The sequence below is a fragment of the Meriones unguiculatus genome, chromosome 5 (genome assembly GCF_030254825.1).
Source record: "Meriones unguiculatus strain TT.TT164.6M chromosome 5, Bangor_MerUng_6.1, whole genome shotgun sequence".
In the NCBI taxonomy this organism is placed as follows: Eukaryota; Metazoa; Chordata; class Mammalia; order Rodentia; family Muridae; genus Meriones; species Meriones unguiculatus.
This window is the reverse complement of record NC_083353.1, coordinates 51,310,021-51,382,109: the sequence shown is the minus strand read 5'-3', so window position 1 is coordinate 51,382,109 and position 72,089 is coordinate 51,310,021. Positions and strand designations below refer to the sequence as shown.

Below are 72,089 nucleotides of genomic sequence, written 5' to 3'. Positions count from 1 at the left end.
AAAGAAAGAAATTAAAGTCTTTCTAGAAATCAATGAAAATGAAGACACAACATACCCGAACTTGTGGGACACAATGAAAGCAGTGCTAAGAGGAAAGTTCATAGCACTAAGTGCCTTCAAGAAGAAATTCGAGACAGCTCATTCAAGCACCCTAATGGCTCACTTAAAAACCCTAGAAAAAGAAGAAGCAGACACACCAAGAAGGAGAAGATGGCTGGAAATAATCAAACTCAGGGCTGAAATCAATCAATTGGAAACAAATAAAACAATTCAAAGAATCAATGAAACCAAGAGCTGGTTCTTTGAGAAAATCAACAAGATCGACAAACCCTTAGCCAGGCTAACTAAAAGGCAGAGACACCACCCAAATCAACAAAATCAGAAATGAAAAGGGGGATATAACTACAGACACTGAGGAAATCCAAACAATCACTAGGACTTACTTCAAAAGTCTATATGCCACAAAATTTGAAAATCTAAATGAAATGCACAATTTTCTTGATCGATTTGACTTACCAAAGCTGAATCAGGACCAGGTAAATCAACTAAATAGTCCTATATCCCCCAAAGAAATAGAAGCGGTCATCAAAAGTCTCCCATCCAAAAAAAGCCCAGGACCAGATGGCTTCAGCGCAGAATTCTACCAGACCTTCAAAGAAGAGCTGACACCAATTCTCTTCAAACTATTCCACAAAATAGAAACAGAAGGAATATTACCAAATTCATTCTATGAAGCCACAGTCACCTTGGTACCTAAACCTCACAAAGACTCAACAGAGAAAGAGAATTTCCGGCCAATCTCCCTTATGAACATTGATGCAAAAATACTTAATAAAATACTTGCAAACCGAATCCAAGAACACATCAAAGATATTATCGACTATGACCAAGGAGGCTTCATCCCAGGTATGCAGGGGTGGTTCAATATACGGAAATCCATCAATGTGATCCACCATATTAACAAACTGAAAGAAAAAAACCACATGATAATCTCCCTAGATGCTGAAAAAGCCATTGACAAAATCCAACATCCATTTATGTTCAAAGTATTGGAGAGATCAGGGATACAAGGCACATATCTAAACATAGTAAAGGCGATATACAGCAAGCCTATAGCCAACATCAAACTGAACGGAGAGAAACTTAAAGCAATCCCACTGAAATCAGGGACAAGGCAAGGCTGCCCACTCTCTCCATATCTCTTCAACATAGTACTGGAATTCCTTACTAGAGCAATAAGACAGTTGAAGGAGAACAAGGGGATAAAAATTGGAAAGGACAAAGTCAAATTATCACTATTTGCAGATGATATGATAGTATACATGAGTGACCCCAAAAACTCTACCAGGGAAATCCAACAGCTGATAAACACCTTCAGCAAAGTGGCTGGATACAAAATTAACTCAAAAAATTCAGTAGCCCTCCTGTATACAAAAGACAAAAGGGCTGAGAAAGAAATTAGGGAAACAACACCCTTCACAATAGCCACAAATGACATAAGGTACCTCAGAGTAACCCTAACCAAGGAAGTCAAAGACTTGTATGAAAAAAATTTCAGATCTCTGAAGAAAGAATTAGAAGAAGATATGAGAAGATGGAAAGATCTCCCATGCTCATGGCTTGGCAAGATTAACATAGTAAAAATGGCCATCTTACCAAAAGCAATCTACAGATTCAATGCAATGCCCATCAAATTACCAACACAATTCTTTACACACCTGGAAAGAAAAATTCTCAACTTCATCTGGAATAACAAGAAACCCAGAATTGCTAAAACAATCCTCTACAATAAAAGATCTTCCGGAGGTATCTCCATCCCTGATCTTAAGTTGTACTATAGAGCAACAGTTTTAAAAACTACATGGTACTGGCATAGAAACAGAATGGTGGATCAATGGAACCTAACAGAGGACCCAGAAATAAACCCACACACTTATGGACACCTGATCTTTGACAAAGACGCCAAAACCATACAATGGAAAAAAGAGCATCTTCAACTAATGGTGCTGCTCTAACTGGATGTCTACATGTAGAAAAATGAAAATAGATCCATACTTGTCACCCTGCACAAAACTGAAGTCCAAGTGGATCAAAGACCTCAACATAAAACCAGACACATTAAATCGGCTTGAAAAATAAGTGGGAAATACCCTAGAACTCATTGGTACAGGGGAAAACTTCCTGAACAGAACACCAACATCACAGGCTCTAAGAGCAACAATCAATAAATGGGACCTCATGAAACTGAAAACCTTCTGCAAAGCAAAGGACACCGTCATCAAAACAAAACGACCACCTACAGATTGGGAAAGAATCTTCACCAACCGTTTATCTGACAGAGGACTCATATCCAGTATACATAAAGAACTAAAGAAGCTGAAAAGCAGCAAACTAAGTAATCCACTTAAAAAATGGGGAACAGAGCTAAACAGAGAATTCTCTGTAGAGGAATACCGAATGGCAGAGAAGCACTTAAAGAAATGCTCAACCTCACTAGCCATTAGGGAAATGCAAATCAAAACAACCCTGAGATTTCACCTTACACCCATGAGAATGGCCAAGATCAAAAACTCAAGTGACAACACATGCGGGAGAGGTTGTGGAGAAAGGGGAACCCTTCTACACTGCTGGTGGAAATGTAAACTTGTACAACCACTCTGGAAATCAATCTGGCACTTTCTCAGACAACTAGGAATAGCGCTTCCTGAAGATCCAGCCATACCACTACTGGGCATATATCAAAAAGAGGCTCAAGTACACAAAAAGGACATTTGCTCAACCATGTTTGTAGCAGCTTTATTTGTAATAGCCAGAAGCTGGAAACAACCCAGATGCCCCTCAACTGAAGAATGGATGCAGAAATTGTGGTACATCTACACAATGGAATATTACTCAGCAATGAAAAATAAGGAAATCATGAAATTTGCAGGTAAATGGTGGGATCTGGAAAGGATCATCCTGAGTGAGTTGTCCCAGAAGCAAAAAGACACACATGGTATATACTTACTCATATAGACATACAACATAGGACAAACCCACTAAAACCTGTGCATCTAAAGAAACTAAGCAAGAGAGAGGACCCTAACTAAAATGTCCAATCCCCATCCGGAAAGGCAAAGAGGATGGACATCAGAAGAAGAAGAAAAGAGGAAACAACTTGGGAACCTACCACAGAGGGCCTCTGAAAGCCCCTGCCCTACAGACTATCAAAGCACATCCTGAGTCTGATGGGCAACTGTTGGGCAGAGTGAATGGAATTTTAGGTAAGAACTGGGAAATAGTAAGAGCTGGAGAAGACAGGGTCTCCACAAGGAGAGAAACAGAACAAGAAAATTTGAACATAGGGAACTTCCCAGAGATTCATACTCCAACCAAGGACTATTCATGGAAATAACCCAGAACCCCTGCACAGATGTAGCCCAGGGCAGTTCAGAGTCCAATTGGTTTACATAGTAATGTGAAGAGGGACTGCCTCTGACATAATCTGATTGGCCTGCTCTTGGATCACCTCCCTCTGGGGGGATGAGCAGCCTTACCAGGCCATAGTAGAGGACAATGCAGCCACTTTTGATGTGAACTGACAGACTAAGATCAGAAAGGAGAGGAGAACCTCCCCTATTAGTGGACTTGGGGAGTGGCATGCAAGCAGAGAGAGGAGGGAGGGTGGGATTGCGAGGGGAGGAGGGAGGGGCTTATGGGGGGATGCAGAATGAATAAAGTGTAATTGATGAAAATTTAAAAGAAAACTTATCACTGACAGTCATGTGTGTAGGGTGAAATTGTTTTATACTTCTGTAAACCATGTGACATTGTCACCACACCTGGAAAATCCTACTGGCATGTGACAACCATGGGACATTGTCATAGAAGATACTAAGGACAGGCAAAGGGGATAAAATTTCACAAGTACAGGGTACCATGTCAGGATTTAGACCTGAAGCAGATGGTTGGTGAAAACACCGAATAAAGGAGATTTTCTGAAATAAATGTTCTGTAGCAACATTAGAAAAGGTTAATCTTTTATAAGATTATGGACCATGTACTCCAGATAGCAGTAGAGTGTTGATTAAATGAGTGGTGCTCAATTATTTTTTATAAAGCTCAGGGGTTAGTTTTCCAAATCCCAGTCACAAGAAGCAGAACACAGTAGGTTGGGGGCAGTTCTGTTTTCCATTGAGCAGATAAAATGGCAGTTGTCTCTACTTTGAACAACTCAGACATTAGAGTTGTGCTGTGACAGCTCAGGAAAACAATGGAGAGACTGATGGGGCTCCATTGTTTCCAAGGTTTATTTACAGCTTTTTAGAATTACAAACTACATTTACAAATGTCATCGGAAGCACATACTCTGAATGTCATTTTATGGTCTCTGCACTGAGAGGCAGGTGCATATTCTATACTTATTTCATGGAAGGAAAACACACCTGTAGATTTTAACTAATAGTTTGCATTGCCTGTGTATCAGCACTGGCTAACTAAAAGGCAAAAGAGTTCTAAAATGCTTTTTCTCATGTCATTTCTGGAAATGCACATTTTTTTTTCTTTAATTCCACTGAGCTAACAAGAAAAGAAAGAAGAAAAAGAAACTTGGTCTTTATGAGCACATCACACTATCAGACTGCTCAGGCAGTGAGCTGTCAGCTCTGCAGAGTGGGGCACAAGCTGTGCTGTTTTCACCATCTCTTCAGAAACCACAGCCCTACAAACCTAAAACTCTTAGGAGAGTCATGCAGCTACAGAGGATGTGCATCCTCATTGATATTCCTAACATCACGGCTTCAGGGATTCCGGGTTTGAAACCACTTATATCCTGGACATGGAATACCATAGTAGCTGAAGAGAAAACATACAAGCTTGCCAGGAGGGACCTACATGTCTCTAGTCATCCAAATAGCTAAAGATGACATGCACTGACAGATATATCTAAATCTTATACAATAAGTACCAGTAAAGCATGCAGATTCCAGGCAGATTATAATTTCTATAGAAAAGCTTCTGGTGATTTTTTCTCTCTTCAGGAACAAGCCACAGAGAATCGTCTAGCCTGTCTCCACCCAGCTGACCCTTATCATCTCATCTGTCTGGCTGAGTATGGTTTTGAAAACCAGGAGATTGGACCCACACTCTCAAACCTGCAGAATGCGTTAAGGGACACTTCACAGGACACACACTCTCTGATATGCAAAATGGGTTAAGGGCCACCTCATCCAGCCAAGAGGAGAGGACAGGAGGGAGTAAGCTGTCACAGGACTGGTATAGCCTGTTGTAACATGTAGTATGATTGCACTTTATACAAAGCAACAAAATAAGCTGCTTCCCAGAGGCATGAAACTCAGTACATGGAACCAGAAAAAAAATCACTCATTTGGGAAATAGGTCCTAGTAGAAGAGGCTATTGGAGAATAGGAAGGGAAGGCTTTTGTGCAGATTAGGAAATAAAACATGCACAGAGCAAGAAATGACCAAGGGGAACCTGAGAGCTCCTCAGTTAAAGCCAATTGTGAAGGCTACAGCTGCTCGGGGGTAGGGGGAGGAATTGAACTCCCTGTACTGCAGGAATTCAAGAAGCCATGACTTTAGCCTGTGTCAGCCCACAGTTACCCAAATCATGGACAACCCACAATCCATAGCATCAGCACATAGAGGGGGTTGGTGGAGACACTGTCCCTGCTCAATGAAAATGGCTGGAGGTTACTCAATCAGGTTGTCTAGCTTTGGCACAATCCTAACTTTAAAACTAGAAAGAAACTAGGGAGAAATGGCTGGTACTTCGGGTAAGGCAAAACCATCAGTGAGCATATGCCAGTGCTGATTCCAGAGATGCCAGAAATAAATGAACTGTGGTAACGTTATAGGCAAATCATGAAGAACCTTTGGGCTAAGGAATACTGACTGTTTCTGAAAGCCTGGATGAGAATTGTGTTTTTGAACTTTGAAGCCTTTATACAGCATCTCTGAGCTCAGAGTATCAGTGAGGATGTCTTACAGGGTTTCCAAATCAGCCTCCAGAAAGAGCAAGATTGGATGTACCTGAGGGGTAGCATGGCACAGACTCCAGGCAGAAACACTGGACCCTGCACAGTGCTGAAGCACAACCTGCTCCTCCAGCACCCAAGGAGCCTCAGGAGAGGCTTGGCTTTTCTACTAAGAGCTGTGACCTCCCTCCCAGTGTGCTCATTGCCTCAGTGACAGGAGAGGGAGGTCAGTTCCTGTCCATCTCTTCACACAGGTTCATGTAAAGATGAGCTTTGGGATAAGCCTGGAAACGAAATAAAGACAGCAGGATAGGGTGAGGGGGTTCAGTTCTCTAAAGTTTCCTCAAAGAAAAAAGATTCACGTTTTTCTCTCATAAAAAATTGCACAGAGTACATGGGGGAGAACATAGAGAAAAGACAAAACATGCAACCAGCTCTTCCCAGAATTCCTGATCTCAGTGAGGCAGGGAAGGGAATCTGCCACTGTCACTGTGCATTGATAGTTAGTGTCCTGGAAACCTCATCATCATAGCCATTTAATGACACTTCCTATCAGGCCAGCAGAGGCTAAGAGCCGACAGCACTACTTTGTGATCTCTGAAATTGAGCTGAGAAGAATAGAAGCCATGAGCAAACACTAGAAGATACATTGCAGTCCTCTGGGGAGCTCCCTCTGTGGAATGAGAGTTTGAATCTATAGCCTCTATTACTTACACAGAATTTGGAAGTTTTTATACCTCACAGCAGAGAAGATGGTACATGAAAACAGTTGTGTGCACACCAAAGTTACAGATGCACAACTCAGGAAAGTGAGCTCTCCAGACCTTTCACTTCCCTGATAATTTATCCTAGGAATAGGTAAATCAGTAAAAGAAATGTAACTAAACAGCTTATCCAGGTATACAGTGTGAGTTATTTAGTTCACAGAAATGAACATAAATTCTATAGTAATTTTAAAGTCTATAAATTAAGGAAATGAGTATGTTAAGAAGAAAACGTTTTTGTTACCCCTTGCAGAACACAGTCCCTTGTGGTGTTGGTCTGTCAGAGCTCAGCATCTCCTCTGTAGCTGCTGAAAACCCCTCTTTAGCCTTCTCCTCCCACAACCTGCCTGGGTTCCTACCACCTTCTGAATTTGCTCTTGTGTGCAGAGCACTTACCCAGATTGACATGGCAGGGGAGGACTGTGCACTTGAGGAGATCCTGTAAATCTTAGGTGAAGGGAGAATTTAAGGCCTCTCTGTGACATGTTATTTCTGTGTCTGTAGAAGGTGACATGTTCCTGATGGGGTCATGGAGACCTGGCAACCCAGTGGAGCATCTTCTCTGCCTGGTGATCTTACTCCCTGTGTCCTGATAACAGCCTCCTGGGGAGGGCTGAGAACAAACTTTATCTGAGCTCCCTTGCCACACCTGCTGGAGTGATCAGAAAGTTTGCAACAAATGGACAACCATGTCTTTTCTCACGTTGAACTTTTGATATAATTCTAAATAATTTAGCTCCCTGTGATGCCTCTCTTCTGAGATTCAGGAACTTCTATGAATTTCCTACCCACCCAAGGGTCTTCCATCTACAGGGTGTGACCTTTACCCAGGTCAGTCTTCCCTTGGAGCAGCTTTTTTATTAACTGTTTTCTCCAGCATTTCCAAACTTGTAGTTGCAGGATTTTAGCTGTGAGTGAAATCTGAAGGTGAATAGTGAAAGAAATCAGATGCAATGCAGGGCACTCAAGGCAGAGCTGGAGAGCCAGGGTGACCACAGGCAGATGGGACAAAGCTGAGGCTGAGGACAAGCTGGGCTCTGCTCCATGAGCAGCCTGAATGTTCAGGTTCATCCTTGCTGACAGAGGCAGGAACTGGGTCTGCAACTATATGCAATTGTGTTTCAGAACCAAAACAGTTCTATGAAACACATTATGAGCCCTGGTACAAAACATGACACTGTGAGCTGTAGATGAAGCCCTTAGTCATCCAGCCCAGGTCATTATTTTTGCCCAGCAAGTGCTCTTACCCACTGGTCATCTCCTCACCCAAAAATGTGGAGTTTTTACAAAACAGACAACCCTTCACTCTGAAAGCAGGTGCTGGAGCCCTGAGGTAGGACTGGCAGTCTTCTGAGGCTTTGATACAGAGTGTCCTGTGAGCTGAAGCCCCTGCAGAAAGTCTCTACAACACAGCATGTTAATAGTGAATCACGGTTCTGATGCCAAGATAGCCTCATCTTAGGGATTCTCACCATCACTAAATAATCAAATAGTCACTGTTCTCTCTCACATGGACCTTTAGACGATGATTATATCCTTTAAACTGCTGATGAACACGAAGAGACAAACAGTGGTGTACCTAAGGCTCACAAGAATCTGATACAGTAGAATATTGGATCATTTTTGAACGTATGTCTTGAGCAGAAGATAAAGCCATCTAAGATGGACATCAGCATGAAGAAGCTCATGAGCACCAGGATGGTCCAAGTGGCCCTTTGCTTTGGGGATGCTTTTGGAGAAAGGCTGGTGCTGGGAAGATGCCAGGCCTGCTCTCTGTGCCTGCACAAGAGAGCCACCACAGACCTGCCTGAGAGGGCCATGACACCAAAAAGAATGCTTCCCAGAAGATGAACAGTGTTGATATTATGTACATCCTGGGGAAACTGAGGCATACAAAAGAGCAGTATTCAGTAATATAGAGTAGGTGGTGTGAGGTCACATTAATGGTAACAACCATGGAGACAGATGATAAGGTTACTATAAATGGACGAATAGAAAGAAGACAGGGCAAACAACCACTATAAGTTGTAACATGTGGCCAAGCAGTTTGTCACCTTCAATGTCTAGGATTGAGGGGGATGGCCTGCAGATCAGTCAGGAGGCAAGAGGTACAAATGGAGAGACCCCCTTAGAAATCTATTTAAGAAGAAAAGCAATTTACATATGATGTCATCCCGTCCTCTGAAACAGTAAAATATCTGCCTATGAAGTTTACAACCAGCAGCAGCAGAAGGTGGATTAGGTCACGTAAGCCAATGGACAGGTCAGTGAGGCTGGGCTTGTGTCCACTATTGAATGTGAGGACGTGGAGGAGGGGAAGGATACTGTTACATGAGCTCCTGATGCTTATGTCAGAGAAGAAGGGGTTTCTGAGGTTATTGTTAGTGGATAGTTTGCTGTTCTGATACATCTTATGAGGTCGAGAAGTATACAGCAAACCTTGCAGGAAAACCAAAAGATTCTGTTCATGCCAGACACAGCCTTGGCCATAGATCCAACCATGCCTCACCTCAGGAAATCCTATCAACTCAGCCCAATTCATCATTTTCCACTTAAAACCTCAACTTCAGTTCACCCCAGCCCCAGAAGCCCTCATATAAATTAACAACTGCTGTGCAACACAGAACACACTCCCTTTCTCGCTGCCTCCTGTGCAAGCGTCTCTGGGAACTGTCCCTGCCTTCATCTGCAGTTCTCTTGCTGTCAGGTACACAAACAGCCAGCTTTGGTGCATTTGAATGAGGACAATTACATTAAATTAGAAATCGAAAGACAGTATGTTTGTGGGTTTCACAAGGACAGGGCTTGAGTGTGACTTGAGCGCTCTGAGGCTGAAGTCGACTCCTGTGGACTACGTGGATGGCCTTGTGCCTGTGTTTGGGACCCACCAGGAGTGCCATGAGATGAAGTGTACACACCAAACATGGAAGTGTGCCCAGCCCACGGTGGTCTCTGTGACGTGCAGCTGCCACTCTCCTCCTGAGGTATGTGTGCCTGTGGCCTGGGAGAGTTAAGGCAGCTCCGTTAATGACTGCTCAGCTCTGTCCCTATCTGAAACAAAGAAACAGACATGGGGAAAGAAAACAAACGATGTAACCCCTGTGCAATCCTCTGCTGTGCTCCCATGGGCTTTTGTCTCTTTGAATCCTGACATGTGTCTGTTCACCTCGACCATGTTTCAATACCAGAAGTCGAGGTGAGCAGACACATATGGTCAAATATTAGCAAAGCAGATTCTAACATTTCCTCTCCTTTCGCATGAGAATTCACAGTGGGTTGTGTGAATGCAAATAGAAGTGCAGTTACATGAGCTTCCAAGCCATTCCATTATATGGTTCCAATGGAGGGAAAGCATCCAAGCCAACATGAATGGTAGATGCTCTAGGATTCTGATGTCATCTCTCCATCAAGTTATTTCTCCAGACTCCAAGGTCCTGACTCTAAACTTTACACCAGGAAGTTTGTCAAATGGTCTGCTGGCAGAATGTCTCTGAGGGAACACATGCATTAACTTTCACTGTAGCATCACACATACGGAGGAGGTGAAGTAACCAACAGCAGTGCTTGTGGTAGTGGGCACTGATGGGTATGTTTAAGAGACAGAGACAGGAGGACCCCAGCTTTGAATATAGACAAGATATACCCGTAAGGGCTTTCAAATGGGTACATGGGTAGAAAACTTGATCTTGAGTCAATTCTCACAACCTATGTAAAGGGAGAGAGAGAGCCAACTCTACAAATCTGCCCTCTGGCACACATAAGGAAATTGAAATTTTCATATTTTACAGTGAAATGTATTAAAATATTAAAAGAGTTATTTAAAAATCAAGGCTGTAAGGTAAGACTATTTTATAGTTATTTAGACCATGTGACTAACATCAGGTATTAAGGGGAAAAATATTAAAAGTCATAAACTCAAGGTTCCATCTAAGAACTCAGGAAGAAAAGCCATCGATGTAATTCAGCATATAAACAAACAGAAAGAAAAAAATCATATGGTCATCTCATTAGATGCTGAAAAAAGCTTTGACAAAATCCAACACCCCTTAATGTTTAAAGTCTTGGAGAGGTCAGGGATACAGGGCACATAGCTAAACACAAAAGCAATATACAGCCAGCCTATAGCCAACATCAAAATAAGGGGAGAGAAACTTAAAATGATTCCACTAAAATCACCACCAAACAAACCAGGAGTCAGAGATCATAGCAGGAAGAGCTTTGTTGAAGCTTGGGAAAACAGGATAAAGAACATTACTTCACTTTCCCTAAGGAGAAGGTTTCAGTGGGTTTGTGGAGTAATAGATATTTCAGCACTTGCCATAATGCCTGGTCCCATCCTTTCCTTCCAAACCAGCTTTGAATCTCCCATCATGTGTCCTTGTTAGCACACTAACTCTAAGGAAGGGGAGAGTAAGTACCACAATTCTTTCTGCTTAGAATATGAAAGAACCTCATGAAAGGATAAATGCAGACTAGACAAAATGGAGGAAAACAGAGGTAGCAGGGATTCAGGCCAATAAAGAGAGGTATTTACAGGTGCTAAAGATGTCTGTTCTTATCTGAGTATTATTATATTCTTTCGAGGATTCTTTTAAAGTTGCTATGACATGATTTTGAGTCAAAATAGTGGGATATGAGAGGTGCATCTGATTCTATCAAAGGACTTGCGTTTCTGAACTGCTAGTAACCTGTCATCTCCATAGTTTACAAACTACCTAGACAAAAGTTATCCAAGGAACAGGAACATACTATGATCCCCTTCCTTAAGTATTAGTGTAGATGGGCATGCCAGCATCATGAACCAAAAGGAACCTTCTGTTCCACAGGCTTTGGGAAAGTATGAAGCCTACCTCCACATACAGTCAAACAATGGGCTCTTTGCTGTACATCCCTGAACAGCGATATACTCCATGATGGACTGCACACATTTCTCACTTTTGCCACCGTGAATGCCTCATGTTGTTCTGTGATAAATTATTGCTGTCAGCTCCACTATGCTCTGTGGGAAGTCTTTCAAATAAAATCATCAAGTTTGTGGAGCCCTAGGAAAACCTCCGTGAGACCCTCGCTCCACAATATCCTAACACTGGACGCAGAGAAAAGGAAGCAAAACTAAACAATGATGTTCTCCCACCACTGCATGCAGAGTTCCATCTGGCTTTCAGTTTTGACACTGTGCACTGAAAGGAGCTGCATTTTTATATTTACAGTGTGGTTCTCACTACGAAGGATGTTTTATGGAAATACTTCTTTAAATGGCCAATGTTTCAAGTCTTTTCTGACTGCATTATTGTCTGTTGCAAGCAAGCTAAGACCCACCATCATTTTTCAAGTTGCTCCATGTACTGGTTTGCTTTCCTGTAGTGATGAAACACTGTGAGCAAAACCAACTCGTAGAGATAAGAGTTTGCTTCAATTTACAGGCTATAGGACATTAGCGAGGGAAGCTAGGGAAGGAGCTCAGGCAGGAACTGAAACAGAAACCACAGAGGAAGACTGCCCATCTGCTTTCTACCCCTGGCTTTCTTAGCTACCTTTTGATGCAGGGAATTTTATTCCATTGTGAGTCCTAAGGCTGTGAACTGTAAATACCTGTATCTAATTGTGGTGTAGCTCAGTATTTGTGCCTAGAGCTTTCTGTGTATTATAAACAAGTTCTTGTGGTATGGCTCAAAACTAGAACACAGCTTTAATCCAAGACATTTCTGTAAACTGGATTAAAGTTAACCCTAGGTCAAGAGTCAAAGCAACCAACCAGCTGACAGGGATTCAACTGACAGGAGGGACATTGAGAAGGAAGGTACATAAGACAACATGGAGAAGGAGAACACTTTTTCCTTCTGAGACATGAGCTGAATAGGAAGAGCTTTTTCCTCTGGGACTTGAACTGAGAACAAAGGGCTTTATCCTTCTGGGATATTGTTGAAATAAAGTGAGCTGCTTCTCTGAGCTAGCAGGTTTTCACCCCAGCATCTTGCTCTGACTCTTTATTGGTAAACTCAAATGATTGGAATTTTGTTTTGTTTTTAAAACGACAACGTCTCTTATTGAGACTCACTAGGTCAATGTATCAAGTTGACTACTGAAGATAACTAGGAGATTTTATTTGGTCCCTTCAAAGCATGTTGCAAGGTCCTTTCACATGGTATATGGAAGTGGGCTGCACTGTTCTGCTACTGAATTTTTATCAAGGTGACACAAGCTAGGGTCATGTGGGAAGAAAGAACCTCAATCCTCCATCAGACTGTCTTATGGGCAAATCTGCAGGATATTTTCTTAACTCATGATGGATGTGGTAGGTTCCACTCAGTGTGGAGGGTGCCATCCTTGGGCAGGTGGTATGAGAGAGCAAGCAAGCAGGAGCAAGGGCAGTAAGCAGGCCTTCTTACTGCCTTACTGTGTTCTTCTGTAGCCTCTGCCTCAGTTCCTGCCTCAAGGTTCCTGCCCTGGGTTTCTGCCCTGATTTTCTGCAGGTACAAGGTTACTGTGTTATTCAAATGCTGCCTTCTGTACCCCTCACATCTGGATGAAATCCTTGTTCTGAAAATCACCTGTCTCGAGGTTATATAAACTGTGCTCCTCAATAGTCCCAGGTATGCCCATGAGGCTGCTGACAGCAAACTGATGAGCAGGGGAGAGAATAGGGCTCAACTGCCTGCCAGCCAGGGGAGGAGGAATTAGAGGAGGAAGTAGGGGATTTAGCCAAAGGAGAAGTCTAAGAGACACCAGGAGAAGCAGCTAGGCAGGAAAGCTACAAAGTGCAAGTATCTCTGGGATACTTGCTGGGAGGAAACCAGATTAGCTTAGAGAGTTAAGAATAGAGTAATAACTGATCAGTATTTTGTTGTGAAGCTTGATATTAAACAAATATGAGTCTCAATTGTTTTGTGATAGTTGAGTTAAGAGAGAAACTAAAAACAAAGTTATATAAAATAACTATAAAAAGCTTCCTTGGTGATGGCCTGTAATGTGGGAAGTATATGCTGAAATAAACTGTTTTCTCCCGAAGATGTTTCTGTTCATGGTTTTATCACACTAGAAAGCAAAGAAGGACACCTGTGACTGCCACAGTTGTCAAGATACAGGTGTAGTAGGATTCTGTCATTCTTATTGTCCCTGTCCTCTGTCCATTTCTGTTCTGGAGATATGAGTAAGATGTGATGAGGTATTAGAAATATAATATAAGATAAACATACTAAAAGCTGTACTCCTAAAGAAGCTAAACAAGAAAGAGGACCATGGGTGAGATGCTCAATCCTCACTCAGAAAGTCAAACAAAACAGAAATCAGAAGAGGGAGAAAACCGGGAACAAGATAGGAGCATACCACAGGAGGCCTCTGAAAGACTCTACCCTGCAGTATATCAAAGCAGATGCTGAGACTCATAGCCAAACTTTGGGCAGAGTGCAGGGAACCTATGAAAGAAGGGGAAGATAGAAAGCCTGGGAGTGTAAAGAGCTCCACAAGGAGAGCAACAGAACCAAACAATCTGGGCCCAGGATACTTTTCTGAGACTGATACTCAAAACAAGGACCATGCATGGAGATAACCTAGACCCTCTGCACAGATGAAGTCCAGGGCAGCTCAGTCTCCACGTGGGTTTCCTGGTAATGGGAACAGGGACTGTCTCTGGCATGAATTCAGTGGCTGTTTCATTGACCATCCCTCCCCTCTGAGAGGTGATCACCCTTACCAGGCAGAAGAAGAAGACCATGCAGACAGTCCTGATGAGACCTGAAATGCTAGGTTCAGAGGGAAGGGGAGGAGGAACTCCCCTATCAGTGAGCGTGGGGAGGGGCATGGATGGAGATGAAGAAGGGAGGGTGGGATTGGAATGGAATGAGGGAAGGGGTTTCAGCTGGGATACAATGTGAACAAACTGTGATCAATAAAAAATAAATGAGGAAAAAGATTTGATGAGGTCACACAGACCCACCCAGCACCAATGCCACAGCAAAGTGGGCTTAAAGGAGATTTGGATGCCTCACTTGAGGGATTAAAACCAGTTTCCATCTCTGGAACTACAACCACTGCCCTATTCTGCAGGGAGAAACCATGGTTTTCCTAAGCTGTGCTATGTGGCTAAACACCACTTAGGCTGTGAGCTGACTTCATGTACTTGACTGTGCTGGGGCTCATGTTGGGGGGGGGAGGGCTACTCCATCACTCACACTTGTCAGGCACCAGTATACCAGGTTAATTCAGAGAGTGTTTCGGTTGTCTAAATGCTCTTCCAGAATGTCTGGCTCCTTTGACCAGGGACCTTCATAAATTTAATTTGTGCCTGCTACTGCAGGAGTTAAGATGGGGACCTTTCCTAGCTTGGTCCAGGGAATGTACAGTTGGTGTCAGAGAGAGCCTTGTTGGCAAAGAGGAAGACAAGACAAATTGCAGGACAGGGACTGTACGGGCTTTTTTCCCCAGTGGATCCGCTATCAGGTTTGCACAGCACTGGCATCAACATGCTATAGGAGGGGACTCCTACATTCTAGACCCTAGAGCATTCCAGGAAGGAGCAGAGAAGCATTTCACACAGGTGAGAAAATCTGAAATGCTGGGACTTGGAGGCAGGAGGAATATCCTTAACTAAGTCTATCCTGGAGAGAACTTCATACCACAAGGTTCAGCTGTGCACTCACTTGGGCCTCTGTTACCTGCAGCGTCCTGATTACCCCACTAGTCTCTCCTCATCTCAAATCTATCTACTTAATTTCTCTTCCTCTTCTGCTTTGTAAGGTGGCAACATCTCAGGAGTAAGGAGGAACCAAGAGTTAGATGCACAAGGATGGGAAATGAAGGAGTGAGCAAACCAAGGGTCCAGGGCCAGAACTCAGGAGGGGACTGAGTACAAACTACAGAAAGCAGGTAAGAAAACTCTGCCACCTTCCGCTGGGAGAGGTAATGCAACAGCTCAGGCTAGGGTTTGGGTTCTCTGGGGCAACCCAAAGATGTCATGGCTTTATCGCTCCACTCAGGTTTTCTGACCAATGGCAGCAGCAGGGATCCTGAATGTGACCAACCCAGGTGAGCCGCAAGGCATTGTGGGAGTCAGGCACCCCAATCAGGGAAAATTCCTCTGCAGCCTGTAGTAGGTGGGGGAAGCTGTCACAGCCTCACTTGTGTCCTTGGCCTTAGTCAATGGCCTTATGACAGGAAGGTGATTCTGGTTCTAGAGAGAAGGCCAGATGAGGAGAGACCACATACAACCTACAGGGAGATCCCAGGAGCAGAGGAAAAAGCTCACACTGAACGGGGTACCTCTTTGGAGAGGTATTAGTTGGGTTAGTTAGTTAGTTAGTTAGTTAGTTAGTTAGTTAGTTGTTTTAGAATGAAAGTGTTTATTTTGGTAGTTTGAGGGTGCAGCCCATCATGAGGGGAATGACATTATAGCAGGAACATGAAACTGCTGGTAAAATTTCCAGATTCAAGGAACAAAGATGAACTGTGGTGCTCAGCTGCTTCTTTTTCACCCAGCCTAGGAACCAAGCCCAGGGTTATTCACAGTCAGTGAGTCTTCCCACCAAAAGTACACTAGTCAAGAGACTTTGTCACAGACATGCCCAGAACATGCTGAGTGAGGGTCCTGTGGATTCTGGGTCCCATGAAGCTGACAGTATTCACCATCATTCCCATGACCAATACAGGGCTGCTGGGCTGTGTCAACAATGCCAAGCTCTGTCATGTTCCTTCTCTTACTGTTGTCATTCTGAACAGCATTTGTGGATCTAGAGACAAGGCACAGGAGAGGCAGGGATGTCCAGGGATCTTGAACTGCAGCATTGATATCTATAGGAAGGACTTTCTCCCTGGGTGCCTTCTGAGGAGGCAAGAGCCTGAACAGGGCTCAGAAGAGTACTCAGTGGGCTCTGGTGCCTCTATCCAACAAGCCTCAGAGCTCTAAGGAGGAAATTAGTGAGACAGGTTGCTGGTCTTCAGGGTTTAGATCCTTTTCCAAGCCTAAGCACAAGAAAAGACAGCAGTGAGGAAAGTCAGTGCCTTGTGATGTTCAGTTGGGGGCTGGGAGGAACTTAGGGGGAGGAACTGAAACTGAGAGATTTTCTTGGCCCTGGAGGAATAATCCTTCATGTGGGCAGTGTGGTCTGCTATGGTACTCACGTGGTCACCATGGACCAGAATCCTTTGTTTTCATTTCAAAATCTTACTGATTCAGCTCTGCCAAGGAATGGGAAGGGGACTTGTGTAAACCAAATGTTGGCTTTCAGGGAGCTCTCAAGAATAAGAGCTATCTTTTTCTTGTAGAGAATGATGGAAAATGTAAGTTTTATGCTGAGTCAGAAGCCAGAGAGCAGCAGTAACTGGTGTTGACTCCTTCCACCTTTGTCTACAGTGACAACATCCACACTCACCAACAGACATCTGTCTGAGGTGTCCACCATGGGCCAGGCAAAAGAGCTTTTCTGCAGGCTGTCTTCTGGTGAGAATACAAGTCTACTCCTGGATTTCTTAGGAAGCACTTATGAAGTATTAAACACCTACTGTCTACTACTTGCTCAATTCCCCAACACCCTGAGAAGTAAACACTTCCCTCCCAGTTTGACAAACCAGTAACAAAGGCTCGCTGAGGCCAACAATCTTCTCAGTTCCATCAGTGGGTAACAGGTCCAGGCTTAACATCCATCCTGACCTACTCTGGACATCTGGCCATTAACAAGTTCTCTGGACTAGTGGCTATATCCTAGTTTCTATGAGATGACAATGCCTGAGACCTGCTTCCCAGGATGTTTTAGTTAATAGACAGAGATAGAGGCCCTCAAAAAGAAAGAGATCTCGAAAAGAGAAGCCATGGGATCATGTCAATAGATACATAAAAGGCCTTTGTGAAAGTCTAACAACTTTTTGTTAGACAGTGATAGATGAACATATTTCCATCTAATAATGTCTCTATTTGACATCTTTATAGTCAGTGTTATCTTAAATTGGGGAAACTCCAGATCTTACTATTTCCCACTTCTTTCATAAGATTCCATGCATTTTGCACAAAGTTTGGCCATAAGTCTCAACATCTGCTTTGAATGTCTTCAGGGCAGAGGCTTTCAGAGGCCCTCTGTGGGAGGCTCCTAATTTGTTTCCTGTTTTCTTCTTCTTCTAATGTCCATCCTCTTTACCTTTCTGGGTGGGGACTGAGCATTTTATTCAGAATCCTCCTCTAGATTACTTTCTTTAGGTGTACAGGTTTTAGTAGGTTTATCCTATATTATATGTCTCTATGAGTGAGTATATACCGTATGTGTTTTTTTGCTTCTGGGATAGATCACTCAGGATGATCCTTTCCAGATCCCACCATTTACCTGCAAATTTCATGATTTCCTTGTTTTTCATTGCTGAGTAATACTCCATTGTATAGATGTACCACAATTTCTGTATCCATTCTTCAGTTGAGGGGCATCTGGAGGTCCACAAGGAGAGCAACAGAACCAAAAATTTTGAGCACAGGGGTCTTTCCTGAGACTCATACTCCAACCAAGTACCATGCATGGAGATAACCTAGAACCCCTACACAGATGTAGCCCATGGCAGTTTAGTGTCCAAGTGGGTTCCATAGTATGGGAAGAGGGACTGCCTTTGACACAATCTAATTGGACTGCTCTTTAATTACTTTGCTTATTTTATTTTATATTTAATTATTATTTACACTTTACTCACTTTGTATTCCCCCCGTGGTTCTCTTTCTCCTCCCATCCCAATCCCTCCCTTCCTCCAGGGAGACAAAGGCCACCTCCTCTGTCACACCAGCCCCAGAAGTCTTTCAGGAATCCAGATGGCAACTGGATGGCAAGTGGCCTGTTCCAGAGAGTAGGACAGAAGCCAGCACCCTTGGGGAAGAGGTGTGGGGAAATTAGCAAGAGTGGATTGACGACATTGTGACCTGATCCATCATGCAGACATGGCAAGGAAACTTGGAGAAAAGTCTGTGCTCTATTCTCCCCAGACAGCTGCTGTTCAAGACAGTAGAGTCAGCTCCATGGGGAAGATGCTCCCCTGGGAGGTCAGATGTCCATGCTCTCCAGCAGGAACTTGTCAGTGACAGCAGCTACAACTACAGGCTGCAGAGGTGCATTAAAAACCCCTTCACCAAAGCTGCACAGGATCTCTTCTGCACAGAGTCTATCTGCGTAATTGCTCTGCACCCAAGTGCACAGTCAGGAGGTGGCCTGGACCCAGGCAGGCTGTGGGAGGAGGAGCACTGGGAGGCAGGGAGGTTTTCAGCACCTGTGGAGGAGACCTGAGCTCTGACATGTTTTCTTCCCAGGATGTTCAATTGCTTAAGGTCCTAAAATTATAACCTTTATAGGATGTCAGTTAATTTTAACTCCTATTTACTTTGCTGAAGTAAATTACCAATTTTACTTTATGGACATTAAGTTGTTTGGTATAACATCTAGAGGTTTTCAGAATTGCTCATTTGTGCGCATCTTGTGAGGAGGTGAGGTTTTAATTTCAAATGCAGACAAATGCACTTAATTTTACTTCTGTTGCATATGTGCTATAAAAGAATCATTTTTGTTACCCTGGCTTCTGTAGTGTGACTACTTAGAGGCACTGAAAGCCTTAGGAAAAGAAATGGGCTGTATGTTCAAACCTTGTCTAACAGTCACCTCCTCACTGACTTTTACCTACTAGAATTTCTTAAGAATCTTTGCATTCCCTGTTTAATTTTATGTCATCCCTTCACCTTGCTCTGCTTGTTGGAATAGTCACCTGAGGTGCTGTGATGATGATTTAGCCAGGACAATGATTGTCAACTATACAGTGAAGATGGTCCTAATGGAGATGATACCTGTGTCCATTAATCTTTTCTGTGTTCCAGTCTCTGTATAAACATTCCTTTTTCAGAATAGAAATGCCCAACTATCTCTTAGTTCCAGGAAACCTTTGAAGAATTGAGCCCCACCCTGTCCTGTTGCCTCTACTTCGTTTTCCCCAAACCTCATCTTTTGAAGAACCTATGTGAAGAGATGGACAGGAACTGACCTACTTCCCTTGTCCTTGATACAATGAGAACACTGGGAGGGAGGTCACAGTTGCTCAGGAGGAGTCACTGGGTGGTGGGGGAAGCAGGTTGGGCTGTGGCAGGAACCAGTGTCAACAGCTGGAGTCTGTAGAGCACTCCTCTAAGTCTTCTTATTTCTTTATGTTTAAAGACTATTTTCTTTCCACTGACTTCTACAGAGAGATTTTTAACAGTGGTTATTACGAATATTTTAACTGCGGGTGTGACCCTAAGCTGAACCTCACAATCCTATCCATGAACAAATGCAGTGGACATTTCTTAGCTGTCTTCGGAGCTAGCTGCCGGTCCTTAATTGAACCCTCCCAGATGTTGGCTCATAGCATCCCAGACTGCAGCCCCTCCATGGTATCTCTGCATGCAGCGTCTACACCTGGCTGGTGGCTGTCTTGCCTTCACTGTGGTGCCAGCCATGTCTCCCCAGTGTCCCTAATTTTCCAAGCAGAACAGCACAATAGGAAGGACAGGTTCTCCATTTAACTGCAGTCCAATCCCAACCACAAACATTACAGCCACATTCCTCAGGCCTTTTGCCGACTTTTGCTTCACCTTAGGTGGTGACGGTGTGACAGGCTGCTGTCAGGCAACATGATCACTGCAAACCAAAGTCCTTTGTGGGCATGAGTCTGGACATGAGGTGTAAGTGTGGGGCAACCACACTATGCACCATCTTCTCATTCAGAAACAGATATGTTTGAACCCGTGCTGCAGAGGAGAAGACAGACATCCTGCCCTCAAACTTCACCCTGGATTCTGTCCACCAGAAAGGTCATAAGTGACCAAACTTCGAGCAGGGTCTGTTAGGGCTTTCTGCTCTCTGCTTCTGTCCTGACTACTGCATCAAGTCCACTGTCTATGAAATATGTCCCTAGTTTGGGGCCATGTGAGGTTCTATGTCTCACAGGATGGTGAAGCACTTAGCTTCTCATGGGATGCCACTCTGTGGAACTGAAGAGACTGCTCTTAGATCCCTGTGTGATGTGACTTTTAGCAACACTTTGCTCTGAGGTCCAGCCTTCGCTGCTGGCTCTCACCAATGAAAGTGCAGATTTCTCCTTGCTGCTTCTTTCTCTATATTGGGCATGCTTTCTAATCTGCATGCAGAGGCCCACACCTCCATCCCAATGCACAAAATTCCCAGATGTGGGTTATTCAGATGTGACATTTCAGAAATTCATTTTCTGTGACTGTGATCTCCTTCCCTTTCTTCAGAGCAGCAGAGGCAGAAAGAGTGTGATTTCTCCATGTGCAAAATGCACTGTTGGTGCAGGACACAGTGGCTAGGCAAGGGACACTTCAGCAATTCAGGAGGCAAACTACACTTACACATAAAGTAAAAATGAAACATTTTAAAGTCTTTTTTCTTTTAAAGAAAACAGTGGTATATTGGCTCAGAAGTCATTGTATGTCTTTCCTTTAATGAGCCATGATGTTTACATATGTGAGCCATGTTTGCCTGAGGAACGTGATTGCTGGTTTAGTTGTCTGTAATAGATGACTAATGGAATATTTTTTACAGCATTTCCTGGGGCTGCATTGAGGAAGGTGACCTGGTGCCTGGGATGCCAACAGAGTATAACTGGACTGTACTCTGGAGAAAAGGGCTACTTTTCCCTTTGCTGTATCTGTGAATTTAACCTGTAGAAAAAATTTTGCAGTGGCTTTAAAGTAATTATAAAGTAAACTCACAAATCATAATCATTATTATAGGCCCACAGCACCCAGACAACACTGTCCCTTAATATCTGTAAGGGCAGTTAGCCAAACCACACTGAAAATGACAGCATCCACCACCTTTGATTCACAAGTAATCAAAGTTTGGGATGGTATGAGGATTATATGGCTTTGTCTGTAAATCTTGTGTTTAAAATGAGGTAAAGGAGCAGGGAGCTAGATCTGAAGTTACTCTTATGATATTACCAGTGTATAATATATACAAACAATATATTTCAATATTCCTTTTTCCCTTTTAATAAACACATGTACTAAAATACATATATGTCACAAAGGTTGTGCTGGGTCCTAGCGATCAACTGTGACCGATTAAAGACTGAAACAGATAAATGTCTATGATTGACATCTTTGCTGAGCTTTTGATGGGAGCAAACTGTCTGTTCTCAGTCAAGATGAAAGCTGATTACACAAAATAGCAAGAAGAATGGTCAGTCAATTCCAGAAAGAGACAGTGGAACAGGGCTGAAAGGTAGGTTCAGAGCAGAGGCTGTGTGAGGTCATGGTGCTCATGCCTTAGAGCACTGCAGCATAGCTGTTGTCCACACCAAGTGCTTGCATGTTCCAAAGGAACACAAAGACCTGAAGGTGTCAAACACAGAGAAATGACAGTATTTGAAAAGGTAGAAATTATCCTGACTTTGTCAGAGCAGGACACAGAGATGTGCTGAATTAAGATACTGTAACCCTCATCTAATAAAAATCTATGCCAATTAAAATGGAAGAGAAGTCCACTTGTTGAGATTTTTACAATTGTCTACCTCAGTTCTGAAACTTTAAATAGCATAACTTGTTCATGGGTGCTAAACACATCCCTCTTCTCTGGGGAACTTATGGATCCTTAAGTACACGGACACAGAAGAAGCTACAGAAAGCAAGCACCTTACACACCTTAACTTTCTGATGAAATTCCTTTTCCATAGTGAGGGGACAAATTTACAGCAACATTGTCTTCCTGTTTAAAAAATGTGAATGAAAACATAAACAGGCGCCTTAAATTGTGTTGTATTTACTTATTTGAAGTGTGTGTGTGTGTGTGTTATGTCTGTGTATATATCAGTGTGCTGTTTGCATGTGCAGTGCTCACAGAGGGCAGAATTCGGCATGTAAACATATAATCTAAATGTAGGCTTAGCCACTGAGCCATCTCTCCAGGCCAAACACGTATATTACAGTAAATACTCTATCTAATGTCTTTCATCAACATTTCCTTATAATTTAACTCAAGATTTATTTAATTTTATATTTAATTATTTGTTTGCATTATATGCAGATGAGCGCAGGTGCCATAGGGGCCAGATGAGGTCATCCATGCCCTATTGCTGGAGTGACAGGTGGCTGTAAGCCAGTTGACTTAGATGCTGGAACTGAACTCAAAGGCCCTGCAAGACCAGCCAGAGCTCTTAACCTCCAAGCCCTGGCTTCAGCCTCCTCTCTCTGCACTTGACTGTGGCTATGACTTGACTATCTGCTTTGTGCTCCTGATTTCACCTCTCATTAACGATGGTCTATGACCTGAGAGTTAATCCAAATAAACCCTGTCCTCCTCTATGCCAGTTTTGATTATGGTGTTTTAGTGCAACAACGGAAACAGAGAGGGGAAATAATCAAAACTTTTGAAGCTTTTCTTATACCTGACAAGATGACAAAACAAAAACCAGGCAATGCCCCCAAAAAACTCAAAATGAGGCAGTGGTAAGGAATCATTTCTGTAATACATGATCATTTTAATACACAGGAAACTTGAAGCAGCAAGGGAGCCCACCTATAGGTACACAATCCAGGCATGACTGACAATGAGAAGGTTTGGCGCTCAGGAAAACTTGAGTACTGAGGGGTGTATTGGGCTGGGCCCACCAATATTCCTAAAGGCAATAGTGTTTGGTACCAATGTTGCTGTTACTGTTTGTGATGAATAATTTCTCTTGCCTTTTTTCTCAAATGTTTACTCTATTTCCTTGTCTCATACAATGAGAAGACTCAAGACCATTTATGGAGTTGTTGACACATTATACATTTTTCTCTGAGGTAGGCATTGGGATCTCCTTCAACATTATCCTCTTCCTCTTCCACCTTTTTGAGTTCCTTCTTGAAAGCAGGCTCCGGATCATTGACCCACTCATCATTCTCTTGGCCCTCATCCACCTTGGGATGCTAACAGTCATTGGATTCGCAGCTGCTGACATTCTTGCATCTCAGAATATGTGGAATGACATCAAGTGTAACTCCCTGTTCCACTTGCAGAGGCTTTTGAGGGGTCTCTCTCTTTGTGTCACCTGCCTGCTGAGCATCCTTCAGGCCATCATCCTCAGTCCCAGAAGCACCTGTCTGGCAAAATTCAAACCTAAATCCCCACAGCAGAGCCTGTCCCCCCTTCCTGTGCTATGGGCCTTTACATGTCCTGTGGTGCTCACTTCTCCTTCTCCTATGTTGCTGAGTACAATGTCACCTCACATGGTCTCATATTTGTCACAGAATCTTGCATTATTTTACCTATGGAGTATAGCAGCAGACCCTTATTTTCCATACTGAGGATATTTCGAGATGTGTCTTTTCTAGGTCTCATGGCCCTCTGCAGTGGGTACATGGTGGCTCTCTTGTGCAGACACAAGAAACAGGCTTGGCGCCTTCACAGAACCAGCCTTTCTGCAAAGGTGTCCCCACTGCAAAGGGCCACCAGGACCATCCTGCTGCTCATGAACTTCTTCGTCCTGATGTACTGTTTGGACTGCATCATATCTGCCTCAAGACTGATGCAGGACAGTGACCCAGTCCACCACATTATCCACAAGATGTTCTCCAATGGCTACACCACCGTCAGCCCCTTGCTGTTCATTGGCACTGAGAAACGAACTGCTTGCTTCTTACGATCCTTGGTGGGGAGGACAGCACATGCTTAACGAGTAATTGAAGGATGAGTTCACTTAAGGAGCCAACTGACAGATGCTCGCTGACAGATGGTGAATCCTAGGCTAGTGTTTATGCTCCTCCAGAAAACTGAACAAATGACTCCTGCTTTGTTAAACTGCTTCCATTGAAATGTGGGTTACAGCACCTGTGGATATTTGAGCCAAATGTCTTCATGCACATTTCTGCTTAGTGGCAGCAGGGGACACCTATTACACATCACAGATTAGGGTGCTCTGTGCACTCATCAATAAGCTACACTGTGTAGCACTTTTTAATAAGCCAATCACCTTAACACTTTGTATTTTACCTAATTAAATATGGATGCATTATCACAAAATTGCATATCATTCATCAATAGTTCTTTCATAGTTATGCAAAAATAATTGATTCAAAGTCTCAGATGCTTGCTTGTTTATATTAACAACACTTAACCACAGCCACGATGGAAATAACTCTCTGTCCATAAGCAGATGAATGTACCAACCACATGTGGCCTTTATATATCATGTACTATTACTCAGCTTGAACAGGAAGGAAAGCCACCTGTAGGTGTAGGTCCACCACAGAGGAACACATACTTCCAGTGACCTGTCAGTCACAGAATGACAAGCTTCTGTACATCTAGGGGTGGAACTGAGAGTACTGTACTGTAATTTTTCAAGAAAGGAAAATGCAATGGTGTTTGCCAGGGGTTGAGGAATGGCACAGTGGAGAATTCTTAATTGGTGTAGAATGACCATTCAGAAAAAGAGGAAAAAACAGTAATCTTCTGAAACCCAATTAGAGGCTGGAGGGGTGGAGCGGGTCTGGGCTGGGTAGAGGTGAGGTAACAGTGCTTTCTGCACAAGCATAAAGACTGAATTTGAATCTTCACCACCTATGTAAAAGCTATGCAGGGTGTGAGTTCTTGTAGCCTCCAGCACTGAGGGGAGGGGAACGGCTGAGGTGCAGAGGTGCCCTAAAGCTTTATGTGGCACACTGATCCCTTGCTCTCTCCCCCAGCCTGCATAAACATCACAGACTGCCCTCTGGGTAGTGATTGTCCTTTACTCCCCGTTTCTTGGCAGGAAATATGATCTTTTCCACAAAGTAAAACTTCTCCCCATAGTGATATAGTTTCCAATCTCCCTGTCCCACCTGCCCCAATAAACCATCCTACCACACACCATCACACTAAAATTGACCAAGGAGGACACCATCATACCAGACACCATCGTACCAAACACCATCATACCAGACACCATCATATGAGACACCATCACGACAAAAGAGATCAATGAGGACACCATGACTGAAGAGACCAAGGAGGAAGAGAACGAGGGAAACACTATCATACCAGACACTATCATACGAGATACCATCACAACAAAAGAGATCAAGGAGGATACCATCATAACTGAAGAGACCAAGGAGGAAGAGAACGAGGGCAACAACATCAGGCCTGGCCAGCCTCAGGACTCTGGCACAGCTCTCCCTCAAAAAGAGACCGAGGACAACATCACACTTGGCCAGCCTCAGGACACTGGTACAGCTTCCCCACACAACCAGTGTCAACGCTGGAAGCGGGTGAAGAAGACAATCATGAACGGCCTCAGACATCTGTGCTGCTGCTGCCTGCCACCTGCTAAGACAAAGGCCGCCACATGTAAGAACATGACTCCAATGAAAAGGGACCTTGGAGCCACCCTTAGCATCAGGTGAGTGCATTACTTCACTTCATTTTATTGACTTTTCCTTCTGTCCTTTGTAATTAATCTCTCCCTAGTGCTATAGTTTCCAGTCTGCCTGTTCTACCTGCCCCAAGATGGGTTCCCATGTTGAGAACTGAGGCCTACAAGCAGCCTGATGGGAATTCTTTAGAAAGTGCCTCCTGCCATCCTTTTGCAAGAGCCCCGCACCCACACACATGCCAAACCCATGACAGGTTACATTGCTTGAATCCTCAGACCCAACTCAGAACAAAGCCTGGAAAACTCAGTCTTGGAGTGACTGCAGTGGTAGCTGTGCCCTCTCTTGACACCAATTCTGCCCTAGTTACTCACCTCTTGCATATCTATTCTTGTTCCTTCAAGGCAACCATTCACATTGGATCCCACACATTCGCCACCACATGCCACGCTGTGAGGGTGTGATAGGTGTCCTGACAAGTCTAACTAGAGACTCTTGGAGGAGCAACCCACAGTGTCCCTGTGTCATGGCAGGCTCAAGCCCCTACCTCGTGTATGTACCAGCTGGACAGATCTTAAGGCTGCTTCCATTTCTTCAAGTCTCTGCCCTTTGCATATTCTTGCACAGTTAATCAGCCTTGCACAGCCTTTGGGGAGAGTTCTGGGAAGCCTTATCTTTCCATCCTAGTATCACTGTGGTAAGACTTCATCTCTTGTGTTCTTTCTCCCTAGACTGTGGCAACAAGTATCACATCGTGAGCCACACAGATGTCTGTGGGATTGACCATGTATGGTCCATCCATCCTGGCGCTTCCCTGAACTGGAATGTAGGACAAAGGTCCTTGAAGATAGCCTCTATCTTCAACAGCATGTCCCCATAATGTACTTCCACAACCGAAACACTCTTGAGCAACTCTAAGCCCATAGGATGCACATTTAATATGGCAGATGGATGTGTTTCATTCTGCACAATTTGGAAAACAAACGTATGTACACCGTACCATAGGTGTATACCCAGGGTTTCAACGGGCAACTGCTTTAAGTGCTGAAAAGGCTGATTGTGTAATTACACAGTTATTGGAAATAATGGAAATTTTGGAGATACCTTCACAAATTAACACTGATAATGAACCTACATATATGTCTAGTAAGATGAAGCAATTCTTTGCCTATTATACTATAAATCTTTATACTACAAATGATTTTATAAAACTTTATACTATAAATGATTTATAAAATCTTTATAATATAGTATAAAATGATCTTTATATAACTTATATTATTATAAAGATTTATAAATCATTTACACTATAGTATAAAGATCATTTAAATGATCTCTATATAATTTATACTATAAAAATTTATAAATCATTTATACTATAGTATACAATAAATGATAGTATAGGATAAATTATAGTATAGTATAAGTGATTTATAAATCATTTATACTTTAGTATACTATAAAGGATAGTAAAGGATAAATGGTAGTATAGTCTAAATGATAGTATATATAGTATAAATGATAGTATAGTACAAATGATACTATATATAGTATAAATGATAGTATAGTACAAATGATACTATATATAGTATAAATGATATAATTTATACTTATAGTATAAAGTATAATATAAGTAAAGTATAAATGGTAGTATAGTATAAATGATACTATATATAGTATAAATGATATAATTTATACTTATACTATAAAGTATAATATAAGTAAAGTATAAATGGTAGTATAGTATAAATGATACTATATATACTATAAATGATAGTATAGTATAAATGATGCTATATATAGTATAAATGGTATAATTTATACTATACTATCCTTTATACTGTACTATCATTTAGAGTATACTATAGTATAAATGATTTATAAACCTTTATAGTATAAATGATCTTTATACTATAGTATAAATGATTTTTAACTCTTTATAATAGTATAAGTTATATAAAGATCATTTTATACTATAGTATGAAGATTTTATAAAACATTTAAAGTATAAAGTTTTATAAATCATTTATAGCATAAAGATTTTATAAATCATTTATAGTATAAAGTTTTATAAAATCATTTATAGTATAAAGATTTATAGTATAATAGGCAAAGAATTGCTTCATCTTACTAGATATATATGTAGGTTCATTATTAGTCTTAATTTGTGAAGGTATCCCCAAAATTTCCATTATTTCCACTAACTGTGTAATTACACAATAAGCCTTTTCAGCACTTAAAGCAGTTGCCCTTTGAAACCCTGGGTATACACCTATGGTACGGTGTACATACCTTTGTTTTCCAAATTCTGCAGAATGAAACACATCCATCTGCCATATTTCACTTTTTTCGTATCCCTAGGCTTACTTCCAGCACGCAGTCGAGTGTGGTTATACAGAGGACATGTGGGACATTTTTTATTATTTCTTTGCTTGTTGCCCAAGTTATAGAAAAAAAAATTAACTTTTACTTTTAACATCGTGTCTTTCATGAAATGTTGAGGTGTTGTAATTGATCAGTTTCCTCATTTGCTTGTACCAATGGACCTTTAAAGCCTGTATGAGACCGAATCTGCGTGATATATAACGGAGGGTTTCTACTTTTGTTAAGCCTTTTGCAGTTGCATGAATAATAAAATTAATTCTAAACCATCAGGAATAAAGTCAGCAGTTTCTATATGCCAAACAACTCATTCCACATATTGAGAGCCAGCAATTATATTAAGATTCAGGGAAATCTACTAATACCATAAGTATTACATACAATTTTGATTTTTGAATCGATTTTTGAACTGAACTATATGGTCTTTTGATCACCTGGCTTTTGTGTGTGTGTGTGTGTGTGTGTGTTTGTGTGTGTGTATGTTGTAAATCTTTAATCTCTCACTTGGGAGACAGAGAAAGGTGGCTGTCTGAGTTTGAGATCAGCCTGGTATACAGAGTAAACGACAGGACAGCCAGGGCTACACAGAGAAAGCCTGTCTTGAAAAACAAAAAAACAAAAACGGTGACCATCAAAAAGCCACAGTTTTCCATCTGTAAAATGGGGACACAGTCATTGTAGCATTCTTAGCAAGAATGCAATCCTTAAGGCTCCAATATCAACCATGGTGGTCAGCACCCTAGAGGGTTGCAAAGCCATTGCAAAGGCTTTGGGATCCATTTTCTCTCATCAGGAAAACCAAAGGAGTTCAATAGTCTTAGCCTATTGCTTCACAGCCACCACCCTCTGCCTTTGGCTGAACCAGTTTAATCCTGGGAGGTTTTCCCAACTAGTCTTAGGTCTGTGTTCACAAATCCCACACCCAACAGTGTTCAGTTGGACTTAGCAGAGCATCCGGGTTTTCCTGCCCCTACCCTACCCTGAACCCTACAAACCCCAGAGTAAAATGACACTGGCAGTAGCTGAGCATGCATTTTCCTCCCTAATTCCACTGAGACTGTGTTATTAGAATTTCACTGCTTATTCTAAAGAACAAGTTAATTTTCCATTTTTGCATCAAATATGGAAAGGAATTACCCACTCACTGAGCTTCGCATATTTGCACATAAACTGTGCTCTTACAGGAGGAAGAGGGTCACTGGCACCAAGGGAAAACTGGACAGAACTGACTGGCTGGCTCAGGTCCCTACTCCTTTAGCTACCTGCCTTTCCTGCTACCATGCCTTCCCTGTCCTTATGGGCAGAAACTGGGGGAATCAGTGTGGTTGGTGCCCAAGCATGGCTAGGTCATTCCTTGCTCTGACATCACAAAGAGTCCTTGTGAGGAATGGTGGAACCTGGCCACATAGAGAACTCACTGGGACTGGGTTTGGTCCCATCAAGTGTGGCAGCCATTGGTTGCTAGACTGAATGGTTTGAGAGTTGGTGAATCACAGCATTGGCCAGCTCCCCTAGGACAACCAGACCTGTGACCCTCAGCAGATTGAGTTTCCCTCTAACACTGTCAGTTTTGTGGCAATCGCCTCTATTTATTCATTCATTGGTTTCAGGCATGATTATGCTTACCGTTATATTCTTCATCTATCTCATGCTCACTTTGATTGTATCTCGCTATCACAGTATTTATATCAACTACACAACACGAGTGATCGATCGCCCAGTGACACTTCCGTACATGTACAAGGAGAACTTTAAAGACATTCCCCTGATGACAGTGCCTACTGCCCACCCCTTCCAAGCCCCTCACTCTTTCCCTTTGCTGTTCAGCACCTTGCTTCCCAAATACAAGTACGGGCCAAGTGCAGTGGACTCCTGTCCAGAGGACTGATGGACACACGGGATGGTCTCTTAAGGAAGGACACCAATGTGTCTCTGGGCTCTAGCACAAAGTCTCCTCCTAGCTGGTTATCTCAGGATCTTCCTGGCAGGTCAAGAGGCATGAGTCCAACAAAGGGGCTAGAGACAAGCGTCAGCTCAGATCTTGTGATGGTGATTGTGGAACAGGGCAGCTGAAAAGGAATTCAGGGATAGAATAAGTGTAAGTCTAAAAGGAGCTTGTTCTTTGAGGAAGGATGGGACTTTCCTTGGTGAGACTTGCCATGCCCTGTCCCTCCAGCATACTTCTGTCCTTCTCTCTGCCTGCAGCTGTACATTCATGGGTTATCTTCTGTCTTAAGGAGGGCGATGATGTCACCAAGCTAGGGTGTTATCAGGCACCGGAGGGGAGGGCAATAATGATTTTGAAGCAAAGAGTCGAGCCTGTGTTCTTGAGTTCTGCTGGTCCTACAGGTCAAAGAACATATTCAGGAACAAAAACTGCCTAGTGCTGGAATTATCTGCCTAGCACTGCACAGACCCCAAGCCCCAAAATAAGCACCTGTCTTTTTAGAGAAACAGGGGACTTTTTATTGTCAAGGGCAGTCTACCCAAATTTCCAAGTCTAGGCTTGGATAAAACTCCTTCCTCAAACCTTAATCTGTTTATGTTTGGGGAAAGACAGTGGGTAACAGAACCTTCATGGTCCAGCAACAAAGCCCTTCAGGTTCCTTTCTATTTTGCCAAGGTATTGGTGATGAGAGGAGGGTCTATGGTCTATGACTTCCAAAAATCTGATATCTGATTACAGAACTGGCAAGTTGTGCTTTGTTGCCCATTGCTGAACAGTACCTGTGTCTCCCTTTCATTGTGTGATGGTTTAGTTGACTAGACTTGCTATCCAGTGCTCAAGTGAGTGATGCACGTTCTCTGAAGAGTGAACATCCTTGTTGACCTCCTGTAAACTTCCACCCAGTTTCTCTGGCGTATGTCCCGCAGCTTGGGTGGGTGCTGTGAGGTCCACTTAATGTGAAAAACTGATGACTTTTGGTGGGAATTGACAGCAGCCTAGCTTCAGGAGCATGGAAATGGCTGATCAGCCCTCCACCCTCAAGCGTTGTTGTCACAAGCACTTGTGGCTAGGCGCCGTGTGTAACAGCAACCTTGAACTTTTGAAGCAGTTGGGAACCTAGGTCATGCAGAAAACTAAAGCAGTCCTTCCTCATCTTCTCTTTGCTATTGCTTTTGTATTTGGTGAGGCAGGGTCTCCTGTAGCACAGGCTGGCCTCAGCATCCCTGTGTGGCCAAAGAGGACTTGAACTGATCCTCCTGCCTCCATTTTTCTAGCTTTTCCAACTGCCAAGTGTTTATCCTTTATGAGATAAAGGATAAACTGACTTTCACCCAAACCTCTTGTCTAAGGTCCATCAGCTGACCCTTGAAGGACTCTCATTCAGGGCACAGCTAGTTGTGTCATGTATAGATGTAGAGTGTGTGTGTGCGTGTGTGTGTGTGTGTCCTCCTTAAGGTTTGGGCGTCAAAAGTCCCACAAAGAATCAAGTGTTTGAACATTGTTCCAAGCAGGTGGCACCACGTGGGGCAAACTGTGGACCTTGGGCAGTGGGCCTAGCAGGAAGAGGTGGGCCTCTGGGCATCACTGTGGACAGACACTGGAGTGTAACCAGCTTCCTCAGGCCCCTACTGCCCCACTGCCCTAGAACAGCTTTCCCGTCCCTGAGGACAGAATGTGAGGGAACTGGTCCATTCCTTGCTCTGACACCACAAGGAGCCATTGTGACACCCATCCACTTAAGGCTCTGGCTGAGCCTGCTTCTTGTCTTACAGAACAGAAGCTCTTGGTTGGAGAGCAACTGGACTTCTGTGCCCGTGACAGACTATACTCGCATTTTAGAAGCTGTTTTGACCACCATATAGTAAGTGCCTTCTGTTCTCTAACCTACAATATTTTATTATGTTTGTTTAATAAACATAAACTCTCCTTCTATTCCCTCCCTCACACACTCACACCATTCTCCACTCCTCTTGTCTTACAGAGCAGAAGTTCTTGTTAGAGAGTAACTGGACTTCTGCACCCGTGACAAGACATTCCTGGATTTTTGAAGATTTCAGACTACCGTAGAGTAAGTTTCATAAACATAAACTGTCCTCCTATTCCCTCCCTCACATGCCCTCACACCATTCCCCACTCCCATTCTCCTCAGAGAAAGGGAGGTCCCCCATGGGCACCAGCTCACCCTGGCAAATCAAGTTGCCCAAAGGACTGCATGCATCCTCTCCCACTGACACCAGACAAGGCAGAGCAGCTAGGGCAAAGGGATCCAAAGGCAGGCAACAGAGGAAGAGACAGCCCTTGTTAGGGCACCCGTTGTTAGGGCACCAACATGAAGGACAATCTGCACCTCTGCTACATATGTGTAGGGGGCCAAGGTCCAGCCCAGGCATCCCCCTTTGGTTGGTGATTCAGTCTCTGTGAGCCCCCATGGACCTGGTTTAGTTGACTCTGTGGGTCTTCTCGTGGTATCCTTGACCCCTCCAGCTCCCTCACTCCTTCCTCCCACTCTTCCACAAGATTCCCCAAACTCCATCTAGTGTTTGGCTGTGGGTCTATGCATTTGTTTCCATTCACTGCTGGATGAAGCCTCTCAGAAGACAGTTATGCTAGGCTCCCATCTGCAAGCAGAGCACAGTATTATTAGTAGAGTCAACGGTTGCCTCTCTCTCCCCTAGGGTCGGTCTCAAGTGGGGTCAGTCATTGGTTGCCAGTTCCCTCCATCTCGGCTCCCTGTTTAATCCTGCACTTCCTGTAGGCAGGGCTCACTTTGGGTTGAAGGCTTTGTGGGTGGGTGAGTTCCCTCCACTGGCCCCCTTGACTGGAAGTCCTGCATGGCTGCAGGAGGGGGCCACATCAGGCTCCATATCCCCTGCTGATAGGAGTCTCAGGAAGGGTCACCCCATAGACTCCTGAGAGCCACCCTCTCAGTTAATTCTTGGTGTACTCATTTTGACAACAGTGATTAGCCACCACAGCATCCTAACCTCAGCCCGAGGCCACTCTCCATTTCTCGTTCACCTGAGTCGAATGAGAAAGGAACTGATGTCCTTGATGAGTGTGTATGTGCTGAGCTTTGTATGCAGAGAGCCGCTAGAGTGCCAGGGAGCAGGGGAAAAGGGAAGCATGCTACCTGTGCCCTAAAGGATGGGCATGAGTGTCCACAGCGCACCTGAGGACAACCCTCTGGAGCCTGCTGCTTTAGACGGCAAATGTACCACAAAGAGTCACGTGTTTGAACACTGGGCCCCGGCATGTGGCACTGTGTGGGGAAGTGGGGTCTTACAGGAGGAAGAGGGTCACTGGCACCAAGGGAAAACTGGACAGAACTGGCTGGCTGGCTCAGGTCCCTACTCCTTTGGCTACCTGCCTTTCCTACTACCATGCCTTCCCTGTCCTTGCGGGCAGAAACTGGGGGAATCAGTTTGGTTGGTGCCCAGGCATGGCTAGGTCGTTCCTTGCTCTGACATCACAAAGAGTCCTTGTGAGGAATGGTGGAACCTGGCCACATAGAGAACTCACTGGGACTGGGTTTGGTCCCATCAAGTGTGGCAGCCATTGGTAGCTAGATTGAATGGTTTGAGAGTTGGTGAATCACAGCATTGGCCAGCTCCCCTAGGACAACCAGACCTGTTGATCCGCGGAAGATTGAGTTTCCCTCTAACACTGTTGGTTTTGTGGCAATCGCCTCTATTTATTCATTCATTGGTTTCAGGCATGATTATGCTTACCGTTATATTCTTCATCTATCTCATGCTCACTTTGATTGTGTCTCACTATCACAGTATTTATATCAACTACACAACACGAGTGATCAATCACCCAGTGACACTTCCATACATGTACATGGAGAACTTTGAATACATTCCCCTGATGACACTGCCTACTGCCCACCCCTTCCAAGCCCCTCACTCTTTCCCTTTGCTGTTCAGCACCTTGCTTCCCAAATACAAGTACGGGCCAAGTGCCGTGGACTCCTGTCCAGAGGACTGATGTCACATGGGATGGTCTCTTAAGGAAGGACACCAATGTGTCTCTGGGCTCTAGCACAAAGTCTCCTCCTAGCTGGTTATCTCAGGATCTTCCTGGCAGGTAAAGAGGCATGAGTCCAACAAAGGGGCTAGAGACAAGCGTCAGCTCAGATCTTGTGAGGGTGATTGTGGAACAGGGCAGCTGAAAGGGAATTCAGGGATAGAATAAGTGTAAGTCTAAATGGAGCTTGTTCTTTGAGGAAGGATGGGACTTTCCTTGGTGAGACTTGCCATGCCCTATCCCTCCAGCCTTATTCTGTCCTTCTCTCTGCCTGCAGCTGTATGTTCATGGGTTATCTTCTGTCTTAAGGAGGGCGATTATGGCACCGAGCTAGGGTGTTATCAGGAACCGGAGGGGAGGGCAATAATGATTTTGAAGCAAAGAGTCGAGCCTGTGCTCTTGAGTTCTGCTGGTCCTACAGGTCAAAGAACATATTCAGGAACAAAAACTGCCTAGTGCTGGAATTATCTGCCCAGCACTGCACAGACCCCAAGCCCAAAAATAAGCACCTGTCTTTTTAGAGAAACAGGGGACTTTTTATTGTCAAGGGCAGTCTACCCAAATTTCCAAGTCAAGGCTTGAATAAAACTCCTTCCTCCAACCTTAATCTGTTCATGTTTGGGGAAAGGCAGTGGGTAACAGAACCTTCATGGTCCAGCAACAAAGCCCTTCAGGTTCCTTTCTGTTTTGCCAAGGTATTGGTGATGAGAGGAGAGTCTATGGTCTGTGACTTCCAAAAATCTGATATCTGATTACAGAACTGGCAAGTTGCGCTTTGTTGCCCGTTGCTGAACGGTACCTGTGTCTCCCTTTCATTGTGTGATGGTTTAGTTGACTAGACTTGCTATCCAGTGCTCAAGTGAGTGATGCACGTTCTCTGAAGAGTGAACATCCTTGTTGACCTCCTGTAAACTTCCACCCAGTTTCTCTGAAGTATGTCCCGCAGCTTGGGTGGGTGCTGTGAGGTCCACTTAATGTGAAAAACTGATGACTTTTGGTGGGAGGTGACAGCATCCTAGCTTCAGGAGCATGGAAATGGCTGATCAGCCCTCCACCCTCAAGCGTTGTTGTCACAAGCACTTGTGGCTAGGCCCCGTGTGTAACAGCAACCTTGAACTTTTGAAGCAGTTGGGAACCTAGGTCATGCAGAAAACAAAAGCAGTCCTTCCTCATCTTCTCTTTGCTATTGCTTTTGTATTTGGTGAGGCAGGGTCTCCTGTAGCACAGGCTGGCCTCAGCATCCCTGTGTGGCCAAAGAGGACTTGAACTGATCCTCCTGCCTCCACTTTTCTAGCTTTTCCAACTGCCAAGTATTTATCCTTTATGAGACTTTCCTGACTTTCACCCCAACCTCTTGTCTAAGGTCCATCAGCTGACCCTTGAAGGACTCTCATTCAGGGCACAGCTAGTTGTGTCATGTATAGGTGTAGAGTGTGTGTGTGTGTGTGTGTGTGTGTCCTCCTTAAGGTTTGGGTGTCAAAAGTCCCACAAAGAATCAAGTGTTTGAACATTGTTCCAAGCAGGTGGCACCACGTGGGGCAAACTGTGGACCTTGGACAGTGGGCCTAGCAGGAAGAGGTGGGCCTCTGGGCATCACTGTGGACAGACACTGGAGTGTAACAAGCTTCCTCAGGCCCCTACTACTCCACTGCCGTAGACCAGCTTTCCTGTCGCTGAGGACAGAATGTGAGGGAACCATGGGGATGTGCTTAGTGACCACTTGTCCATTCCTTGCTCTGACACCACAAGGAGCCATTGTGACACCTATCCACTTAAGGCTCTGGCTGAGCCTGCTTCTTGTCTTACAGAGTAGAAGCTCTTGGTTGGAGAGCAACTGGACTTCTGTGCCCGTGACAGACTATACTCGCATTTTAGAAGCTGTTTTGACCACCATATAGTAAGTGCCTTCTGTTCTCTAACCTACAATATTTTATTATGTTTGTTTAATAAACATAAACTCTCCTTCTATTCCCTCCCTCACACACTCACACCATTCTCCACTCCTCTTGTCTTACAGAGCAGAATAGAGAGTAACTGGATTTCTGCACCGTGACAAGACATTCCTGTATTTTTGAAGATTTTGAACCATCATAGTAAGTTCATTCTGTTTTCTATCTGAGAACATTTTATTATGTTTATTTTATATACAGAAAGTCTCCTCCAATTCATGTAAGGGACCCTCTTTGTTTTAAAGTAAAGATTTTTGCGGATGGGGTAATCTAGAGAGCTGGCCCATCATTTCAAGAGCATGTACTCTTGGAACTAGGTTTGATGTACAGCTCTTCTATGGGAGATCATAACTGCCTGTAGCATTATCTAGATAGACATTATCACCATGTAATTGATGTGTAGTAGCAGAGAGTGCACTTGCGTGTGGGCATGTGAACATGTGTATGGATGCCCTCAGAGGCCCGTGGTGTAGGATCTCCTAGAGCTGGGTTTGGAGTAATTTTGAGCCACCTGACCTGGATCCTAACAACCAAATTTCGGTAGGTCCTTTGCAGAGCTAGTTGTACCTGGACTCAGGGGCTGGCTGCCCTGCACGGACACCGCTGGGCTTGGGAGGTGTCTGTTGTTCTATATACTTCTCTCGCATCTAATTTTATTCGTGCCTGCTCTCTTCCAGTACAGGTGAGCTCAGGGTTAGGGGATGACCATCCTTTCTTATCAGTGGCTCTTAGTTTCTAGAATCCTTTGGTTGGTTCTTCCAGTTTGCAGTTGATTCCTGTCAAACCAATCTGTCATATTTTGCTCTACACTGCTTTGGAACATACTTCATTCTTGTCTATCTAAGCATTTAAGTACCCAGTTAGGTGGTCTGAAATGTGTCTGACCTCTTCCTTCCTTCCTTTCCTAGTCTTTTGGATGTAGGAATTCATAGCTCTAAATACTCTCCTAGGCCTGATTTTAAGTCTGTCAACTTTCTCATTGAACTTTTTGGCTCTAGCCATATGAAGGAGGAGGGCCTGACTCTGAAGCAGGACATGGAGGCCTGCTCCTCTGTGGAGGACCCCTTCAACACCGACTATAGAATGATGAGGACTCTGGGACACGGACATTTTTCTGAAGTGAAACTCGCCTTCCATGTTCCCACTGTGACCTGTGTGGCTGTAAAACTCCTTAGAAATAAGAAGAAGTACAACTCGATTTTTAACAGTGAAATAAGCGTTATGAAATCCATGAACCACCCCAATATTATCAAACTTTTTCACGTGATCGAGACGGAAGAGATCACCTACCTGGTGATGGAGCATGCCTCAGAGGGAGAGCTGCTGCGGAGGATCCTGGAACGGGGGTCTCTACCGGAGTGCGAGGCTGAAAGGATATTTACTCAGGTGGTGCATGCAGTGAATTACTGTCATAACAATCAAGTTGTCCATAGAGATATAAAAGCCACCAACATCCTTATGGACTGCAGGGGGAATGCCAAGCTGATTGATTTTAGCCTCGCTGTGAAAGTAACTCCTGGGCAGAAGCTGCGGGGTTTCTGTGGCACTCTGCCCTATTGTGCCCCAGAACTCTTTGCACCCGGGGAATACGATGCTTACCCCATCGACATGTGGTGTTTAGGGATTCTCCTCTTTCTCATGGTGCCTGGGCATTTCCCTTTCCAAGCCAAATCTGTGGCAGGCATGAGGAACGAGGTCACCTCAGGCAACTTCACCATTCCTAAGCATGTTTCTATCGACATTTTCAATGTCATCTTGGAATTACTAATAATCAATCCCGGAAGAAGGCCCACCATCAAGGACATTATGAGGCGCCCCATGATCAGGGCCAGTGAGGCACGTTCACCACCTACTTCCACCCCTAGCCTCCCAGGCACCCCGAGCCCTAGCATTGTCGGGACCATGAGAGTCATGGGCTATAAGCCTGAAGTAATCATTGAATCCCTGAGAGACCAAAAATACGACGAGGTGATGGCAACTTATCTTATATTGCAACACCAGTCACCTGCGGGAGACTATGGCCACAACCAGGTGAATCCTGTGAAACCCAGGCAGCCAGGCACTGTCCTCTGCCTGACAGAGCCTTACACTTATCCTGGATCCCTAAGGAGAGCTGAACCTGTTCCCTATACCTTTAACTTGCCATCTGAGTGCCAGGAAAAAGAGGAGGAGCATTATTCCAGGAAACTTGCCAGATGCCATAGCATGCCTGCCACCCTATGCTGCCATCCAGACACACACCCTCTCCACCTGGGCTGTCCTATTGCTAAGTCCTTCAAGGGCAGCATCCTGGAAATGAATGTTTATTTTTCACAGGTTGGATCACGTGACAGCCACACTGATAGTGACCATACATCTCTGGGTCTATACACCAACTCTTCTAGAACATTCCAGAATGAGGGTACAAGTGACTTAGAGAGCCACATGTCCTACAGTCACCAATCTGAATCCTGGAGTTTCCTGGAGGAAGAGGACAGCTCAAGCTCCTCCTCTGAGGATTTATCGGAGATGACAACAGTCATAGAGATAGAGTCTACTATAGTCGCAGAGGAAAAGACTCTAACACAGGAAGACATCGATGCTCAGGAAGCAATCATTGCCCTGAGAGTGAACATCATCAAGGAGGACACCATGCCTGAAGTGAGGGAGGAGGAAGAGACCGAGGAGGGAGAGACCCAGGAGGACAACAACACAGCTGGCCAGCCTCAGGACGCTGGCATAGCTTCCCCACAGGAAGAGACCAAGGACGACAACATCACACCTGGCCAGCCTCAGGACCCTGGCACAGCTCTCCCTCAGCAAGAGACTGAGGATGACATCACACCTGGCCAGCCTCCGGACGCTGGCACAGCTCTCCCTCAGCAAGGGACCGAGGATAACATCACACCTGGCCAGCCTCTGGACGCTGGCACAGGTCTCCCTCAGCAAGAGACTGAGGATGACATCACACCTGGCAAGCCTCAGGAAGCTGGCACAGCTCTCCCTCAGCAAGGGACCGAGGACGGCATCACATCTGGCCAGCCTCTGGACGCTGGCAGAACTCTCCCTCAGCAAGAGACCGAGGATGACATCACACCTGGTCAGCCTCAGGAAGCTGGCACAGCTCTCCCTCAGCAAGGGACCGAGGATAACATCACACCTGGCCAGCCTCTGGACGCTGGCACAGGTCTCCCTCAGCAAGGGACCAAGGATAACATCACACTTGGCCAGCCTCAGGACACTGGTACAGCTTCCCCACACAACCAGCGTCAACGCTGGAAGCGGGTGAAGAAGACAATCATGAACGACCTCAGACATCTGTGCTGCTGCTGCCTGCCACCTGCTAAGACAGAGGCCGCCTCATGTAAGAACATGACTCCAATGAAAAGGGTCCTTGGAGCCACCCTCAGCACCAGGTGAGTGCATTACTTCACTTCATTTTATTCACTTTTCCTTCTGTCCTTTGTAACTAATGATAATTTGCCCACTGTGGCACACCTGTGATCTTAACAACCTCTGTCACTTCAGAAAGACCAATACCATAGTAATCCTGGTAATGTGACCTCAGGCTTGTTAAGCAAGAAGTAGATTGTATACATATGCTGATAAAGCAGGAAGAGGAGCAGGTGGGGCATGGCAAAGTCAGCAGAGATTGCTGAGAGACCAGTAGGGCACTTTGGTGCTGAAGGGCAAGCACAGAAAGTTCTGTGTGCTTCAAAGTCAGTAAGAGTCACTTACCTGTGTCTTTTTGCTTTGAAGTCCTAAAGACGACAGGCCCCATCTCCATGGCTTGTGGGCCATGGGTTGGGGATCAGCCTGGATGAGATGTGAAAAGCCTCTCAGGGAAGCCAGGCCAGATGTCCAGAAGCCAGTGTGGTCACAGGAGCATTCTGCACAGGACCTATCCCAGTGCAGATCTATCCAGGTAAAATCCCAGGCAGGAGGGGCTGGCTTTCCACTGGGTCTTCCTCAGAGGGGAAGGGCTGAGGTGCAGAGGTGCCCTAAAGCTTTATGTGGCACACTGATCCCTTGCTCTCTCCCCCAGCCTGCATAAACATCACAGACTGCCCTCTGGGTAGTGATTGTCCTTTACTCCCCATTTCTTGGCAGGAAATATGATCTTTTCCACAAAGTAAAACTTCTTCCCATAGTGATATAGTTTCCAATCTCCCTATCCCACCTGCACCAATAAACCATCCTACGACACACCGTCACAGTAAAATTGACCAAGGAGGACACCATCATACCAGACACCATCATAAGAGACACCATCACGACCAAAAAGATCAAGGAGGAAACCATAACTAAAGAGACCAAGGAGGAAGAGAACGAGGGAAGCACCATCATACCAGACAACAACATACGAGATACCATCACAACAAAAGAGATCAAGGAGGATACCATCATAACTGAAGAGGCCAAGGAGGAAGAGAACGAGGGCGACAACACCACACCTGGCCAGCCTCAGGATGCTGGGACAGCTCTCCCTCAACAAGAGACCAAGGACAACACCACACCTGGCCAGCTTCAGGAAGCTGGCAGAGCTCTCCCTCAGCAAGAGCCAGAGGATGACATCACACCTGGCCAGCCTCTGGACGCTGGCACAGGTCTCCCTCAGCAAGAGACCGAGGACGACATCACACCTGGCCAGCCTCAGGACGCTGGCACAGCTCTCCCTCAGCAACAGCCCAAGGACGACATCACACCTGGCCAGCCTCAGGACGCTGGTACAGGTCTCCCTCAGCAAGAGACTGAGGATGACATCACACCTGGCCAGCCTCAGGACGCTGGCACAGGTCTCCATCAGGAAGAGACCGAGGATGACAAGACACCTGGCCAGCCTCCGGACGCTGGCACAGCTCTCCCTCAGCAAGAGACCGAGGACGACATCACACCAGCCTCAGGATGCTGGCATAGCTCTCCCTCACAACACCACACCTGCCCAGCCTCAGGATGCTGGCACAGCATTCCCTCAGCAAGAGACCTAGGACAACACCACACCTGGCCAGCTTCAGGAAGCTGGCAGAGCTCTTCCTCAGCAAGAGCCCGAAGATGACTTCACACCTGGCCAGCCTCTGGACGCTGGCACAGCTCTCCCTCAGCAAGAGACCGAGGACGACATCACACCAGCCTCAGGATCCTGGCATAGCTCTCCCTCACAACACCACACCTGCCCAGCCTCAGGATGCTGGCACAGCATTCCCTCAGCAAGAGACCTAGGACAACACCACACCTGGCCAGCTTCAGGAAGCTGGCAGAGCTCTTCCTCAGCAAGAGCCCGAAGATGACTTCACACCTGGCCAGCCTCTGGACGCTGGCACAGGTCTCCCTCAGCAAGAGACCGAGGAAGACATCACACCTGGCCAGCCTCAGGACACAGGTACAGCTCTCCCTCAGCAAGAGACCGAGGACGACATCACACCTGGCCAGCCTCCAGACGCTGGCACAGTTCTCCCTCAGCAAGAGAAAGAGGACGACATCACACCTGGCCAGCCTCAGGAAGCTGGCACAGCTCTCCCTCAGCAAGGGACCGAGGATGACATCACACCTGGCCAGCCTCTGGATGATGGCACAGCTCTCCCTCAGCAAGAGACTGAGGACGACATCACAACTGACAAGCCTCAAGACGCTGGTACCGGTCTCCCTCAGCAAGAGACCGAGGACGACATCACACCTGGCCAGCCTCAGGAAGCTGGCACAGCTCTCCCTCAGCACGGGACCGAGGATAACATCACACCTGGCCAGCCTCTGGACGCTGGCACAGGTCTCCCTCAGCAAGGGACCAAGGATAACATCACACTTGGCCAGCCTCAGGACACTGGCACAGCTTCCCCCTCAACCGGCGTCAACGCTGGAAGCGGGTGAAGAAGACAATCATGAATGGCCTCAGACATCTGTGCTGCTGCTGCCTGCCACCTGCTAAGACAGAGGCCGCCTCATGTAAGAACATGACTCCAATGAAAAGGGTCCTTGGAGCCACCCTCAGCACCAGGTGAGTGCATTACTTCACTTCATTTTATTCATTTTTCCTTCTGTCATTTGTAACTAATCTCTCCCTAGTGCTATAGTTTCCAGTCTGCCTGTCCTACCTGTCCCAAGATGGGGTCACAGGTTAAGAATTGAGGCCTACAAGCAGCCTGATGGGAATTCTTTAGAAGGAGCCTCCTGCCATCCTTTTGCAAGAGCCCCGCACCCACACACATGCCAAACCAATCACAGGTTACATTGCTTGAGTCCTCAGACCCAACTCAGAACAAAGCCTGGAAAACTCAGTCTTGGAGTGACTGCAGTGGTAGCTGTGCCCTCTCTTGACAGCAATTCTGCCCTAGTTACTCACCTCTTGCATATCTATTTTTGTTCCTTCAAGGTGACCATTCACATTGGATCCCACACTCACCACAACATGCCACGCTGTGAGGGTGTGATAGGTGTCCTGACAAGTCTAACTGGAGACTCTTGGAGGAGCAACCCACAGTGTCCCTGTGTCATGGCAGCCTCAAGCCCCTACCTCGTGTATGTACCAGCTGGACAGATCTTAAGGCTGCTTCCATTTCTTCAAGTCTCTGCCCTTTGCATATTCTTGCACAGTTAATCAGCCTTGCACAGCCTTTGGGGAGAGTTCTGGGAAGCCTTATCTTTCCATCCTAGTATCACAGTGGTAAGACTTCATCTCTTGTGTTCTTTCTCCCTAGACTGTGGCAACAAGTATCACATCGTGAGACACACAGATGTCTGTGTGATTGACCATGTATGGTCCATCCATCCTGGTGCTTCCCTGAACTTGAATGTAGGACAAAGGTCCTTTAAGATAGCTTCTATCTTCAACAGCATGTCCCCAATGTACTTCCACAACCGAAACACTCTTGAGCAACTCTAAGCCCATAGGATGGACATTTAATATGGCAGATGGATGTGTTTCATTCTGCACAATTTGGAAAACAAACGTATGTACACCGTACCATAGGTGTATACCTAGGGTTTCAACGGGCAACTGCTTTAAGTGCTGAAAAGGCTGATTGTGTAATTACACAGTTATTGGAAATAATGGAAATTTTGGGGATACCTTCACAAATTAAGACTGATAATGAACCTACATATATATCTAGTAAGATGAAGCAATTCTTTGCCTATTATACTATAAATCTTTATACTATAAATGATTTTATAAAACTTTATACTATAAATGTTTTATAAAATCTTTATACTATAAATGATTTTATAAAACTTTATACTATAAATGTTTTATAAAATCTTTATGCTATAAAATATTTATAAAACTTTATACTACAAATGATTTATAAAATCTTTATACTATAGTATAAAATGATCTTTATATAACTTATATTATTATAAATATTTATTAATCATTTACACTATAGTATAAAGATCATTTAAATGATCTTTATATAATTTATACTATAAAGCCTGTATGAGACCGAATCCACGTAATATATAACAGAGGGTTTCTACATCGTGTCTTTCATGAAATGTTGAGGTGTTGTAATTGATCAGTTTCCTCATTTGCTTGTACCAATGGACCTTTAAAGCCTGTATGAGATCGAATCTGCGTGATATATAACGGAGGGTTTCTACTTTTGTTAAGCCTTTTGCAGTTGCATGAATAATAAAATTAATTCTAAACCATCAGGAATAAAGTCAGCAGTTTCTATATGCCAAACAACTCATTCTACATATTGAGAGCCAGCAATTATATTAAGATTCAGGGAAATCTAATAATACCATAAAGATTACATACAATTCTGATTTTTGAATCAATTTTTGAACTGAACTATATGGTCTTTTGATCACCTGGCCTTTTTTTTTTTGTGTGTGTGTGTGTGTGTGTTTGGTGTGAGTCTTTAATCTCTCACTTGGGAGACAGAGAAAGGTGGCTGTCTGAGTTTGAGATCAGCCTGGTATACAGAGTAAACGACAGAACAGCCAGGGCTACACAGAGAAAGCCTGTCTTGAAAAACAAAAAAACAAAAACGGTGACCATCAAAAAGCCACAGTTTTCCATCTGTAAAATGGGGACACAGTCATTGTAGGATTCTTAGCAAGAATGCAATCCTTAAGGCTCCATCAGCAACTATGCTGGTCAGCACCCTGGAGGGTTGCAAAGCCATTGCAAAGGCTTTGGGATCCATTTTCTCTCATCAGGAAAACCAAAGGAGTTCAATAGTCTTAGCCTATTGCTCCACAGCCACCACCCTCTGCCTTCGGCTGAACCAGTTTAATCCTGGGAGGTTTTCCCAACTAGTCTTAGGGCTGTGTTCACAAATCACACATCCAACAGTGTTCGGTCAGACTTAGCAGAGCATCCGGGTTTTTCTGCCCCTACCCTGAACTCCACAAACCCCAGAGCAAAATGACACTGGCAGTAGCTGAGCATGTGTTTTCCTCCCTGATTCTGCTGAGACTGTACTATAAGGATTTCACTACTTATTCTAAAGAACAAGTTAATTTTCCCTTTTTGCATCAAATATGGAAAGGCATTACCCACTCACTGAGCTTCACATATTTCACACATAAATGTCTCCTTACCCCCTCTACCACCAACTCCGTAGCCGTAAACTTGATTACTTCCATCCTTCTCCATCTATCACCTACACTATCTCCATCCCTCCACCAATTCCATCATCCCTGCCACTTCTGATACTGCCATTGACCCCTCTGTTTTCAGCTCCCACATCTTCATGGCCTCCATCACCTTGACTACCTCCACCATCTGCATCAAGCCCATCACCCATACTGTCTCCATCACCTCAATAAAACCCACCAATTCTACCATATATACCCTCTCCAACATCCTAGCCAACTTTACCACCCACCATTTTGTCATCCCCACCATCTCTGTCCCTGACTACCATGTGGTCAGTCCCTACCACTGGTATCAAAACTTGTCCAAATACCTCCATCTCCATCTGGAAAAATACAGCCATCTCTATCCTGTATACATCTCCATCATTACCACTTTCTGTCACCTTGACCATTTCGCGCCTCAATTCTGCCACCTCCACCACCTTTATTGCCTGCTCTACCTCTACTGCTTCACCACCACAGGCCCCTTCATCTCTTTTTTTTTATATGTTGCCTACCCCCTCCTCACTTATTCTGCCACCCACACTGAGGACAAGTCACCCATCCTCACCACGACTTCTACAACTGTTCCTACCACCTGTGGCACTGCCACCACCGCCATGGTCTCTTCTTCTGTCTCACTGCTATGTCTTCATTCCCTTCTGGTATCATTTCTACCACCTCCATCTCCTCCACCATCGCCTCCATCACCAGCTGACCACTAGGCATGGCTCCGTCAAGCCTACCCAGAACTCTTAGTAACAAAATCCAGCCAGACATTTTCTTTGTTGTCTTTTTTCAAATCAATCATGTGTTGATTGTTAGTGTGTGTGGGAGGGAAGGCATACAAACGAGCTATGGTGCACTTGTGGAGGCTGGAAGACAAACTTGTGGAATCCGCCTTAACTCCTGCCTCTAGGTGGATTTCAGGGATGGAACTCAGATTACCAGGCTTACACAGAAAGCTCTTTCCTCATCTGGCTGTCCCCAGCCATAAAACAATTTCTATTCCAGAATCACAAGTATTTCTCCACAAAGGGCTGGAGGTTTAGGAGTTTGATGATGGCTCCGAGATGGAAAGGTTGTTTGAAAGATTCAAATTCAGTTCTTAACTGTGCAGTAGGGAAACCCCAGGCCCACTCTAGACCAAGCCTACACTCTCACTGGTCCTCCAACAAGTCAGGCCTGTTCATGCCTCCAAGCCTACTCAGGTTATCTCCTTCACCTCTTGGTTGGTTGACCCCTCTCCCTGTAGGCAGGACTGTGTGTGTAGGTAGACAGAGCTCCCTGAGGGAAAAGCCATCCATGTGGCCATCAACAGGCAGTACTGGGGAAATACTGGGCCCAGAACAGTGTGAGTCAAGCCTCCTCAGCGACCAGATGTCCCTTTCCAGCCACCTCCAAGAGGTGATGGCTGATTAGACAGCCATCCACACTCTGCACCAGTGGTTCTGACTTTGGCTTTCCCAGAAGTGTTGGCAGTTGCTCTGGCTCTGTAAGTCTGATGAGGACCTGGAAATGTGCATTTCTCACACTCCCCTTGAGTTCTGGTGGTGGAGAGCCTCAGTTGGTCTTCCTCATAACCAGGGTGCTTTGCTATGGTATCTGTTTAATTTGTCTTCTATCCGCAATGACCTCCTCATTTGAGCTTTCTGACACACACCGTCCAAGAAATTCAAGACAACATAAAAAGACAAAACCTAAGAATAATAGGAATCTAGGAAAAAGAAGATTCCCTTCTGAAAGGCCCAGAAAATATTTTCAACAAAATCACTGAAGCAATTTCCCCAACTTAAAGGAGAGGCCAATAAGAATACAAGAGGCATAGAGAAAAATTAATAAATCAGACCAGAAAAAAATGTCCTCCCGCCACATAACAATCAAAACAGTATGTATACCGAAGAAAGAAAAAATATTAAAAGCTGCAAGGGGAAAATGCCAATTAACATATAATGGCAAACCCATCAGAATCACACCTGACTTCTCAAATGAGACAACGAAAGCCAGAAGGGCCTGGACAGATATCATGCAGGATCTAAAAGAGCACAATGTCAGCCCAGGCTACTATAACCAGCAATACTCTCAATCCTTGTAGACAGAGAAAACAAGATATTCAATGACAAATACAACTTTCAACAATACCTACACACAAATCTAGCATTACAGAAGACACCAGAAGGAAAAATACAATTCAAGACACCTACCTATTTTCAAGAAAACACAGGAAATAATTAACCTCACTACAGTAAAACAAAAATCAACCAAGCCCACAAACATATGACCACAGCCAACATCAACATCACAGGATCTAACAGCAACTGGTCATTAATTTCTCTCAACATCAATGGACTCAATTCTTCAATAATGAGACACTAACAGAATGGATGCGATAACAAGATTCAGCAACCTGTTGCATACAAGAAAGACACCTAAGTCACAAAGATAGACATTACCTAAGGGTAAAGGGCTGGAAGACTGCTTTCCAAGTAAATGGACCCAAGACGCAAGCAGGAGTAGCCATTCTAATATCTGATAAAATATACTTTCTTCCAAAATTAATCAAAAGAGATGGGGAAGGACACTTCATACTCATCAAGGGGAAATTCCACCAGGAAGACATCACAATCCAGAATATCTATGCCCCTAATACAAGGGTACCCATATTTGTAAAAGATACATTGATAAAACTTAAACCACACATAGATGTCCACACATTAATAGTGGGAGACTTCAACACCCCACTCTCAACAAAGGATAGGTCAAGAAAACAGAAATGAAACAAAGAAACAATGTCTCTAACAGAGGTCATGAATCAAATGGACCTAACAGACACTTACAGAACCTTGAACCCAAACACAAAATATTTACCTTCTTCTCAGCACCTCATGGAACCTTCTCCAAAATAGACCATATAGTTGATCACAAAGCAAGCCTCAACAGATACAAGAAGATTGAAATAATCCCTTGTATCCTGTCTGATCACCATGGAATAAAGCTGGACATCAACAACAACAGAAATAGCAAAAAGCCTATATACACATGGAAACTGAACAACTTGCTACTCAATGCCAGCTGGGTCAGGGAAGAAACAAAGAAAGAAATTAAAGTCTTCTTAGAATTCAATGAAAATTAAGGCACAACATATCCACACTTATGCGACACAATGAAAGGAGTGCTGAGAGGAAATTCGTAGGACTAAGTGCCTTCAAGAAGAAATTCAAGACAACTCATTCAAAGAACTTAATGTCTCACCTACAAATCATAGAAAAGGAAGAAGTAGACACACCAAAAAGGAGTAGATGGCTGGAAATAATCAAACTCAGGGCTGAAATCAATCAATTAGAAACAAATAAAACAATTCAAAGAATCAATGGAACCAAGAGCTGGTTCTTTGTGAAAATCAAGAAGATCGACAAACCCTTAGCCAAGCTGACTAAAAGGCAGAGAGACACCATCCAAATCAATAAAATCAGAAATGAAAAGGAGAATATAACTATAGACACTGTGGAAATCCAAACAGTCATTAGGACTTATATACTTCAAAAGTGTATATGCCAAAAAATTTGAAAATCTAAATGTAATGGATAATTTTCTTGATCAATTCCAATTACCAAAGCTGAATCAAGACCAGGTAAATCAATTAATTAGTCCCATATATACCAAGGATATAGAAGCTGTCATTGAGAGTTTCTCATCCAAAAAAAAGCCCAGGACCAGATGGTTTCAGCACAGAATTCTACCAGACCTTCAAAGAAGTGTTAACTCCAGTTCTCTTCAAACTGTTCCACAAAATAGAAACAGAAAGAACACTACCCAACTCATTCTATGAAGCCACAGTCTCCTTGGTACCTAAACCTCACAAAGACCCCCCAAAAAAGAGAGAATTTCAGGCCAATCTCCATTATGAACATTGATGCAAAAATACTCAACAAAATACTTGCAAACTGAATACAAGAACACATCAAAGATATCATCCACTATGACCAAGTAGGCTTCATGCCAGCTATGCAGGGGTGGTCCAATATACGGAAATCCATCAATGTGATAGACCAAAATAACAAACTGAAAGAAAAAAAAAAAAAAACACATATAACCTCCTTAGATGCTTAAAAGTCATTTGACAAAATTCAACATCCATTCATATTTAAAGTATTGGAGAGAATCAGAGATACAAGGCACATATCTAAACATAGTAAAGGCAATATACAACAAGCCTAGAGCCAACATCAAGCTAAACAGAGAGAAACTTAAAGCAATCCCACTGAAATCAGGGACAAGGCAAGGCTGCCCACTCTCTCCATATCTCTTTAACATAGATTTGGAAGTCCTTGATAGAGCAATAAGACAGTTGAAGGAGATCAAGTGGATACAAATTGGAAAAGAAGAACTCAAAGTATCACTATTTGCAGATGATATGATAGTATACCTGAGTGACCCCCGAAATTCTACCAGGGAACTCCTATAGCTGATAAACACCTTCAGCAAAGTGGCCATATACAAAATTAACTCAAAAAAATCAGTAGCCCTCTTGTATACAAAAGACAAAAGGGCTGAGAAAGAAATTATGGAAACAACACCCTTCACATTAGCCACAAATGACATAAAGTACCTTGGTGTAACCCTAACCAAGCAAGTCAAAGATCTGTATGAAAAAAATTTCATGTCTCTGAAGAAAGAATTAGAAGAAGACATCAGAAAATGGAAAGATCTCCCATGCTCATGGCTTGGCAGGATTAACATAGTAAAAATGGCCATCTTACCAAAAGCCATCTACAGATTCAATGCAATTCCCATCAAATTACCAACACAATTCTTTACAGACCTTGAAAGAAAAATTCTCAACTTCATATGGAATAACAAGGAACGCAGAATTGCTAAAACAATCCTCTACAATAAAAGATCTTCTGGAGGTATCTCCATCCCTGATCTCAATCTGTACTATAGAGCAACAGTCAGAAAAACTGCATGGTACTGGCATAGAAACACAATGGTGGATCAAGGGAACAAAACTGAAGACTCAGAAATAATCCCAGGCACTTATGGACAACTGATCTTTGACAAAGATGACAAAAGCATACAATGGAAAAAAGATAGCATCTTCAACAAATGGTGCTGGTCTAAGTGGATGTTTTCATGTAGAAAAATGCAATAGATTTATACTTGTCACCCAGCATAAAATTAAAGTCCAAGTGGATCAAAGACCTCAACATGAAATGAGACACATTAAATCGGTTAGAAGAAAAATTGGGAAGACCCTAGAACTCATTAATAGAGGAGACAATTTCCTGAACAGAACACCAACAACACGGGCTCTAAGAGCAACAATCAATAAATTGGACCTCATGAAACTGAAAAGCTTCTGTAAAGCAAAGGACACTGTCATCAAAACAAAATGACTGCCTACAGATTGGGAAAGAATCTTCACCAACTCTTTACCTGAAAGATGGCTAATATCCAGTATATATAAAGAACTAAAAAAGCTGAAAAGCAACAAACCAAGTATTCCAATTAAAGAATGGGGAACAGAGCTAAACAGAATTCTCTGTAGAGGAATATTGAATGGCAGAGAAACTCTTATAGAAATGCTCAACCTCATTTCCCATCAGGAGAATGCAAATCAAAATGACCCTGAGATTTCAAATTACATCTATCAGAATGGCCATGATTAAAAACTCAAGTGAAAACACATTCTGGATGGGTTCAGAAGAAAGGCAAACCTCCTCCACTGTTGGTGGGAATGTGGACTTGTACACACACTCTGGAAATCCATCTGGTGCTTTATCAGACAAACAGAAATAGCGCTTCCTCATATCCAGCCATAGCACTCCTAGGCATATATCCAAAAGAGGAACAAGTACACAATAAGAACATATGCTCAATCATGTTTTTAGCACCTTTATTTGTAACAGCCAGAAGCTGGAAATAACCCAGATGTCCCTCAACTGAAGAATGGATACCAAAATTGTGGTACATCTACACAATGGAATATTACTCAGCAATGAAAAATACGGAAATTATGAAATTTGCAGTTAAATGGTGGGAACTGGAAAGGATCATCCTGAATTATCTCTCCCAGAAGCAGAAAGACACACAGGGTATATACTCATTTATATTGACATATAATATAGGATAAACCTACTAAAATCTGTACATATAAAGAAGCTAATCAGGAGGGAGGATTCTGACTAAAATGCTCAATCCCCATCCTAAAAGGCAAAGAGGATGGACATCAGAAGAGGAAGAAAACAGGAAACAAGTTAGGAGTCTGCCACAGAGGGCCTATGAAAGGCTCTGCCCTGCACACTATCAAAGCAGATGCTAAAACTTATGGCTAACTGTTGGGCAGAGAGCATGGAATCTTATGAAAGAAGTGGAAAATAGTAAGATCTGGAGAGGACAGGAGCTCCACAAGGAGAGCAACAAAACCAGATAATTTGAACAGAGGTGTCTTTCTAGATACTCATACTCCAACCAAGTACCATGCAAGGAGATAAACTAGAACAACTGCACAGATGTAGCCCATGGCAGTTCAGTGTCCAAGTGGGTTCCATAGTAATCATTAGAGGGACTGTCTCTGACATGAACTAATTGACCTGCTCTTTGATCACCTTCTCCTGAGGGGGCGTAGCCTTACCAGGCCAGAGAAGATGACAATGCAGCTACTCCTGATGAGATCTGATAAACTAAGTTCAGAAGGAAGGAGAGAGGGACCTCCCTATCAGTGGATTTGAGGAGGTGCATGCATGAAGAAGGGGGAGGGAATGTGGAATTAGGAGGGGAGGTGGGTGGGGTTCATGGGGGGGATACAAAGTGAATAAAGTGTGATTAATAAAATTTTTAAAAAAAGAGTGTGTACTAAGAGTGTGTCTGTATTTCAGCCAGATCGCACAGAACTAGGTCTTCACAAGTGATCTCCTGCCTGAGTAGCCATGTTGCTAGATTAAAATTCCCCTTCAGCTGGGTGACTTTTATGTGTGATTTATACTGAGTTTCACAGTTTAACTTCATAAGAAACACCACCTAGAAAGTCATAGTGAAGAGTTTAAGTTAGCCTGGGTATAGTTAGCCTGAGAATAACTCCATTTTAAAATAAAGAGCCATCTTGACTGGGAGCTGAGTTCAGGTACCAGGAAATATCACAAAATGTGCACCTGGCAGAAAACAAATTTAAATCCCCAGCACCATCTCTAGGAAATATCATAGGATAAATACTTCATAGAAATTAGAGAAAATCTCCCTGGCAATAATCAAGGGAAATTGGTTGATAATCTGGTGGGAAATTCTCCCCAATGTTTCAGATATAGATTAAAAGAACAGCCATTGTGATCATATGTCTTGGGCAATTGTGACTCAGAGAGACATATACCTTAGGTAATTGTGATTCAGAAAAGGTCACCTCACCCATCTAACTTTTACCTAATCCTGTAACATCAAGGCATATGCCCCCCGTTTGCTGTCATAGAAACATGTGCTTCCCTGTTTGCTGTCATGAAAACTTCCTGATCACAGACTTTCCCTAAAAAACCTTGCTCACTCAGGGCTCCAGGTCCCACTTCTCTACTTCTGAATCAGTGAGACTCGGTCTCGAGTTTGATTGCTCTCATAATAAATCTCTCTTGCTATTGTATCGAGTTGTCTCCTAAGGGCTCTGAGGATCTCCTGAACCTGGCATTACATTTGGGGTCTGGTCCAAGGTGCCTCAGGACCTCGAGGAATCCCAACCCAGATAACTTAACCCCATGGGTAAATGTCTTTTGTGTTGTCTGCCTGCTTTAAGTGTTTGTTTCTATTCATTGATTTGAAACGCCTCAATGTGTTGTAGAGGTTCCCAAAAGTGGACAAAAGAGACCTGTTGAGGTCCAGGGCCTCAGGGGACAAAAAGACATTTTTGGCCTTGTAAGTTTTTGCCTCCCTGGAAATCTTGGGATAGGGAAACCAGAGTGAGGATTGGTTTTCATAGCCTTTCTGGCACTTCTGTGGCAGAGAAGTACAGGAAATGCCAGGTTTTTGGTTTTACTTTGTTTCTGTGTAGGATTAATTTTATTTTTCTTGGTGTTGTGCCAGGAGTTACTTTTGTATTTTTGTGATTGCTTGCTTGTGGTCTTGCAGTTGCCTTTGAAGCCATAGCTTTTCTTGCTTTAGTGATTTTAGATATTAGCCCAGGTATAGGTTGTGAGTTGTTGCCTTTAGTTTGGTTTTTGTCAGGGATGGGTGGTTCTTTTTTGTGTATGTGTGATTTACTATTTGTTTGAATTGCTCTCCTTACTTCTTTTGCGTTATCCTGAATTCTCTTGATGAAAAGACTGGCTGATGATATGGGAGAGAATACTTCCAAACCCCTTGACTTGGTTCTGACACATTTTGGAGAAGTTAAGACTAGAATTCATGGTCTTTCAGTTGATGTGAGGAGAGGAAAAATGATGACTTTTTCCAGCTCAAAATGGCCCACCTTTAATGTGGGCTGGCCACCAGAAGGAACTTTCCATCTTCCCACCATCCTTGCAGTGGAAAATGGTGTTTTTCAGCATAAATGTGGGCACCCAGACCAATTTCCATATATTGTAGTCTGGAAAGACCTAATGATTCATCCACCTCCATGGATTAAGCCCTTTCTGACCCCCACTAACAATCCTCCTTCCACAGACTCTACAAAACCAGAAGCCACTTCCCTGTCACCCTCACACCCATTTTACGCTATTTTTCAGGAACAGACTCCCATGGAAATAATTTTCCAACCCCTCCTCCTCCCACTCCTCAGCGAGCTCCAGCCCTTTATCCAGGTTCGAACCACTATCTGGCCCAGCACCAAAAACCCAGAGCCCCTTTGGCAGCCTCTCCCTCCGGGAACCAGATGACTGGAGAACTCAGAATCCAAGTTCTCTGACAATTCTAGGGATTTGATTGATCTCATTGAAACTGTTCTTTTCACCCATCAGCCCACCTGGGATGATTTCAGCAGCTTTTTAAAGTTTTGTCTGCCATAGAGGAGTGCGGACATATTATATCAGAAATGCACAAAAATGTCCCAGACACTACAGGAGTCGAAACCACAGATGAAGGCCATAGGGAAAGATGATTACTTTCCCTATAAGAGGCTCTTAAAGTGTCCACAGCGGCTTCTCAGGTAAGAAAGTTGCAAGCCTCTATGGTCATAAAATAGTATTCAACAGGGAGCAAGATGTTCCTCCCTTGAAATTAAAGCTAAAGGGAGTAAAATTTAGTTTTATAGTTTTGTCTGTTTGTTTTAAATATATAAGTTTACTATGTTCTATATATATTTTGATGTCTGATTATTGATTATTAAATGTATTAAGATTTTACATAATTTCGGTCCTGTATTAAAAACCAGGTTTATAAAAATAATAATGTTTAAAACTACATTTATATAAAATATTAAAACTGCACCTCCATGTGTTTGATTACAAGAACTTTTCTTACTGGCAGCCAACATCAAAATAATATACTTGGTATTGATTTTAAAAGTACTGAATTGTTTGCATTGATAAAATCTGGTTTTGACTTTTAAAATTATGGTTGTATTTTGTGACTTCATTTCTAAAAGGGTACCTTATTTTGATATTGCAAAAACGAGTTTTAAAAAGTTATGTTTCAGGTTATGAAATATTTTAAAGTTTATCAGGTATTATAGACAATGATGGTGGGCATTCTAACAGAGAACTTGAAACAATTTCTCAGTCCTTTGGGGGAAGACAAAAGACTTTGGCATTTATTTTGTTAGTTTTACCAAGTGAAACCAAGCCATATGATTTGAACCAATTAAGAAAATTGTGGGGGCGGCCAAGATGGCGGTGCTGGGAGGACTCTCATTCTGAACAGCAGCACAGCAGGATCGGCACAGTGACCAGCAAGCAGAACTGGCAGCCATAAAACACACGTGATTGTGTTCCTCAGATGAGAGGATACCCCACAGTGGGGGGGTTCAATCAGCTTTAACTCACCCGGGTAAACCACAGAAGAGACCCTGGTCCTGCCAGGGGTTTGGTCGCCAGCACAGAGCAAAACTCCAGCATGATCTGGTCACTGTCCCAGACTGAACTGTGGGCCCACACATCACAGACTGGATTTTCCAGTTGAGAGATAACCCCACGGAGCAGGAAACAATTGGGACCGACCTTAAGTCACCCACACATTCCCTGGAAAAGACTCAGGTTCCACGGGCTCCCCTGGAGCCAGCCAGATCCCGAGCCAGGGACCCAGGCGCCTGCATAGAGCCCTGCCTGTGCAACCTGATTCGCTGCCTCAGATAGAACTGTGGGCCCCAGGGCACCAGAGACTCAATTTCACCTTTGGGTGCAAACCCACAGGGAGGGAAATGGCTGGACTGATCTCAGAGCACTCAGCTGATACCACCACCCTGAAAAGGTCTTGGGAAAATTACCCACTTTAGGTAGACGCCCAGGCTCCCAAAGGCCAGAAAAGCAGAGCCACGGGCGGGCATCTGTGCTGGTGGGTTCTACTCGCCGCCACCCCAGACAGAATGGCAGTCCCTAAAGCAAAGCCTGGGTGTCCATGGCAGGAGGAAATCCCCAGCCGGGGGGAACATCAGGTCTAACGCTCAGGACACCCAGCACCAAAAGACTTTCTGGATTCACGCAGGCTCTAGGCTCTAGCTTTCTACTGCAGGCAGGAGTGCTGTGCTCAGCCACCATTATTGAGTACCCCTAGGGCACTGGGGCACACAGATGCATCCTCAGACCTACAAAAGCCAGAGAGCCATTACAGCAGCCCTCAGATACTGTGCCAAGGATCAACCAGTTACCCCTAGCTAGACTGACAAAACTGTGGGAAACCGTGGTCCTTCAAAAGGGCTGCACCTACAGTGTCCAGACCAGAGCAGTGCCTGCAGCCGACATCCCAGACAGGGACACACAGCTTCTGGTCCAGACTGAGGCACCCAGCCTCCAGACCAAAGCGGCGCCCCCAGGCACCAACTCAACCCAGGTGCACATTCTCCAGGCCCAGAGCGGCGCACTCAGCCTCTGGCCCAGAGACTTGCTGGGCACCCCTCTTACTTTCCCGGACAGAACTGTGTGCCCCAGGATAACAGACTGAGTTTCCCTTTTGGGAGAAAACTCCACAGCTAGGGAATCAGCAGGTTCTTCAAGAGGACTGTACCTGGAAAACTGTAACAATAGCAGCAGCTCACTAAATTTATAACGGGAAACCCAGCAGTGGGGCAGCTGTCTTGAGCACTTATATGGGTAAGAGGAGAGCCCCCCTGCCCAACAAAGACCTCAGCTACTACTCAGGGCTATACACCTGAAGTGAGCAGTGGCAATTCTTGAGAAACACTGGCCATACAGTGACCATAACCAGAAAGCAGAGGAGGACTCCTTCAGGAAAATCATCTTCAGGCCAAGGGGATTCTCCCTACATCAGGACTCCAGGAAGCACAGAAACGAACAGCCAACACCTAGTACAGCCCAATGGGTAGAGGTCAGCGTAAAAGCTCAACCAACAAAAGACAGAGCAATACGGCATCTCCAGAACCCAGCCATCCAGGGGCGAGCAGCCCTGGACAACCCAGCATAATAGAAAATCAAGAAGATGACCTTACATCTATGCTGATGAAGAGGATAATAGAGGAAACAAATAAAATACGAAAAGAATTATAGGAAGATAAAAACAAACAGATCATGGCTATCCATAAAGAAAGGGAGGAAGTTAAAGACAAGCAGATTGTGGCCATCCATGAAGAAATATGGGAAGATGCAGCCAAACAGTTTGCAGCCTTCAGAGAAGAAATAATTAAATCACTGAAAGAAGTAAAAGAAACAGAGTTGAAGGAACTAAAAGAAAAACAGGAAAATACAATCAGACAGGTAAAGGAAGTAAACAAAACAAATCAAGACCTGAAGATAGAACTGGAAAAATTAAAGAAAACACAAATGGAGGAAATAATGGAGAGGAAGAATTTAGGGAAGAAAAAGGGAACTACAGAGGTAAGCATAAACAACAGACTATAAGAGATGGAAGAAAGAATCTCAGGTGTAGAAGATAAAATGGAAGAAATCGATGTATCTGTCAAAGAAAATGTTAAATCCAAAAAATTCTTGACACAGACCGTCCAAGAAATCAAAGATAATATGAAAAGACAAAACCTAAGAATAATAGGAATAGAGGAAAAAGAAGACTGCCTTCTCCAAGGACCAGAAAATATTTTCAACAAAATCATGGAAGAAAATTTCCCCAAGTTAAAGGAGAAGCCAATAAGAATACATGAGGCCTACAGAACATCCAACAAATTTGACCAGAAAAGAAAATCCTTCCGCAAGGGAAGGATTGGAAGAGAAAAAAATAAAGAGTTTAAGTTAGCCTGGATATACTTAGCCTGAGTATAACTCCATTTTTGAAATAAAGAGCCATCTTAACCTGAAGCTGAATTCAGGTACCTGGAAATATCACAAAATGTGCACCTGGCAGAAAACAAAGTTAACTCTCCTAGCAACAGCTTTCAGGAAATATCACAGAATAAATACTTCATAGAAAATAGAGACAATCTCCCTGGCAATAATCAATGAGAATTGGTTGAGAATCATGTGGGAAAATTCTCCCCATGTTTCACATATAGATTAAAAGAATAGCCATTGTGATCATAAGTCTTAGGCAATTGTGCCTAAGAGAAGCATATGCCTTAGGCAATTGTGAATCAGAGGTCACCTCAGCCCTCTAACTTTTACCTAATCCTGTAATGTCAAGGCATAGGTCCCCCATTTGCTATTCTAGAAACATGTGACCTCCTGTTTTTCTCATGGAAACCTCCTGATCACAGACTTTCCCTTTAAAAACCCTGCTCACTCAGGGTTCAAGGTCCCACTTCTCTACTGCTGCATCAGTGAGACTTGCTTCCTGAGTTTGAGTGTTCTCTTAATAAAGCTCTCTTGCTATTGCATTGTTTTGTCTCTGAGGTTCCCATGAACTTGGCATTACAATAGCACTGGAGCTGAGAGGAGGCTGAGAGCTTTTTAAAATTAAATTCTGTTGCTTTTGGGGAAGGTTATAATATAGCCCAGGCTGGCCTTACTTCACTGTAGCCAAGGCTGGCAGGCCTGAAGATTGCTCAAAGGCTGAACACAGGCTGGGATGCAACCTGGATCTCAAAGGTGTGAGGGGCCACCTGGGAATGAGAAACAACTATTATTATGTGAATTGAAGCCATGCTCAGAGAGCTCTTGAAGGGCGGGGTGAACTGTTCTGAGAAGCAACCAGCTGTAAACTATCTACAACCATCTGTAAACTATAGAGCAGAGTGATCTGATTTTCAGGTATGAAAACCCTGTGCTATGCATGTTCAGGGTCGTCTCCTGTCTTTGGAGGGGCGACCCTATCTCGATAGCAATAAAACCTCTTGCTTTGGCATCGAGCTGTGGTCTGTGAGAGTTTCTGGGAAGGCTGCCATCCTGAACTCCTGAGCAGTGACAGTCCAGGTCTTACAGATGAACTCCTCTGCTTGCTCTGAGGACCTGAGATTAAGACGAGGACTATGGGGATTGGGAAAGGAGGAGGGGGGGACCCACATGGGGGGATACAAATTAAATAAAGTATAATGAAGAAAGAATTTTTAAAAAGATGAGGACTATGAGAAAACCCTCATTATTCAAGAAAATCTATCATGTTTTAAAACTTGAAAAATCATATTTTTACTTTTTTTCATTTTTAAAATTCTATTTTAATTTAGTAGTTTTATTTATTTTTATTTTGTGTGCATGAATGCATTCCTGGTGCCTGCAGGACCAGAAACCATGAGATCCTCTTGAACTGGAGTTACTAACAGTTGTGAGCCTTCATCTAGAGGCTGGGAATTGAACTTTGGTCCTCTGCAAGGACAGCCAGTGTTCTTAACTCCTGAACCATCTCTCCATCCCCATTGTTCACTTTATTATTTCAGGGAAAACATACTTCACTGCTTGGGTAAGGTAACTGAACACATTGTTATTTTGGTAAAGCACACACAACACAAGAATTTCCCATCTTCAGCATACTGCTTGGCGTTGATTACATTTTTACAGTCTGCCTCCACCCAGCTAGTCGCCCATGGCCTTCCCTCCTGAGCTGAGGATGAGAGTCTGCTTTTGTTTCCACTCCTAGAAAGCTTCCAAGCACTTCCTGCTCCCAGTAGTCCACACAGAATTCGTTCTGACTAGACTCTCATTACAGTCAGTACAGTGGCTTCATGCCAATCTGTGTGGGACCATGTGCAGAATCTCCTTCTCTTTTAAAGCTGGAGTTACACTCCAGTGCAGAGAAGCTGAACTCTGTTTATCCATCATCAGGACTGCGTTTTATACATAGATTCTATGTCTGTCTTTGTCTCTGTCTCTCTGTGTCTCTGTCTCTCACTCTGAGTGTGTGTGTGTGTGTGTGTGTGTGTGTATGCTAAGTGATTTGAACATTTCTGGATACTTGATAATTATAATAATAACTATTTATAAACCTCGTTTGGCAAAACAGAGATAGCTGAGGGATTTGAATAAATGTAGACTATCATAAGCTGTTACGTATTATAAATTGCTGTGGATAATCCAGACCCTAACAAGACAGTCACTTTATGTCTCCCCAAAAGACACACTGGGAAGTACAAAAGACTTATGTATCTGGCATGTGGTTTGTCTTTTATGTGTAGCATCCTCACATCTCATAAGAAATAGGTTTAACAACAGCAAAAAGACAACTCTGTAATTTCATTTAACCTGAAGCTCATGTAAACTACATTACAATTCATAGCTCTAATGCCAGAATACTGGCTTATCTTAAGGAATCTTACCTATACCTGAGTAATATGATGTTTACCATCCTTCCATACAATGGATCTAAAAATGTTACTTATGTGCTTTTCAGTACTGAGAAACAAAACAGGGCTGACTGTGGCATAGCCATGGACTGTGAGAATATGGACACAAAACAAAATCAGATCATCATCTATACTTCTTAGGTAGGAGATGACGCTGTCCAAGGTGTACACCACCATAAAGAAACTCATGAGGCACAGGATGGTCCGTGTGGCTCTTTGTTCTGCAGATGGTCTGAGGGAAAGGCTGGCACTGTGGAGAAGCTGGGACTGGTTCTTATGTCTGCATAGGAAAATCACCATGTACCCACTGGAGAGGGTCATAAGACCTACAAAGATGACATCCCTGGAGGTCAACAATATAAAAAAATGTGTGATGGACAGAGTAGCTCATGGGCACAATACAGCAAGATTGACTGAGGTATGTAAAACCAGATGAGGTCAGATTAGGCGTTTCAGTTATGTGTGTTATAAGGGGACTGCTAATGGATGAATAAAAGATACTCAGGAAAAGAAGGCAACCTAGCATGTGGTGTGGAGATTTACATTTGAATTTTGTTAGACGGGAACTTCTGGGACTGAGGGTGATGGCCTGGAGGATGCTGAGCAGGCTAGTGGCACAAAGAGAGAGGCTCCTAAAAGACCTGTACAAGAACATAACAAATTTGCATGTGGAGTCACTCCATCTCTTCCCTGGCATAAAAATGTCTGAAGCTACTAAACTCACGACTAGCAGCATCAGTATGTGGATTAGGGCCAAGAGACTGATGGGCAGATCAGTGAGTCTGGGCCTCTGCCCACGAATAAACATGAGGATGTGGAAGAGAAGAAGGAAGCTGTTGCCTGAGAGCCCAATCCCAGCTCCAGCATGAATGGTGTTTCTTACCTTGGTGTTACCTGACAGTTTGTTGATTTTGTTTATTTTAAGGCTGAAAGAAGCATGTAGCAATTGTGAGGGGAGAACAGCAAGAAGATTCCTTATCACCAGTCTAGCCTTGATCATCAGCTGCAGACAATGGCAGCTCCACTCTCCTTAGACAGATGTTTATTTCACAGCTCTGCCTTATACCCCTTAAGACTGCCTTAATCTCAAAGTGCCCAGAAGGGATGCCCACTCTCTCCATTGTTCTGACACTGATATGCCCCATCCAGATAGAAGCTTTCTCCCACATTACAATTGTCATGTGTCAAGAAAATATTTCTTTTCCTACTGTTTCCTATTTGAGGTTTCCTGAGGCAAAAGCAATGTCTTACTTGTCTTTCATCTGCATCATGTTGATTGCCAGACACAGAGCAGCTCTGCAGGTTTTGGTGAAGTTCAATGAGGATTGCAAGAAAGTAGAAATAAGATCCTCAGATGAAGCTGTGCCCTTGTCTTAAACAGGCCCAGAGTCATTTTATTCCAGTCTCTTTCTTCTGCTCATTTACGTCAGACTTTGTGCTCTTCATGTGGATCTGCAGGGAGCCTTAGGAGTGGAAACTCTGAATCCAGACTTCTTTACATCATACTCACTCCTGCCATATCCTGTGTGTGACCCTGAGCAGTCTGGGGCTGAGCTACAGCGTTAGAACATATGACATCTGTGTGCCTGTGTCAGGGAGATTTGTAAGGAGATGAAGTCTACATACCAAGCATGGTGTTCCCTGCACAGGGCGAACTCTTTGGAAGTGTAGGCTTCTGGCTTTATTCTCATGAAGGTTCCTTATGTTTGCGACCTGGGATAGTTAATACAGTTTTAAAAACAACTGTTTGGTTTCTCCCAGCCCCAAACAGAGAAGAGTATGTATGAACACAATAGACTACCCAAGCAATCCTTTCCAAAGCATCCTGGTAGCATTTTAGGCCTTCTTTGTGAATCTCACATTGTAACTGCATCTGAAATATGTTTTGATGTCACAGCAGAACAAAATCCTACATGAGAAGTGATCAGTTATCAGAAGCTGCCAGGAATGTTATCTAAGTTTTGTCTCTTTCCACATTTGAAAGCAAACAATTATTAAGAATTATAATTACAATAGATTGAGGGCCATTCCCATTGTGAGGTTTTAATGAAAGAAGAATTATCCAACTCATCCTAAATGATGGGCTGCATAGGTGTGTAGGATTTCATACCTCCTTGAGGAAGCAGTGATGCTTCTCTGACTCAGGTGACCAAAGCCTCAGATATACATCAGAAGATTTGATGAAGGGTCTTCTTGAAAGTTCTTTCTCATGCAATGCAAGTATTTAGTTTAATTCAAGTATCATAATCCTAAATTATGCAATAATATAAAAATGAAGTCAAATAGTAAAGAAATAATTATCATTTGAATATCAAGGGTGTAAGATGGTTTCATTTTATATGTAATGTGAGATATGAGGGGAAAGCAAAAGTGCCTGAGTTACAAAACCCGATGCACCAGCTAAGTAAATGCTCAGAGCAGGAGAAATGAGGGAGCCTCAGTGTTCAGAAGTGCTGCCCTGCAGTCATGATGAGTTACATTCTAGAAGGGAATACATGAGATGAAAAGTAACTTTAAAAAATGAGAGCTAAGGTGGATGGCCAGTTAAAGACTGTAAACATAGGTGCTGGGTGTGGAGAGAACCTGCTGCTTTGACAGAGGCCCCAGGTACAGTTCTCACCTCTCCCATGGCAGCTCAAAACCATCTGCAACTCTAGGTCCAGGGGTTCCAAAAATTCCTGAGGTCCTCAGGCAGCAGGCATGCATGCAATACAAATATATAGACACAGCAAAATCAAACAAAACAAACACCCAAATAGTGTAACACACATAACAAAATAACCTAAAAAGTTTAAATTGAGATTTTCTAAAATAGAATGGCAAAGAGTCATTAGGAAAGGTGAAACTTCTACAAGATTAATATGCTGAGTTCTATGTACCAGCAGAGTTGTAAATACATTTTACTGAGTGATTCCCATTGCATTACCATGCTCTTTATATAATAGATCCGTTTGATTACCCAATGTCAATTTCATCAGATGTCAGAAACAAAACGGAATAGGCAAGAAGAGAAGGAGAAAAAGGAGAAGCCAACTTTCAGGAGTTTTAGGAAACATTCTAAGAGGAAAACTATTCTTGTTGCCCATGCAGAACACAGTCCCCTGTGCTCTCAGGCTTTTTACTTTTGTTCCTCTCAAGCTCTTGGGGTTTGGATCCTGGCTCTTTAGGCAACATCAGGGGAAACTGCCATCTATCCACTGTGTATAAAATGTCTAGCATTCCAGCGCCTCCTCAAGGATGTCCTCTCAGAGGACGTGTTTTACTGTGTAGTGCACCACGAGCCAAGAGCATTTGCGTGAAATTCCTGAAACTGAGTAGGCGATGTTCTCTACTAGATAGTGATACAGTAAGGAGATTTCCTTCCAAACACACTGGAATTACTTTTAATTACTCAAAATGCAGAGTGACTTACATCACAAATAGTTTTGTTTCAGTTAAGAATATAACAAAAGTAAAAGGATTTAATGGAGATATGAAATTAAAAACATCAATTTTTATAATAGGTACACAAATTAAACCACTAAAATATTCTACATATAAGGATAATTCATGTAGTTCTTCACTGTGAGGTGCTTAATTAAAACAAAATATAAATATGAAACAATGATGTTTCCAAAGAAAAAATTAACTAATTTTAGGAGTTGCAGGAAATATCCTAAGAGGAAAAGTATTCTTGTTGTCCGGGCAGGGCACAGTCCCCTGTGCTGAGGGGCTGTCAGAGCTCAGTGTCTCCTCTGCACATGCTGAAAACTTCCCACAGCCCAGTAGCCAAGGGCTCCTCCTCCCACAGACTGCCTGGGTCCCTACCACATTCTGATTCTGCCCTGGGTGCAGAGCACTTACCCAGATGGACATAGCACGGGAGGACTGTGCGCCTGAGGAGATCCTACACAGCTTAGGCTGAGGGAGAATTTAATGCATCTCTACAGCCTGCAATTTTACTGCTTGTGGAAGGTGACAGGTTCCTGTAGGGGAGCATGGAAATGTGGCATCCATGGAGGGGATCTTCCCTGCCTGTTGATCTCACTCACTCTGTCCTGGATAACAGCCATCTGGGGAGGGCTGAGCACACACTTTGAGTCCCCCTGCCAGACCTGAGAAAGGGATCAGAAAGTTTATGACAGCCCTAACTTGTTGCTGTTATTTTAATTGTATGGTCTAATAATGTTTATTATTATCCCTATAATTATCACGGCAGTACACCTGACCTGTATCACAATCAATAAAAGACACAGACACCTGATAGATTTTATAACAGTCCTATTTCACCCAGGACAGGCAGATATTTACCCTCTAAACTACCTTTTCCGCACAGCCCCATCCCAGGCTACCTCCCATCCATAATCCATAATGACTTGCTCATACTTTTATTTTTAATTTTATTTTTCTTATTGGTTACATTTTATTAACTCTGTATCCCAGCTGTATCCCACTCCCTCATTCTCTCCCCAACCCCACACTCCCTCCCTGGTCTCCTCCCTGCCCCTTTCCAAGTCCACTGATAGGAAAGGACCTCCTCCCCCTTCATTTGACCCTGTTTTATCGGGTATCTTCAGGGCAGGCTGCAAAGTCCTCCTCTGGGGCCTAACAGGACTGCTCCTTCCCTGGGGGTGTGGGGAGGTCAAAGAGCCTGCTCTTGAGATCCTGTTAGAAATAGTCCTTGTTCCCCTTACTTTTTTTTGGTTACTGAGCTACCACGGGCCACATCCGAGCAGAAGTTGTAGGTTATATCCATAGATGGTCCTTGGTTGAGAGTCAGTCTCAGAAAAGACCTTATAACTGGATATATTTGGTCCTTGTAGAGCTCCTATCCTTTCCATATCATACTAACTCCCCTTCTTTCATATGATTCCCAGCACTCTGCCGAAGGTTTGGTTGTGAGTCTTAGTCTCTGCTTTGAAACACTGCTAGATAGAGTCTTTCAGATGCCTTTTGCGGTAAACCCCTGTTATCCATTCAATGCACATCCCATTTGTCTTTCTAAATGAGGATTGATCATCTTCGCCCGTGTCTGCTTTCTTGATTATCTTCTTTAGGTGTGTGGTTTTCTTTATGTTTATCATATCTTGTAGGTCTATATAAGCGAGTATATGCCATGTTTGTCTTTCTCCTTCTGGGATACTTCACTCAGAATGATCTTTTCTAGATCCCACCATTTGCCTGCAAATTTCATGATTTCCTCCTTTTGATTGCTGAGTAGTATTCCATTGTGTAAAAATACCACAATTTCTGTATCTATTCCTCCATTGATGGACATCTGGGTTGTTTCCAGATTCTGGCTATTACAAATAAAGCTGCTACAAACATGGTTGAGCAAATGTCCTTATTGTGTACTTGAGCCTCTTTTGGATATATGCCTAGGAGTGGTACGGCTGGATTTTGAGGAAGTGCTATTCCTATTTGTCTGAGAAAACACCAGATGGATTTCTAAAGTGGTTGTACAAGGTTACATCCCCACCAGCAGTGGAAGAGGGTTTCTCTTTCTCCACAACTTTTCCAGCATGTTTTGTCACTTGAGTTTTTGATCTTGGCCATTCTCATGGGTGTAAGGTGAAATCTCAGGGTTGTTTCGATTTGCATTTCCCTAATGGCTAATGAGGTTGAGCATTTCTTTAAGTGTTTCTCTGCCAATCGATGTTCCTCTTTCGAAAATTCTCTGTTTAGCTCCGTTCCCCATTTTTTAATTGGATTACTTGGTTTATTGCTTTTCTGCTTCTTTAGTTCTTTATATATACTGGATATTAGCCCTCTGTCAGATAAAGGGTTGGTGAAGATTCTTTCCCAATCTGTAGGCAGTCGTCTTGTTTTGATGACAGTGTCTTTTGTTTTACAGAAGCTTTTCAGTTTCATGAGGTCCCATTTATTGATTGTTGCTCTTAGAGCCTGTGCTGTTGGTGTTCTGTTCAGGAAGTTGTCTCCTGTCCCACTGAGTTCTAGGCTGTTCCCCACTTTTTTCCCAACTGATTTAGAGTATCTGGTTTTATGTTGAGGTCCTTGATCCACTTCAACTTTAGTTTTGTGCGGGGTGATAAATATGGACCTATTTTCATTTTTCTGCATGTAGATATCCAGTTGGTCTAGTACCATTTGATGGAGATGCTGTCTTTTCTCCACTGGATGGATTTGGCTTCTTTGTCAAATATCGAATATTCATAAGTGTGTGGGTTTATTTCTGGGTCTTCTATGCGGTTCCATCTATCCTTTCTGTTTCTATGCCAATACCATGCAGTTTTTATTACTGTTGCCCTGTAGTACAGCTTGAGATCGGGGATGGAGATACCTCCAGATGATCTGTTGTTGTACAGGATCATTTTGGAGATTCTGGGTTTTTTGTTTCTCCATATGAAGCTGACAATCTTTTTTTTTTTCAAGGTCTGAAAAGAATTGAGTTGGTATTTTGATGGGAATTACATTGAATCTGTAGATTGCTTTTGGCAGGATGGTCATTTTCACAATGTTAATCCTACCAATCCATGAGCATGGGAGATCTTTCCATCTTCTGATAACTTCTTCGATTTTTTTCTTCAGAGACTCGACGTTTTTCTCAAACAGGTCTTTCACTTGCTTGGTTAGAGTTACACCTAGATACTTTATGTTATCAGTGGCTATTGTGAAGGGTGTTGTTTCCCTAATTTCTTTCTCAGCCTTTTTCTCTTTGGTATACAGGAGGGCTTCTGTTTTTTTGAGTTTATTTTGTATCCTTCCACTTTGCTGAAGGTGTTTATCAGCTGAAGGATTCTCTGGTTGAATTTTTGGGGTCGCTCATGTATACTATCATATCATCTGCAAATAGTGACACTTTGACCTCTTCCTTTCGGGTTTGTATCCCCTTGATCTCCTTCAGTTGTCTTATTACTCTGGCTAGGACTTAAGTACTATGTTGAAGAGCTATGGAGACAATGGGCAGCCTTGTCTTGTCCCTGATTTCAGTGGGATTGATTTAAGTTTCTCTCCATTGAGTTTGATGTTGGCTATAGGCTTGCTGTATATTGCCTTTACTATCTTTAGGTATGTGCCTTGTATCCCTGATCTCTCCAAGACTTTAAACATGAATGGGTGTTTGACTTTGTCAAATGCTATTTAGGCATCTAAGGAGATGATCATGTGGCTTTTCTCCTTCAGTTTGTTTATGTGGTGGATTACATTGATGGATTTCCGTATGTTGAACCAAACTTGCATGCCTGGGATGAATTCTACTTGGTTGTGGTGGATGATATCTTTGATGTGTTCTTGGATTCAGTTTGCAAGTATTTTATTGAGTATTTTTGCATCAATGTTCATAAGAAAGATAAGTCTGAAGTTCCTTTTTTTGTTGGATCTTTGTGTGGTTTAGATAACAAGGTGACTGTGGCTTCATAGAATGAGTTTGGTAGTGTTCCTTCAATTTCTATTTTGTAGAATAGTTTGAGGAGGATTGGTGTTAGCACTTCTTTGAAGGTCTTGTAGAATTCTGCACTGCAGCCATCTGGCCCAGGCCTTTTTTTGGACAGGAAACTGTTAATGATTGCTTCAATTTCATTGGGATATATAGGGCTATTCAGTCTTTCTACCTGATCTTGACTTAATTTTGGTAGATGGAATCTGTCGAGAAAATTATCCATTCATTTAGATTTTCAAATTTTGTGGCATATAGGCTTTTGTAGTATGACCTAATAATTGTTTGGATTTCCTCAGTGTCTGTAGTTAAGTCCCCATTTTCATTTCTGATTTTGCTGATTTAGATAGCTTCTCTCTGCTTTTTAGTTAGTTTGGCTAAGGGTTTGTCTATCTTGTTGATTTTCTCAAAGAACTAGCTTCTTGTTTCATTGATTCTTTGAATAGTCTTATTTGTTTCTAATGGATTGATTTCAGCCCTGAGTTTGATTATTTCCAGCCATCTGCTCCTCTTGGGTGTATCTGCTTCTTTTTTTCCTAGTGTTTTCAGTTGGGCCATTAATTTGTTTGTATGTGATGTTACGAATTCCTTCTTGCTGGCACTTAGTGCTATAAATTTTGCTCTGAGCACTGCTTTCAATGTGTCCCATAAATTTGGGTATGTTGTGTCTTCATTTTCATTGAATTCTAGGAAGACTTTAATTTCTTTCTTTCTTTCTTCCTTAACCCAGCTCTCATTGAGTAGTAAGTTCTTCAGTTTCCATGTTCGTGTCGGCTTTTTGTTGTTTCTGTTGTTGTTGATGTCCAGCTTTAGTCCATGGTGGTCAGACAGCATACAAGGGATTATTTCAATCCTTTTGTATCTGTTGAGGCTTGCTTTGTGACCCACTATATGGTCTATTTTGGAGAAGGTTCCATGCGGTGCTGAAAAGAAGGTGTACTCTTTTGAGTTTGGGTGAAAAAATCTGTAGACGTCTATTAGGTCCATTTGATTTAGGGATTCTGTGAGTGCTCTTATTTCCCTATTTGTTGTCTGTCTAGTTGATCTGTCCCTTGATGAGAGTGGGGTGTTGAAGTCTCTCACTATTAAGGTATTAGGATCAATGTATGATTTAAGCTTTAATAATGTTTCATTGACGAATGTAGGTGCTCTTGTATTTGGGGCATAGATATTCAAGATTGTGATGTCCTCTTGGTGGATTTTTTTCTTTGATGAGAATATAGTGGCCCTCCTTATCTTTTTTTATTAACTTTGGATGAAAGTCTATTTTATTAAATATTAGGATGGCTACTCCAGCTTGTTTTCTGGAACCATTTGCTTGAAAAATGTTTTTCCAGCCCTTTACTCTGAGGTAGGGTTTATCTTTATTGCAGAGGTGTGTTTCTTGGATGCAACAGAATGTTGGATCCTGTTTCTGTAACCATTCTGTTAGCCTGTGTCTTTTTATTGGCGAGTTGAGTCCATTGATATTGATAGATAATAGTGACCAATGCATGTTAGTTCCTTTTGTAATGGAGTCGGTGATCTTACCATGTTTCATTGGTTGTTTTCTTTTCATTATTGTTGGGATATTATCGGTATGCCCTGTTTTCTTGGGTGAAGTTTTTTTCTTTGGATTGGAGTTTTTCTTCTAGTATCTTCTAGGGTGGGTTTGCTGTGTAGATATTGCATAAATTTAGTTTTGTCATGGAATATTTTGTTTTCTCCATCTATGTTGATTGAAAGCTTTGATGGTATAGTAGTCTGGGTTGACATTTGTGATCTCTTAGAGTCTCCATCATACTTGCCCAGACCCTTCTGGCTTTCATAGTTTCTGATGAGAAGTCCAGTGTGATTCTGATAGGTCTACCTTCATATGTTACTTGGCCTTTTTCCCTTGCTGCTTTTAATATCTTTTCTTTGTTCTGTAGATTTAGTGTTTTGACTATGATGTGACATGATGTGTTTCTTTTTTGGTCTAGTCTATTTGGTGTTCTGTAGGCCTCTTGTATATTTATGGACATTTCTTTCTTTAAGTTGGGAAAATTTTCTTCTATGATTTTCTTGAAAATATTTTCTGGACCTCGGAGCCTGGAGTCTTATTTTTCATAAGTTCCTATTATTCTTAGAGTTTGTCTTTTCATAGCGTCCTTGATTCTTTGGATATTTTGTGATTGGAACTTTTCTGATTTTACTTTTTCTTTGAGAGAAGTATCAATTTCTGTAAGTGTGTCTTCAGCTCCAGAGATTCTTTCTTCCATTTCTTGTATTCTGTTGGTGATGCTTACTTTTGTGGTTCCTGATCTTTCTCCAAGCTCTCCAGCTCAAGGGTTTTCTCATTTTGTGTTTTCTTTATTGATTCTAATTCTGTTTCCATGCCTTGTATCATTTTTTCATCTGTTTGAATTTGGATTCCTGTCTCTCTAAGATTGTCTCTATTTCTTTGTTCATTTCCTTTTTATATGCCACTAATTTTATCTCTACTTGTGCCTCTATTTGTTTGGCTATGTTTGCCTGTGTTTCTTTAAGGATTTTGTCTATTTCTTCTTTCTTTAACTCCAATTGACAGGCCAACTCTTTGAAAGTTTCCTTCTTTTGAGCCTCAAATAATTGGGTAAGCATGGCTTTAAAGTCATTATCCTGTGCTTCTGATGAATTGTATTATCCATCAATTTTGGGGTTTGCTGGTGAAGTCATGATGTCCTGATTTATGTTGGAAGTGTTCTTTCGCCTACCCCTGGCCATTGGCTTATCTGAAACCTTCCCTGTTTGTTTTTGGATTCTGCAGATCAGACTGGTACTGTCTCTCTCTGTCATCTGGAGAGTTCTTCAGGAAGCTGAGAGAGGTCCTGTGTCCTCAGCATGTGCTGAAGACTAGCTGTACCTGTGGGAGAAAAGTAAGCAGGCGCAAACTTGGCAAATGCAGGTGTGTGCATGCGTGCGTGCTCGTGTGTGTGTGTGTGTGTGTGTGTGTGTGTGTGTGTGTGTGTGTAAGTGTGCGTGGACATGTGTCTCGAGAGACAGAGTGATGACTGATGTTGAAACCTTGAGTGTGTGGGAGGGGCTCTGCACTCTATATGTCGCAGGCGCTAGTGATGATCTCAGTGCAATTTCTGGCATTAACTGCCTTAACTCCTCAATTAGACCCACAGAGCAGGAACTTCAATGTCCCAAGTGTCCCTCTGTTTCCCAAAGTGGGTATATGGGTGAGAGGGGGTTCGATGCCTGGCTTCTGTTTTAGAAAGACCCAGGATCTGGGCATCTGCAGATTCTCAAGGGTGCACTCACTTACAGGCAGGTCACTTGGCAGAGATCGGGGTATTCGGGCTCTCTGCTCTCTGGTTTGGCCCTGCTTCTTTGATATGCACCTCCAGCTCTGTGCTGCTGTCACTGCCAGTCTATGAGGTCTTGCTGCAGCTGGAGATATTAAGGTGGTCACGTCAGTAGGGATTGGGGTAACAAGGCTCTCTGTTCTGTGTTTTGGCCCTGGTTAGTCTTAAACTAGAGGGCTGCTGTGCCCTGCCATCTCAGTGCTGCTCTGCTGCCAGGAAGCTCCACTGTAACTGGAAACTGGGTTGCTAGTCCAGATGCTTTCTGGGAATTCCTGGGGTCTCTTCATTGTGCTCTCCAAGCTTGGGAGGCCCAGCGCCTGGTGTGCCAAGCTTGTGTGGGGTTTCTGTTTCATTTTGGTGAGTATATAGCGTAATCTCTGACACTGTGGTATGGGCGGGTCGTACCATCAGTGATAACAATCCTGCGGAGCTAGTATGGCGTCTAGCAGACTTGGGCCCTAGGAGGATGGTGCAGCCACCCAGCAAATCTGGGACTCCGAAACGGGTACTGCTGGCATTTGCCCCTAAAGGGCTTGGAGCTCCGCCTCAGCAGCTGCAGACCCCAGGCAGTTGGGTCTGCACTGAGAAAGATGAGTCCATTGTGCCTCTGTGCCAAGAAGGAGGGAGGTCTGGGGGAGGGGAGTGCTGGGAGATCAAAGTATCATTTCTCACCTTCCCCAAACAAGTCCCCAGGTGACCCAAGACCAAAGTTTTCACCTCCCGTTATGTTCCCTGTTGTTTAGAAATCCTCACCATTGTTTTCCTGGGATAGAGGTCCTTCCACTCACCAACTCATACGTTTAGCTCTTCCACAGCTCAGATACTGTGTGTGTTAGTTGCCATCTTGGCTACACCCCTCTCGACTTACTCATTCTTCATTAGGAAGCTTCCTCCATACTCCCCGCCATGTGCTTCTTTCCACACTCACCCATGGTGGCTCTCTGCTTCCTTACTTCTCTTATTCTTCCTCTCTCTCCTCTCCTTCCCATGGTCTTCCTGTCCTCAAAACCCTAGAACCTTAGCCACGCATCTTAGCCTGCCCATGTGTGTCGGCTTTTTATTGTTTAAACAAGAATAATTCCTTAGGCAAGTTTTACACAAGGACTGTTGTAGATGAGAATGTGCTCTCATCTGTGCAGTAACCAGATCGTGGGAGTCAACAATTAGCATCAGAGTACACAGCTCCAGACCAACCCCCAACACTAACTTTTCTCACGTTGCTCATTAGACTTATTTCAAAAAGTTTTTATTCACTGTGATACTTCTATTCTGGGTTGAGGACTCCTGGGCCTCCCCTGACTTCCCATGGTTCTGAGTGTGCTTTTCCTACACTCTGTGAAATGCAACCAACCCTTTTCCTGAGACACCCCTCTCCCATGGAGCATGTCATTTCCATTTAGTGTTGATTCTGTATTTCCTGGTTTCCAAAATCTGAATTCAAGATGTAAGTAAATTTTAAAAGTGAATAAAAAAGAAATGAAATGAAAACCAGAGAAGTAGAGGAAAAGCTCAGAGCTGAGTTGGTCACAGGCAGGTGGAACATAGCTGAGGCTGAGGCCATGTCTGACTGTATCCCAGTATCTGAAGGGACAGAATGGACACCACATTCTCATTGAAGACTTCAGGAAGAGGCTGTGCTTTGCCTG

The 72,089-nt window shown here is 43.4% G+C and overlaps 2 pseudogenes; one reads left to right on the top strand and one right to left on the bottom strand.

The window, feature by feature from the left end:
• The first annotated feature begins 37,388 nt into the window (after window positions 1–37,388).
• On the top strand, window positions 37,389–38,292 carry LOC132654085 (sperm motility kinase-like; annotated as a pseudogene).
• A 21,434-nt stretch (window positions 38,293–59,726) lies between these two features.
• Window positions 59,727–60,757, bottom strand: LOC132654153 (vomeronasal type-1 receptor 54-like; annotated as a pseudogene).
• Window positions 60,758–72,089: the final 11,332 nt, after the last annotated feature.